The 65507-nt window shown below is 54.8% G+C and overlaps 8 protein-coding genes across 13 annotated transcripts; 5 read left to right on the top strand and 3 right to left on the bottom strand.

Moving 5' to 3' along the window:
- The first annotated feature begins 9043 nt into the window (after positions 1 to 9043).
- NOTCH4 (notch receptor 4) lies at positions 9044 to 29173 on the top strand. 2 transcript variants are annotated; one of them, XM_087817323.1, is made up of 30 exons: positions 9044 to 9104; positions 9841 to 9922; positions 10080 to 10372; positions 11876 to 12223; positions 12310 to 12432; positions 12545 to 12781; positions 12893 to 13048; positions 13347 to 13541; positions 14882 to 14995; positions 15770 to 15883; positions 15964 to 16086; positions 16845 to 17004; positions 17504 to 17649; positions 17904 to 18056; positions 18252 to 18369; positions 18603 to 18690; positions 19019 to 19172; positions 19880 to 20064; positions 21689 to 21941; positions 22204 to 22316; positions 22964 to 23487; positions 24052 to 24435; positions 24537 to 24712; positions 25236 to 25455; positions 25638 to 25719; positions 25812 to 25950; positions 26625 to 26920; positions 27152 to 27299; positions 27712 to 27809; positions 27980 to 29173. In XM_087817323.1, the coding sequence occupies exons 1-30, from the start codon at positions 9044 to 9046 to the stop codon at positions 28685 to 28687; spliced, it is 5991 nt and encodes a 1996-aa protein (XP_087673449.1). In that variant the 3' UTR covers positions 28688 to 29173. The 2 variants fall into 2 exon arrangements, with proteins under 2 accessions (XP_087673449.1, XP_087673448.1); XM_087817322.1 differs by having other exon boundaries at positions 19019 to 19217.
- A 1932-nt stretch (positions 29174 to 31105) lies between these two features.
- On the top strand, positions 31106 to 32530 carry GPSM3 (G protein signaling modulator 3). The gene is made up of 3 exons (XM_016215323.2): positions 31106 to 31353; positions 31560 to 31759; positions 31993 to 32530. Exons 1-3 carry the CDS (start codon positions 31239 to 31241, stop codon positions 32128 to 32130), a joined length of 453 nt encoding a protein of 150 aa, XP_016070809.2. The 5' UTR covers positions 31106 to 31238; the 3' UTR covers positions 32131 to 32530.
- Positions 32531 to 33404: 874 nt separating this feature from the next.
- PBX2 (PBX homeobox 2) lies at positions 33405 to 38106 on the top strand. Its single transcript, XM_016215358.2, has 9 exons — positions 33405 to 33657; positions 34482 to 34555; positions 34784 to 35031; positions 35127 to 35317; positions 35477 to 35612; positions 35720 to 35873; positions 36240 to 36328; positions 36450 to 36536; positions 36653 to 38106. Exons 1-9 carry the CDS (start codon positions 33437 to 33439, stop codon positions 36743 to 36745), a joined length of 1293 nt encoding a protein of 430 aa, XP_016070844.1. The 5' UTR covers positions 33405 to 33436; the 3' UTR covers positions 36746 to 38106.
- Positions 37990 to 41535, top strand: AGER (advanced glycosylation end-product specific receptor). Its single transcript, XM_087817321.1, is given in 13 exon segments — positions 37990 to 38021; positions 38023 to 38153; positions 38961 to 39067; positions 39165 to 39357; positions 39522 to 39586; positions 39695 to 39782; positions 39873 to 40086; positions 40088 to 40135; positions 40137 to 40296; positions 40488 to 40629; positions 40894 to 40920; positions 41040 to 41169; positions 41281 to 41535. Coding segments are annotated over 13 exon segments (1437 nt in total). The 3' UTR covers positions 41381 to 41535.
- A 142-nt stretch (positions 41536 to 41677) lies between these two features.
- Positions 41678 to 44219, bottom strand: RNF5 (ring finger protein 5). The gene is made up of 6 exons (XM_016215359.2): positions 43859 to 44219; positions 42927 to 42945; positions 42718 to 42830; positions 42556 to 42610; positions 42362 to 42479; positions 41678 to 42255 (listed from the first exon to the last, which is right to left on the bottom strand). The coding sequence occupies exons 1-6, from the start codon at positions 43996 to 43998 to the stop codon at positions 42158 to 42160; spliced, it is 543 nt and encodes a 180-aa protein (XP_016070845.1). The 5' UTR covers positions 43999 to 44219; the 3' UTR covers positions 41678 to 42157.
- A 738-nt stretch (positions 44220 to 44957) lies between these two features.
- On the top strand, positions 44958 to 53593 carry AGPAT1 (1-acylglycerol-3-phosphate O-acyltransferase 1). Of its 4 annotated transcripts, none has more exons than XM_087817319.1 (7): positions 44958 to 45074; positions 50398 to 50606; positions 50828 to 50961; positions 51269 to 51444; positions 51599 to 51694; positions 51817 to 51889; positions 52375 to 53593. In XM_087817319.1, the coding sequence occupies exons 2-7, from the start codon at positions 50407 to 50409 to the stop codon at positions 52557 to 52559; spliced, it is 864 nt and encodes a 287-aa protein (XP_087673445.1). In that variant the 5' UTR covers positions 44958 to 45074; positions 50398 to 50406; the 3' UTR covers positions 52560 to 53593. The 4 variants fall into 4 exon arrangements, with proteins under 4 accessions (XP_087673445.1, XP_087673446.1, XP_087673444.1 ...); XM_087817320.1 differs by lacking the exon at positions 44958 to 45074 and adding an exon at positions 45204 to 45286; XM_087817318.1 differs by lacking the exon at positions 44958 to 45074 and adding an exon at positions 46455 to 46680.
- Positions 53224 to 56927, bottom strand: EGFL8 (EGF like domain multiple 8). Its single transcript, XM_016215338.2, has 8 exons — positions 56844 to 56927; positions 55534 to 55660; positions 55166 to 55288; positions 54950 to 55062; positions 54771 to 54866; positions 54497 to 54667; positions 54115 to 54429; positions 53224 to 53847 (listed from the first exon to the last, which is right to left on the bottom strand). The coding sequence occupies exons 2-7, from the start codon at positions 55632 to 55634 to the stop codon at positions 54287 to 54289; spliced, it is 747 nt and encodes a 248-aa protein (XP_016070824.2). The 5' UTR covers positions 55635 to 55660; positions 56844 to 56927; the 3' UTR covers positions 53224 to 53847; positions 54115 to 54286.
- PPT2 (palmitoyl-protein thioesterase 2) lies at positions 56222 to 64152 on the bottom strand. 2 transcript variants are annotated; one of them, XM_087817316.1, is made up of 8 exons: positions 63959 to 64152; positions 63619 to 63772; positions 63069 to 63164; positions 62872 to 62979; positions 62014 to 62097; positions 61820 to 61904; positions 58123 to 58177; positions 56222 to 56807 (listed from the first exon to the last, which is right to left on the bottom strand). In XM_087817316.1, the coding sequence occupies exons 1-8, from the start codon at positions 64142 to 64144 to the stop codon at positions 56793 to 56795; spliced, it is 783 nt and encodes a 260-aa protein (XP_087673442.1). In that variant the 5' UTR covers positions 64145 to 64152; the 3' UTR covers positions 56222 to 56792. The 2 variants fall into 2 exon arrangements, with proteins under 2 accessions (XP_087673442.1, XP_087673441.1); XM_087817315.1 differs by lacking the exon at positions 56222 to 56807 and adding an exon at positions 56983 to 57950.
- Positions 64153 to 65507: the final 1355 nt, after the last annotated feature.

The following is a 65507-nucleotide window of genomic DNA, read 5'->3' as shown; positions in this document are numbered from 1 at the left end:
TATTCACTTCCGAGGAGTTAGTCGTTATTTGTTCCACTTATTTTATAATCCTTTATTTTAATAAACTATCACACGTTTTTTAACACAAAAACTGGGTTCCCACAGGGGAGTGATGGGACAATCTCAGCGTCTCTGGGCAAGCGTGTCCCCACACATTGGTCTGTCCCACGGTGCTCCCCAATCTCACTGCTCCCCGAGGCCTGGGAGGGGGAAGGTGACTGCTGTCATGGACCACACACGCACACGCATGCACAGGCACACACACGCACGTGCACAAACATGCACACACACGCGTAGACATTCACATACATCACACACGCATATGCACGCATGCACACACATAAGCAAACACACGCACACACATGCACACGCTCTCTTTGCAAAAGGACCCACCACACCTTGGCTCTCCCATCCCCACCCCCAACACAAACCTTCTCTCCCTCCCTGCCCTTCCCCTTGGGGCCCTCCAGGGGTCCCTACTGAAAGGCTGCAGGACACATTCCCTGTACATGTCCGGAACACTCATTGGCAGCTGGCCAAGTGCACGGGGAAGACAAAGTCTCCTGCCTCACAACTGGCCACCTGACAGGACATGTGAGGAAGTGGGGAAATCACACAGCCATGTGGACAAGAAGGAAGATGCCTGGATGCTCGGCAGTCAAGACACCCCTGAGGGGTGGGTCAGGGAAGGGGAGGAGAGGCTGCTCCCTGGAGAGTTTCTGGGCAGTGGCCTCTGTTTCCAGCTTGGACTCCCTGAGGAAGGTGCCCCTTGGGAAACTCCGAGTCCCATGGCAAGAAGCTGAGAATGGGGGGTGAGATCCTGGCCTCTGTGTGTAAACCTCAGGCACCCACTCCAAGCTGGGCCAGAGGTTCAAGGTAGGCGGAGGGGTGAAAGGCTGGATCCCAAGACCTGCAGATGGAAAGGAAGCAAAAGCTCTGCCCTATGGTCTCTGCTGAGAAAGATCACAGTCCAGAGTGAGGAGAGAACCTCCCTCCCCCAGGCATTAAGCCCATACCTGGCCCTGTGAGGGTGAGAAGAGAATGGGAGATGGAGGGTCCCAGCAGGAAGCAGAATTCCCCAGAACAGCAGGGGATCCAAGGCAGGGGGACCTGAGGCAGAGGGAGCCCCCAACCCCCAGTCAGGAAGGGCCTAGAGGGGGAACAGAGGGGTTCTGATCCGCCCCATTCGCACTAAAGCTCAGGATGATCTAGATGCTGGAATTACTGACACATGTTTAAAGCTTAAAATGCTTCCACAAGCAGTTATAAACTTTCTTGAAACAGATGAAAAGTACATGTTCTCGTCGGGCAAGGCGTGGCTCAGCCGTTGAGCGTTGACCTAGGATCCAGGGGACTGGGGTTCTTTTCGGGGTCAGGGCACATGGCCTGGTGCGGCTCGATCTCCAGCAGGGGCGTGCAGGAGGCAGCGATCAGTGACTCTCCACATTGATGTCTCTCTCCCTCTCCCTTCCTCTCTCTGAAGTCAATAAAGATCTATTTTTTTAAAAAAGAAAAGGAAAAATGCATGGTCTCAGGAAAGATATAAGATATAAAGAAAAACCCAATAGAAATGTGGAACTTAAAAATATAATAATACTCAAAAGCTAAAACTGGGGGATTGGCTGAAATCCGGAGGAAAGATTGCGTGAACTTAAGGTAGAAGATTAGAAATTACTCAGTCTGAGCACAGAGAGAAAATAACTGAAAAATTAACTGAGGTTCAGAGATTGGAATTATAAGAAGAGATCTAACATTCATGTCATCTAAGTCCCAGAAGGAAAGAAGAAAGAAGGTGCCTCAGGAAAATGTATTCCAAGACACAATGGCTGAAACCTTCCCAAATTTGGCAAAAGATGTAAATCTATGGAATCAAGAAGCTGAGTGGACCCCACACGACACATTTTTCTGTGTTTATTGACCATTTGTCTATCTTCTTTGATGAGATATCTATTCAAATATTTTGCCCATTTTTAATTGTCATTAATGAGTTCTAAGAGTTCTTTATATACTCCAAGTGCAAGTCCCTTATCACACACATGATGTGTAGATATTTGCTCCCATTCTGTTGTTTTTCTTCTCACTTTCTTCACGTGCGTTTTGGAGCACAAACACTTTAATTCTTATAAGGTCCAATGTATCAATATTTTATCTGGTTGCTTGTTCATCTGGTGTCATATGTGAGAAATCATTGTCTATCCCAAGATCATGATATCTCCTCTTAGGTTGTCTCTTAATAGTTTTGGGGTTGTTTCTTCTTGTTTTTACATTTAGGCCCATGATTGATTTTGAGTTGGTTTTTGTGTGTAGAGTAAGGTAGGGGTCCCAATTCATTCTTTTGCATGTGGAAAACCAATTGTCTTAGTACCATTTGTTGAAAAGATTTGTCTTTCTCCCCTTGAGTGCCTTGGCACCTTTGTTGAAAATCAGTTGACCATAAATCAATTTGATTACTTTTATCTATATGTCTAATCTTATGCCAATACTACATCATCTTGAATTCTGTAGCTTTGTAGGGACTTTTGAAATTGGGAAGTATACATTCTCCACTTTGTTTATTTTCAGATTATTTTGGCTATTCGGAGTCTTTAGCATTTCCATATGAGTTGTAAGATCCCTTTTGAGGGGAGGGAGCAAGCCATACAGGTAGCTGGGAGACAAAGTGGTACAGACAGTGGGAAGAGCAGATGCAAAAGCCCTATGGAGTGAATGTGCTTGTTTAAAGAACAGTGAGGACACCAATGTGGCACAGTGGAGGGGAAGGGTCATAGGAGATGCTGCCAGAGAGGTAAACAAAGAAGAGGCTGGAGGAGGCAGACATGTGGAGCCCTGTAAGCCTTGTAAGGAGTTTAGCTTTACTCCATGTGAGTGCAGAAGTGATTAGGGAACTTGGAGCAGAAGAGTGACATGATCTAACTGGAATTTTTAACAGACTCACTGTGGCCACAGGTAGAGAAATCACTGAGGGGACCAAGGGTCTCAGCAAGGAGGAGAGTTGGGACATGCAAGAGATGATGGTGGCTTGGACCAGGGTATTAGCAGTGGGGATGAGAAGGAAAGAAAAGTGGTCTGATCCTGGATATGTTTTGAAGGTAGAGCCAAGAGGATTTAAGACAGGTTGGATGTAGGATATGAGAAAAAGAGTAGGAAATGTCTCCAAGGACTTAAGGCTGAACAACTGGAAGAACAGAACTGCAAACCTCATTCTTTGAGGAGAGAGGAGTGGGCTTGGAGGGGAGAGCAGATCAGTTCTGGCCAAGTTGAGTTTAAGGTACTCATTGGACATTGGAAGTACAAGGTTGTGGTTAAGGGGAGTGGTCTAATCTAGAAACACAAATTTGGGAGTCATCAACATGAAGAGTCTTCATGGCTAATATTTAAATCTGGTGGGAATCTTGAGACTGGATGAGATCACCTAGGGACAGGTAAAGAATAGAAGAGGTCCAGGGACTGCATCCTGGACACTATAGTGGTAAGAAGCTGGAGAGATAGGGAGTGACCTGCATGGAAGCACTATATATCACAAATAATCTCTCAGGGTAGGTCACTGTAGTGTATTTCTACATGGGCTGTTATCTTCTTGGTGTTTGTCATGTTGTCAGGATCCAGCTCAGAAGTGGATCCTCTTAAGGTCCAAAGTCCCCATGACTAAAGTATGAGTGATTGTCAGATTTATCCTTCTCAGGGAATATACAATGAAAGTGAAGTGAACCAAACCTCTATCGATGGGATGTTATAAAGAAAGAGATCATCTTACACCAAGAGAACTTTCTATGTCCCTGGCAGGCTTCAGCTCACTATGTGATGATGGTCACCCTGCCCAGCATGACCACGGGGGCCAGTGGGCAGGAGAAACAAGCTCTTAGGGAAGCATCAATGCTCTGCTGGGCTGTCAGATCCTAAAGGCCAGGGAGAGTGTTGTGGTGCCCGAGCAGGTGCTTACTGCCTTCCCCGTAGGCAGGGATAAAGCGAGTCCTGGGCTGGCTCCTTCCTGACCCATCTTTAAACTGAGCTTCTGCCTCACTGCACTCCTGGCCCCCTTCTGCCTAAGTACTCCTTCTCTGTCTCTATCACCATTTCCTCTTTTTTTCTCTCAAGCTCCAGCCTAGTGCTCCAGCCTCCTTTTCCACAAAATGTGTGAGGTCAGGAACATGGCAGAAATGCAGTTTGGTTACTCAGGTTATTTCATGTTTCCATGAGAAGCCTAATGTCTCCTCCTATTTTCCTTCCTTTCCCTTCTCATGAACACCAAGTCCACCCCAGTCAGCAAACCACACAGTACAGAGGCAGGGACTTTTCACACCTGATTTCTTCTGCCCAGGTCTCTACACCCACAGCTGTCTCTTCAACTAAGAGGGATGATGGGGAATGACAATGACACTGTGGGCTCTAAAAAAACTTACCACTTTCCTTCCCACTTTCTAAGTTCTTTCTTCTAGCTGAGCTAGTAATCTAATTAACAAACACCAATTAATAGGAGAAAATCAAGGTTTAATACATGGGCATGGGGAATTCACATAGGCATGAAAATTCCAGACAGGGAGGCAACACTGTGTATATAAGACATTTTTGGACAAAGGAGAAAGGAGGGTATGGGGTCTTAGATTTAAGAAGTGAGAATGAACGGTCCCAGGTAGTTGAGGAGTGGAACACAGGCAAATCCTTGCTAGGCAACTCAGAAACCATGGGTCAGAGGGGAATCTAGCTAACAGGTGCCTGTCCAAAGCCCTCTGTTTATCATACTCAATTCAGATTAGGTAAGGTGACATTCTAAGATCCCCTTTTTGGAGCAGGTCTTTCAGTAATCTCTTAGGTAGGAAAGGGGAGAGGGTCAAAGGTTTTTTCTGAGTCTTGTTTCTTAGTAAACAGCTTAAAATCAATATCCCCCAAAGCAGCTTCAAGATGGGAAAAGTTTCGTTCCATTCCACACCAATAGGACAACGGGACAGAATCGTGATCAGGCAACTCTCGAAACATGAATAACCATTAAACAGATGAAAATAATGTTAACCCTACAACAAAACACAATTTAAAACAACAATGAGATACCACTTTGCCTATCAAAGTGGCAAGGAGTCTAATTCTCAGGGTTGGCCAGAGTAAGGGCATGTGCAGACGGCAGCTGAACTGCTTTCTGGAGGATGACTTGGCAACACTTATGTATCAAAGCCTTTAAAAATAAGTCTATCCTTTAACCCTTGACTCAGTGGTTTCAATTCTAGGAATTTAGCCTAAGGAAATAATTAGACAACCATGCAAACATGTATGTGTAAGAATAATTATTGCTGCATAGTTTACGATATTTTTAAAGACTGAGATCCACCCAATGCCCTACAACAGGAAATGTATTTCAATGAACAAGGGTTCACCAAACAATGGAATACTAGCCAACCATTAGCATGTGATGTATGGGCTCATGTGTCTCCTGGTGTGAGAAAGACACAACACCACTTCTGTGGTACTCCTCACCAAAAGCACATAAACTGCCTGGCCGGTGTTGCCCAGTGGCTGCAGCTTTGGCCCGTGCACCTAAGGGTCGAAGGGTCGATTCCCGATCAAGGGCACGTACGTGGATTCTGGGGTCTGGTTGGGCACATGCAAGAAGCAACCAACCAATGTGTCTCCCACATCAATGTCCCTCTCTCTCTCTAAAAAAAAAATCAATGGAAAAAATATTCTCCGGATTAACAAACAAATCAAAACACATAAACTGAGGAAGCCTCAGGCATACCTAAATTTAGGAACAGTACAAAATAACTGATCTGCATTCTTCAAAAATGTCAATATGATGAAAGGCAAAGTCTAAGAAACTGTACTAATATTAAAGGAGACTGAAAAGACAGGGCGACTAGATGGAATGCATGATCCTGGACTGGGTCCCGGGCCAAGAGAAATCATTATAAATCATGATCAGAAGCATTATGGGGCAATTGGCAAATTTTCAATATGGAGTGTAGATTAGATAATAGTATTGTATCAACCTAAGTTTTGAGAAGAAAAAAATTCTGAGGTGTTCTAAATCAAAATTACAGTGGCCGGAGAGCAATAGAAAGAGACAGAACAGTTAGCCTGCTAATAACTGTGGGCCAGCCCTGACTGAAGACTGCTCACGTTCCTGTGTATCTGTTGGAATTTAGGATTAATTTCCAGGTGGCCATTTCCAAGATTATCCAAAAGAGCAAACCGCAGGCACCATCAGACCCAAGAGTCTCTGCTTCTCATTTACACATGAACTTCCCGATCTGCTGCCACAGCTCATCCAGGAGCCGACACTTCTTCCTTGCTGACTCTGTGCCTGTCCCAGAGCTGGCGTCGCTTCACCTTCTCCATCCCCTTTGTCTGTAGCTAGTGTGAATCGTTTCAGACCAGCTTACACCTCTCTTCCCCATCTGGTGAATCAAAACACTCACAAAACTCCAGGATTACGGACACGTTGTCTTTCCCACCTGGCCATGCTCCAGGCCTTGCTAGTCTTTTTTTTTTTTTCTTCTGTCAATGCCCTAATAAACTCTTTTTAAAAATATATTGATTTGAGCCTGGCAGGGCATGGCTCAGCAGTTGAGCATCGGCCTGGGATCCAGGGGATCGGGGTTGGATTCCTGGTCAGGGCACATGCCTGGGTTGTGGGCTCAACCAATGACTCATCATTGATGTTTCTATCTCTCTCTCCCCCTCTCCTTTCCTCTCTCTGAAATCAATAAAGATATATTTTTAAAAAATTAAAAAAATAACCTGGCCGGCATGGCTCAGGGGTTGAGCATCAACCTATGAACCACAAGGTCAAGGTTCGATTCCAGGTCAGGGTACATGCCCAGGTCAGGTCCCAGGTAGGGGGTGTGCAGGAGGCAGCCAATCAATGACTCTCATCATTGATGTTTCTATCTCTCTCTCTTCCTCTCTCTGAAATCAATAAAAACATATTTTTTTAAATGTCATTATTTCAGAATAATAATAAAATAAAAAATAAACAGACTTTCAGCCCTGGCCTGGTGGCTCAGTTGGTCAGTTGGTTGGAGGGTCATCCTGTACACCAAAAGGTTGCAGGTTGGATTCCAAGTCAGGGCACATACTTAGGTTTTGGGTTCAGTCTCAGGGAAGGTACAGGAGGCAACTGAGCCCTCACATCAAGTTTCTCTCTCTTCCTTCCTCTCTCTAGAATCAATGAACATATCCTCAGGTGAGGATTAAAAATTATATATATATATACACACACACATAAAAAGACTTTCAACCATTGACATTAACATTTTTTAACAGCTTCTTGATTTTGATAGTTGTACTATGGTTATGTAAGAGAATGTCATTATTCTTTTCTTTTTTAAAATATGTCTTTATTGATTTCAGGGAGAGGGAGAGAGAGAGAGAGAGAAACACCAATGACGAGAGAGTCACTGATCGGCTGCCTCCTGCTCCTCCCCGGCTGGGGATAGGGCTTTGACCTGAATCGAACCCCGATCTCCTGGATCTTAGGTCTACATTCAACGGCTGAACCCACCCTGCTGGGCTGTCATTATTCTTAAGAAATCCACGCCGATGTGTTTACCAGTAGAGGGATATCTAATGTGTAACCTACTCTCAAATGGTTGAGAAAAAAATGTTAATGTGTATTTAGAGAAATAATGATAATGCAAATGTGGTCAAATATCAACTAGTGAATATGAGTGAAGAGTATCCTGGGATTATTTTTAGTATTATTGCCCTTTTTCTGTGAGTTTTAAGTTATTTCAAAATAAAAAGCTTTTTTTAATGGTGCTGGCAAAGTACATTCCTCGGCAGAAGAAATGGTTGAGGGTGCACCAGGCTGAGGGAGGGCGCCTCCTGCTGGCTGTCATAGCTGCTGCCACAGCTGCAGCCACCCTGACTCTCAGTCCTGTGCTAGGAGAAGAAGTCCAGGAATGGTGACTCCAAAGTCCAGGGTTTGCTCAAGAAAGTAAGATGAGTCAGGGTAAGGAATTCTCTTTTGTGATTTTATTTAGTCCAATTTTAAAGTCAATAACTGGCCCCTGGCCAGTGTGGCTCAGTTGGCCAAGCACTGCCCCATGCACCGAAAGGTTGCCGGTTCCATTCCTTGATTCCCACTCAGGGCACATCCCTGGGCTGTGGGCACAATCCCCAGTAGGGGGCATGCAGGCGGCAATCGATAGATGTTTTCTCACTTTGTTGTTTCTCTCTCTCTCTCCTCCCCTTTCCTCTTGCTCTAAAAAAAAAATAAAAAATAAAAAAAATCAATAAAAATATATTTATTTTAAAAATAAATAAAGTCAATGACTGGCATTCCTTGCACCCCAGGGACTTCTGCAGTAGAGAGAGGGAGACATGGGGGGAGTGGAATGACCCAAACGCAGTGTTTGCTATGAATAATCCAGACTACAAAACTGAGTGTAGAAGACGTCATTTATCATTGATGACAATTTTATACATTCCTTTCCCAAGAAAGGCCAAGATCCCCCCCAAACCAGCTTGCATCTCTCCCATTCCCCAAAAAGAGAGAAGACCCAGCAAGGGCCAAGGTAAGGCCCAAAAGACCCTTGAGTTTCCTCTGCCAAGTGTAGTAGTATCAAGTTATGCAAAGTTGCAGATTCTCTGAGAAGTATCTGTAGTGATCTCAAAAAGCAAGCATCCTCCCCTGGGCAGAGGAGTAGGAGAGTGCCCACCACCCCACACCACCTCTGCTTCCAGGTCCTGACCCTCCTGGGCACAGGCAGACACCTTGCAATTCCCATTCTAGAAAAGAGAGACCACATCAACAGAAGGCCTGGGACTGTCCCCAGGGACCCCACCCGCCCAGTCCTCCCCTCCCAATCACCTACCTTCCAGCCACTCTATCCTATTCGAACCCCTAGAGGTTGTCAGGGATGGAAGGCCCCTCCCTCATCCCCCTCAATGCCCCTCCTCCCTCTCCCCATCACTTGGGTGTCCAGGACATTGTGTGACTCAGGAAACAACTCAGACGTGAGGCCTGAAGCAGGCCCGGGAGGAAGAAGAAGGGGCTGTGGAGAAGAGGTGGCTCCTGGCTCCGGGAGGGCTCCGCAGCCCGGGCTCTGGAATGCAGCCCCCTTCACTGCTGCTGCTGCTGCTGCTGCTTCGCTCGGCAAGAAGGACCAGGGGTGAGGCCCTGAAGGCCAGAGGTGAGGCACATGGTGGAAGAGGCGGGCACTCATCTTCCTTAGAAGGTGTCTGGTGGGTTGGGGGCAGACAGCCCAGCCTCATGCCTTGAGGTGACACTGGACGAAGGAGAGTCTTGCCCCTAGATGGGGACAGCTTGAAGGGAGAGAAGACTCTGCCGCTGGATCTGCACAGACCAAGGCTGTGGGCCTGGTGCCAGGTGGAAACTGTTGGGGGATGGGTGAGAGGGTGCTCACCCCCAGGGAGAACCCAGTCGCCTGGAACTTGGGGACAGCCGGCCCCTTTAAAAGGGGAAGAGGAACAAATTGACCACCTGGTAGGGAAAGAGATGTGAGGGGAGCAGGAGATGGAGACATGGAAAGGTCAAGGGCCTACCAAGTCCCATTCCCGGTCCAGCTGCTCACCCCCCTCCTCTGGCTCAATGCTGGGCCTTCCAAGAGGAAATCCCTTCTCTGTCTCAGCCATTCACCTCCCAAGAGTCCCCTCAACCCCCCTCCTGATCCTTGTCTTGCTTCCGAGGGATGGAGCCTCAGGCTGGACTTGGGAGGCCAGAGAAAAAACAGGAAAGGGGTGGGGATTATTGAGAGGCCTGGGACCTCACAGGGTGAGGTGGGCGCCAGCTGGGGACTAGGAACAGGGGTATGGAGGCTAATAGTGGTTTGGCTGATGCAGGCAGGTCCCCTGGAGCTCCCAGCTTATCCTTGTCTCCATCCCTAGGGCTGCCCTGTGGGAATTTCTCAGAACCCTGTGCCAACGGAGGCACCTGCCTGAGCCTGTCTCAGGGCCAAGGCACCTGTCAGTGAGTGTGCCTGTGGGGGAGGGAGAGCTGGGGAGGGAGAGGGAGGGAGGAGGTGAAGGAGATTAGAGGAAACAAATGAAGGAAAAGGAGCAAGGGAGGTGGGACCGTAGGCCAAGAGCGGCCAGTGATGTGGGTTTTCTTCTCCCCACCCACCCAGGTGTGCTCCTGGCTTCCTGGGTGAGACATGCCAGTTTCCTGACCCCTGCCAGGATGCCCAGCTCTGCCAGAATGGGGGCAGTTGCCAAGCTCTGCTTCCTGTCCCCGGGGTCTCCCCTAGCCCCCCCTCTCCCTTGACCCCCACCTTCCTCTGCACCTGCCCCTCGGGCTTCACTGGTGAGAGGTGTCAGGCCCAGCTCAAGGACCCCTGTTCTTCCTTCTGTTCCAAAATGGGCCACTGCCACATCCAGGCCTCAGGACTCCCGCAGTGTTCCTGTTTACCTGGGTGGACAGGTGAGGGCTGATGGGGGTAGGAGGAGGGGATAGGCAGGAGCAGTGGGTTGGGCTGGGGAGTAGGAAAGATGACTGAGCCTTGTGAGGACAGAGGCCTTGAGAATCCACAAACCAAATTTTGGTGACACATTTACCCAAGATTGACATTCACCAGCTTAGTTGTACTGACTGTTAAAATGTTGACATATTTCCAAGCCAGTTGGTAAATAGCTACTTCCATAGTCCTCTTAGTGTAGCACCCTGAGCCCTCTCCCAGCCCCCTCAACCTCCCCTCTACCCAGTAGCTATAGGGTTAATGTGTCCTCTGACTGAGAGGTGCCCATCAGATCACTAGGAAAACCTTAGGGAAGAGAGAGATGGGGGTGGGAAGGGTCTGACCCAGGGAGAGGAATGGGTGTCCATCCCAGGAGAAGAGTGCAGCCCTGGGATAAGACAGCAGGACACGTGATAAGGAGGGTGTGCTACCCTGAGGAATGGTCAGGGTTCAAGGACAGAACCATGAGGCCCTGGAGAGGAAGGGACCTCAGGACCAGATCGGGATGGAGGGGCTGGACCAAGCAGCCAATAGCCAGGTGGGTAAGAAAGTCCCTGGAATGTGAGGACCTCAGTGTCAGGTGGGCTAGAGGCAAGGCTTCTCAACCTTGGCTAGGCACAGCAATTACCTGGACTTTATTAAAAATACCAGTGTCCCACCCCGGAAAGATGTAGTGGGGGGTGGACCCAGGGCATGGAGATGTTTAAGCTGCCCAGGTAGTTCTGAGGAAACTGGGCCTGAGACTGGGTGTGAGAGACCAGCACATGTAACAAGAAGGATGGGCACTGGCAACTTGCCAGGCTTCAGAGTCGAGGCTCTGGGGCAGCCCCTTCTCTGGGTCCAACGCCAGCTCTGCCACTGACTAGGCCTGTGACCTGGCAGCAGATGTTTGAGCTCTCTGGTCCAGCTGTCAGCTGACCTGCCCACCTCAGTTGGCAGTTGCGAGGAGGACGAGTGGTGTTCAGGAGGTGCTCCCTTAGCCCGCAGCTGGCACACAGCATGGGGGGCCACGAGTGGTGGCAGCCACCACTGCCGCATGGCCATTGGTGCTAGCAGCTGTGAAGGGAATCCCTTATCGCTGCCCGGTCATTACACCACCCAGAGATTAGGAAGTCAGGATGAGAGACCAGAGGATGCCCAGGGCCAGGCAACCAGCTGCGGAGCAGCACGGTTCAGAGTCTCCACCTCCCACAAGGCCACCACTGAGGGACCCCAGCAATTCCCAGGCGGGGCCGATTGCAACACACCACCAGCAACTGCATGTCTTACTCGTAGCTTAGAAAATATAACCCCTGCAGATATAATCCTCCCAAGAAACAGGCAAAACGGAGGCAAGGGTGATGGGACAGGGCAAATAAGGTATGAGGGGGAAGGGAAAGAAATGGGGACATGGGAGCTGCGGAGTGAGAGCCAGTCCTGGAGGCGCTGGGAGATGAGCAGTGCTACCGCCACCCTGTCCTCTGCCACAGGTGAGAAGTGCCAGTTTCGGGACTTCTGCTCCGCCAACCCCTGCATGAACGGAGGGGAGTGTCTGACCACCTACCCCCAGATCCAGTGCCGCTGCCCACCTGGCTTCGAGGGCCACGCCTGTGAGCGCGACATCAATGAGTGCTTTCTGGACCCGGGGCCCTGCCCCGAGGGCGGCACCTGCCACAACACCCTGGGGTCCTTCCAGTGTCTCTGCCCAGCTGGGCGGAAAGATTCCCGCTGTGAGCTCTGGCCAGGACCCTGTCCCCCAACAGGCTGTCCCAATGGGGGCGCCTGCCAGCTGGTTCCAGAGAGAGACTCTGCCTTCCACTTCTGCCTCTGCCCCCCAGGTGTGTCCTCAAGGGGCCTTCCTGTGGCCCCCTCTCTGGGCAGGCAAGTTGTCTCCCTCCCTCAGCTGACCCGATGACCCTATCAGGTCTCACAGGCCCAGGCTGCGAGGTGAATCTAGATGACTGTGTCAAGCACCAGTGTCAGAATGGGGGCACCTGCCAGGATGGCCTGGGCACCTACACCTGCCTCTGCCCAGAGGCCTGGACAGGTGAGTCGTTAAAGGCAAGTTCATGGCACCAGTGGCCCAGATGGTCGGCCCCTGGCTTCCCTTCCCACAGGGCCCAGCTCCAGCCCTTGTCTCCGTCCGGCCTTCCTTGCAGGTTGGGATTGCTCTGAAGATGTGGACGAATGTGAACCCTGGCGTGCCCCTCGCTGCAGAAACGGGGGCACCTGCCAGAACTCAGCCGGTGGCTTCCACTGCGTGTGTGTGAGCGGCTGGGGGGGCACAGGCTGCGAGGAGAACCTGGACGACTGCGCCGCAGCCACCTGTGCCCCAGGATCCACCTGCATCGACCGTGTGGGCTCCTTCTCCTGCCTCTGCCCACCTGGCCGCACAGGTGTGGTGCAGAGGGTCCAGGGGGTGGGAGGAGGAGGGGGCCTGTGAGAGGGGCAGTAGGGGAGCTGGAGCTTCAAGAGGCCCCTGAGAGCCCCCCTGCCCCATCCTGCAGGCCTCCTGTGTCATATGGAGGACATGTGTCTGAGCCAGCCGTGCCACGGGGAAGCCCAGTGCAGCACCAACCCCCTGACGGGCGCCACTCTCTGCCTCTGTCAGCCTGGCTACGCAGGGCCCACCTGCCACCAGGACCTGGATGAGTGCCAGATGGGTGAGGCACCCCCACAGCAGACAGGCAGCCTCTGCACGGGAGACAGGCAAACTGTTTTCTGAATTAAAAATATGAACAACTCTTTTCCCTGAATTTGTCCAGATTTGGCATCCCTTCCTTATATGGTCTCACCAAAGCTCAGCCCTCCAGGCCCCACTTAGTCTTTCTCCATCTTAAAGACACAGCCCTTCCTGAGATGGTGTCATCTACCTCACAGGGGCCAGGACCCCCTACAAAGGCTGGCCTCGTGGCCATCCCACCCCCGGCCCCTGTGGACCAGGCTCTTCTCTCCTCCCAGCCCAGCAAGGCTCCGGCCCCTGTGAACACGGCGGCTCCTGCCTCAACACACCTGGCTCCTTCAACTGCCTCTGTCCCCCTGGCTACACGGGTTCCCGCTGCGAGGCCAATCACAATGAATGCCTGTCCCAGCCCTGCCACCCGGGCAGCACCTGCCTGGACCTGCTAGCCAACTTCCACTGCCTCTGCCCTCCAGGTACCAGCTGGATGGGGCCTTGGCTAGAAGAGACAGGATGAATCCTGAACCCACAGGCCCTCTCCCCTCAAGAGCATAGATAGCCTCAGGCCAGTTGAGGTCAATTACCCAAGGATGCTTCTCCTCTTATCCCCACCCCAGATGAGAACTCTGGGAAGCCTGTGGCCCTGGGAGAAAGGCCACAGATGGCAGCAAGGCTGTGCACTGCTCAACTCGGGGGGGGGGGGGGGGGGGGTCCATTTCATAGTCCTTGTAAAGAATGCAACCTGGTCCACTGTACACGAAGGCCCATCAGGGGAGACCAGAGCACTCCTCCAAATACAGAAACTCTCCTCTGTAGAGCTTGACAGTAAAGCCTCCGAATCCCAAAGGGCCTGTGTGCTTGAATTTGGTGCACCAGGAAAGGAACGCTGCAAGGCTGCACCTGCTCCACGCTAGCTATAAAGGGGAGGTCTCCCAGGGAGATGACAGCCAATACCAGGGAGCGGAATGAAACCAGAATAACAGCTTACTTTGTGCCAGGTACTACCTGAGCAGCTTATAGGCATTCAATTTTTACAATAACCCTATGAGCTCGGCATTGTTACTGTGCCCACTTTATAAATGAAGAAACTGAAGCACAGAGAGGTTAAGTGCTTCACCCAGCTTGTAAGTGGCAGAGCCAGGGCTCAAACCCAGGGCTTCGATCGTGTTAGCCACCCCACTACACTGCCTTCTTAAAGCTGAGCGGTTTCCAAGGAAAAATGCTGAGAAAACTTTTCAATAATCCAAGGGACAAGGTTGTAGACATCAAGGAGCTGCAGAGCCAGGCTTCCCAGGCAGGAGAGGGAGGTAGCATGGTCCAGAGGCTGATCCAGCTTTAGTTCAGGGTGAGACAGTGGAGACCAGGACCAGCCCGAAGAAACAGGGCAAATCTGGAACGGAGCAGCCTCCCCGATGCCCTTCAAATGCCCCTGTTGGGAAGCCCGTTCTCCCTCGCACAGAGGCCTGGGAGGACACCCATCACCTCCAAGCAGATGTCCTCTTGTCTCATTTGTCCCTTTGGGACCTCTAAACTCATCAGCCCGCCTTCTGTAAGCAGAGGAATGGCCCCAAAAGGGTCATCCTGGCAGCTCTTCCACAGGTCCCGGCAGGCGCTCTGCTCCTGGAGCTTTCTCGCCAAAGGTAGCAGAGCCACACAGCAGAGCAGCAGGGCCTCATGTTCATCTCTGCAAATTCATGTGCACACAACACCCTGGGAGGGGTGCCTGATGGGGCCATGGCAGTGGGGGCAGGCTGGTTCTAGAATCCAGGCTGCCTGGGCAGAAGACCTGGCCCTCACCACAGCTCCATGTCCTCAGGCTTAGAAGGTCGCCTCTGTGAGCTGGAGACAGACGAGTGTGCCTCTGCTCCTTGCCTGAACCAGGCCGACTGCCACGACCAGCTCAACGGCTTCCACTGCACTTGCCTGCCCGGTGAGTGCAGGGTCCCAGGCTGACCTGGGCACTGTCCGCCACATGCAGGGACAGCGCCCCAGGCCTCCTGCGCTGCACTGGACTCCTGTCCTCTGCTGTGATAACAACTGGTGTTTATTGGTGATTACTGAATATTTACTTGGGGCCTCGAACTTGGCGGTACTCTTCAGGTGTTATCTTGTTGACGCCTTCCAATGGCACCCTGAGGTAGGTCCCATTATTAACCCTTTGCAGGGAGGAAACTGGAGCCTGGAGGGGTCCAGTAGCTTCCCAAAGTCACACAGCTGGCAGGTGGCTGAACTTCACTTTCCTGTATCACCGTCCTATCGTCTGCACCTGCCCCAGGTATCTCCTCTGGGACGCCCTCCAGGTTCGCCTTTCCTGGCCAGGGAAAAGGCCAAGACTGGTATTATGCTTTTGATAAAATGTATCTTCAGCATTAGTACTTATATCCAGTGATGCCTTATTTATATGAAGAATAAAGTTACCAAATTATCCTCTGTTATGTCCTGAAACTCCAATCACTAAGAAGCCCTCAAATTGGTGCTTTCGTTCTATAATGATGTATTTAGCCAAAACCCCACACCAAGCCATTTGATCTGCAGCGATGTCGTTTCTGTATATGTGAAAAGAGACTAAATATCAGTGTAAAACTCTTAATTTCTTTGAACCCATGAAATCCTGCCTGTAAAGCTTGGTCAAACATTTGTAACAAACTCCCTAATACATGTAAAGAAAAAAGGGATCTGTCCCCACCCACTCCCGCCCCAGCAGGATTCACAGGCTCCCGGTGCGAGGAAGATATCAACGAGTGTGACAGCTCTCCCTGTGCCAACGGCGGGCACTGCCAGGACCAGCCAGGGTCCTTCCACTGTGAATGTCTCCCAGGTAAACTGGGCTCAGAAGCTGGAGGGAGAGTGGGGCCAGGGACAGAATTCTGCAGGCCCTGAGCTGTCCCTGTGCCCTAGGCTTTGAAGGCCGGCGCTGCCAGGCCGAGGTGGACGAGTGTCTGAGTGGCCCGTGCCCCACGGGTGCCAGCTGCCTTGACCTCCCAGGAGCCTTCTTCTGCCTCTGCCCCTCTGGCTTCACAGGTCAGCAGAGCAAGCATTGGCAAGGAGTGGTGGGGACCTTTGTGTCATTTGGGGTGGAGAAGAGGTCTTTGGTGGGTGTTTGAGGGTTGGGATGTGAGACTAGAATGAGAATGGAACCTGTACTCATGGCTGCACAGCCACGGGCCAGGGCGGTGTTACTGGAGGGCTCACGTCGGGTCCATCATGGTGGTGTGATCTGGGTTTAGGAGCAGAGGACAGGGCTCAAGGGGAAGCCACTCGTTTGCTTGTTTAGCAAGCACTTATTAAGTGCTGGCCATGATGGACACAGACAAGCTGAGTAAGAGAGTTGCCCTTCTCCAGTGGCTTTAAATCTAGGGCAGAAAGAGCAACAGGTGTCTTGGTGATGACGGCCCAGAGCAGGGCTCTGAGAGCGGAATGTGCAGGACCCTAGGACTCAAAGGACCCACCAGTGCAGGGGTGAGAAGGCCTCACAGATGAGGAGGAGCCTGTCAAGATAGAAGGCCAAAGAGCATGTTTCAGCTTCAGGCAGCCGCACGTGCAGGGGGGCAGGGGAAGGACACCCAGAGCTTAGGGTACAATGGTGCAAAGGTGAGGCCCACTTGTCCTGAAAGACCCCGGGGGCCATTCTGAGGAAGTTATAGTCTCCTGAGGCAATAGGGAGCCACCAAAGGACAGGTTCCTGAGCAGTGAGCATGTCGTATATAAGAAGTGACCTTTGGCCCCATCAAGGATATGGATGGACCGTGTTTTCTCTCTGACCCATCTCCCCACCCCAGGTCATCTCTGTGAGGTTCCCCTTTGTGCCCCCAACCTGTGCAAGCCCAAGCAAAACTGCCAGCACCACGGGGACACGGACCACTGCCTCTGCCCAGACGGAAGCCCCGGCTGTGCCCCAGCTGAGGACAACTGCACCTGCCAGCACGGGCACTGTCAGAGGTAACGCCTTCCAGACCCTCCCGTTTGCACTCGCCTGGTCCTCAGCTAGGGTGGGAGAAGACAGCCAGTGAGGGGTAAGTCTGTGGGAAATGACCAATGGGGAACAGCAAGGAGAGGGCAAAGTTCTGAGGTCACAGCCAGGGGCAGGGCTGGATTGGTGAGTGTTGTCCAACGAGGCGAGAGATCATAAATAATGGGGGAAACAGAGAAGTAGGGGTCAGAGCAGAAACATCATTAAATCCCAGGCCGATTCATCGTTCCTTAGACAAACGTTCCTGAGCATCTGAGCATCTGCTATGCATGGACACTGTTCTAGGGCCTGGGGACAGCACAGAACAGAGGAGAGGATGAGCCTTGGGAAAGGCGAAAGGGGGACATGCTGAGAGCAAAGGCACTGAAGAAAGAGCCAGAGTCTTAGGGCCAAAAAAGAACAGGTCACAGGGGTCTGACCAAGGGGGAGGCAAGAAGAAAAACACCTCCCCTTTCTCTTTATGCCCAGATCCTCATGTGTGTGTGACGTGGGTTGGACAGGACCAGAGTGTGAGGCAGAGCTGGGAGGCTGCATCTCCACGCCCTGTGCCCATGGGGGAACCTGCCACCCTCAGCCCTCTGGCTACAACTGCACGTGCCCCACAGGCTACACAGGTGAGGCGCTCCTTGAACCATATACACCCTGGGCCAACGAAGGGCAAGGCCAGTGGAGACAGGTGACAAAGGGCCCTCAGTCTCTGTCACCACCAAGGAAAACTGGGCACGGGCCGCCAAGGATACAGGTGTGTGGGAGGTGGTGAGAAAAGAAAAGCTGTTGGTTGGGAAGAGTAGGGGTAGGGATGAGGGAAGGAAGGGCGGACAGGGGGGAGGGATGAAAGCAGAGGAGAAAAGGAGGGTCCCTTTCCCAGGGCCCGCTTGCACTGAGGAGGTGACAGCTTGTCACTCGGGACCCTGCCTCAATGGTGGCTCCTGCAGCCCCAGCCCTGGGGGCTACTCCTGCACCTGCCCTCCAAGCCACACCGGGCCCCGCTGCCAGACCAGCACCGACCACTGTGCCTCTGGTGAGTGCCCACCGTGTCCAGGGCTGGGCCACAGGGCAATGGTCAGCGTGTGCTTGTGGAGAGTAAAAAAAAAACTGGAAACAGTGAGCTGGCGTCCTCATGGGGGTGGGGGTGATGTCCCATATGTGGTGTGACTGAGGTCACAGGCCAGATTATAGGCAAGAAACCCAACCCCTCACAGCTTCCTCTCTCCAGCCCCGTGCCTCAATGGGGGTACCTGTGTGAACAGGCCTGGCACCTTCTCCTGCTCCTGTGCCACTGGCTTCCAGGGCCCACGCTGTGAGGGAAGGATCCACCCCAGCTGTGCAGACAGGTGAGCAGGGGCAAAGACCCCTGGAAGAAGGGGGGGCCCTCAGCCTTCCTTCCTTCCCCTCCACCTCCTCTGGGGTCCCCCTGCCTCCCATCCCACATCCCACATCCCACATCCCACATCCCTCACTCGACCTTCCCTCCGGTCTCCCATCTCCCCAGAGGTTGCCCTCCGGCCACATCACACTCCCTCCCCTTATTTCCCCGGACCTCCCTCCTGCTTTCTCTCTTGTCCAGCCCCTGCAGAAACAGGGCTACCTGCCAAGAGGGACCCCAGGGCCTCCGCTGCCTCTGCCCTGCTGGCTACACCGGAAGCAGCTGTCAGGTGAGGGGCACTGAGCCAAGTGTGCTGAGGAGAGAGGGGCTGGGGAGCTCTAGTGAGAGGGTCTCAAGCACTAAAAGGTGGGCAGCGGGGAAGTTAGGGAAGGTGCCCATATAGAGAGGGGTTTGGAAGCCCAGGCCTTGAGGCCTGTATGGAAGGGAAGGGCTGAGGGAGTCTGACTCCAGGGACTGTTCTGGGATGTAGGTAGCAAAGCACACCAGGGAGAGGGTCAGAGGTAAGGGATTTTGAGGACCTGGAGCTGGCAGAGGACCATCTCTGGGCCTGGGATCCTGATGCTCTGTCCGGCCTCTTGCTCCCTCCAAACTCTCAGACTCTGATGGACTTATGTGCCCAGAAGCCCTGTCCACGCAACTCCCACTGCCTCCAAACCGGGCCCTCCTTCCAGTGCCTGTGCCTCCAGGGATGGACTGGGCGTCTCTGTGAAGTCCCGCTGTCCTCCTGCCAGAAGGCTGCCCTGAGCCAAGGTACCAAGCCAAGGACTGACTGGGGAGCAGATGAAGAGAAAAAAGGTGCCCTCCTCTATCCCATCCCTAAGGTCATTCACACATTTGGCCAACAAAACAACCGACTGAGAGTCAAAGAAACACAGACCAACCACAGTGACTGACCCCACAGCCCAGCACCGGGGCCTCCTCACACAACTCAGCTCCTAGCACCACACTCAGCGCAGCTCAAAAAACACCAACCAGCTCAGTCAACAAGACTCCAGTTTAACACAACCACCAGGGACTAACTCAGTGTGGAGCAACTCAACCCTGTCATTATCATCACCTCAGCTAGAGTGGACCACATTTAACCCAACTACACTCAACACATTTCTCCACATCCCACACATCTGATGCCACACCAAGCCCCTTGTGAAAGAATAGGCCCCGTTCGAGTGAGGTGTGCATGAGAAGGCCTCAGAAAGGAGACCTGCGGGGTTGGGGTGGTTAATGGCAGTAACAGTGGGAACACCGGAGGGTGCAGAACTTATGCTCTGATAAGCCTCAGAAGAAAGCTCTCCCTCCGTTCTGGCAGAGTCAGCAGGAGGGGGACTGTGTCAGGAAGTATGGACTCCACCTGCCCCGGGAATGTTAGTGGTCCCCACAGGCCTCTCGGCTCAGTGTCTGGGCCTGAGCACCTTCCACCCCACTTAGCTTTCCTGGTCCCTGTTTGTCTCTCTCCCCAGGCACAGAAGTCTCTTTCCTGTGCCAGAACGGAGGCCTCTGCATCGACAGTGGCCCCTCCTATTTCTGTCACTGTCCCCCTGGATTCCAAGGCAGTATGTGCCAGGACAGGGTGAACCCATGCCAGTCCAGGCCCTGCCAACATGGGGCCACCTGCGTGGCCCAGCCCAACGGGTATCTCTGCCAGGTGAGCAGGTCTAGAAGAGAGGGGGTCCGGGTAACAAGGGTGGGCTGGACATGGGAAGCAGTAGTCATGGGGGGGCGGTGATGTATCCATTTCCCTTGACCCCACACATCCAGCCAACCAACAAGTCGTGCCATTTCACCTCCTAAATCTTCCTCAGTTTTGTCTCTGTCCCTCCGCCCTTCGTCCCCGGCCGTAGTCCAGACCTTCCGTCCCTGTCTCCATACTTGTTCAGCCTTTACTCCGCCACCAGAGTGCTCTGTTGAAAGTGTTGAGCTGGCCTGCCACTCCCCTGCTTCAAACCGTCCGGTGGCTGCCCACCGCCTTCCCAGTGAAGTCCACGGCCCCTTGAGACCCAGCCCTGCCTGCCTCTCAGGCCTCATGTCTCCACCCTCCACCCTCTGCTTCAGCAACACGAAACTGCTTCGGGCTTCCCTGCACACCCCCTCCTGGCTCTCCGGTGGCCCTCCCAGCCCTCTCCCTCTGGATGGTGCCCAGGAGGCACTTTCCTCAGGAACATGTCCAGACTGGACTCGGGCCTCTCCTTGGTGGTCAAGTCATGGAGCTAGAGAGGCAACGCTGAGATTCAAGTCTGAGCAGCCCGCTCCTGGTATAGAACGAAGACTTTGGATAGAAGCACCATGCACTTCCCCTAACCACTCTCTTTCTCTTTATTGTGAGCATTTTCACACACACAAGAGCAGTGTACTCATCAGTAGGAACCCCCATGCACCTGTTTCAGCTTTACTTTCTCTTTCATGAAACTCCCTCCAGAAGTTTCCAAAACACCCCCCTCATCTGCTTCTTCCAGCCCTCTGGCCACTTCTTTGTGAATCCCTTTTTCTCCGTCTTTGTGAAGCCTCCTAGGATCCCATTCTTGCATGCTCGCCTTCCTCCTGCAAGAGTTCAGCACATGGCACAGACCTTGTGAACAACTCCTCGCTCCAGCAGAATATGAAACAGTCAGAAACTGGTTAAGGGCACCGCTTATGAAGCCATAGACTTGCATCGAGTCCCAGCTCTATCACCTACCGGCTGTGTGACTTGTACAAGTCACTTAATCTTTCAAGGAATCAGTTTCCACTTCTGTGAAGTGAGAATCAAATGAGATCATCTATATAAAGGGTTTTTAGGATGACTTTATGAGGTTATGCATATAAATCATGCAAGAAGTGCTAGCTGCCGCCCTCCTGGCTGCCTGAGCACTTCACGGAAGCAGGGGCGAGTTCTGGTTTTCTTTGTACTCCTACTGCCTAACATGGCTGCTGGGACTAAGTGGGCATTCAGTAAATGCCCACAAATTAATGAAGCGTGGCACAGCGCGGTGGGTGTGCGGTTGGGAAGAGAGGTTCTACAGAAACTGGAGCTAATGTTTAGCGGCAGTGTGTCCTAAAGATTGTTTGGGACTGGAGCGGGGGTCTGGGTGGGGGGTAAACTTGTGTGTCATTGAACAATTTTATGTCGTGGGTTGAGATGGGTTAAGCTACACGGGGCCGTGGTGGCTGGTGAGTTGAATGACACTGTTGAACTGGAAGGTGGGGGTTGGCAGACTCTCTGGAGCTGGGTCCCCTGCAGTGCTGGGAGGGGCTCGCTTCCCGGTTCCCTGTCTGACCCTCTTTGCCTGCAGTGTGCCCCAGGCTACTATGGACAGAACTGCTCAAAGGAACCTGACGCTTGTCAATCCCAGCCCTGTCACAACCATGGGACCTGCACCCCCAAACCTGGAGGTTTCCACTGTGCCTGCCCTCCAGGCTTTGTGGGGCTGCGCTGTGAGGGGGATGTGGACGAGTGTCTGGATCAACCTTGCCACCCCACGGGCACCGCAGCCTGCCACTCTCTAGCCAACGCCTTCTACTGTCAGTGTCTGCCTGGGCACACAGGTGACGCCCGGTATGGGGTGGGGTGGGGTGGGGTATAGGCATCTCTGTGGCACAGCTGAGCTGACCATGGAACCCCAGATAATCACTCCCTACAAGGCAGCCTAGTCACCTTGTCCAGCCCTCTGCCTCTGCACCCCAGCCCAGAGACTATGCCCCAGGATCCCTCTACCTGTGCAGCTAGTGCTGGGCAGACTCCCAGGAATGAGCAAAAAGGAGGCAGTGACCAAAGCAGTGTGTGACATCTAATCCCACCCACACGCAGGCCAGTGGTGTGAAGTAAAGATAGACCCCTGCCAGAGCCAGCCCTGCTCCCATGGAGGGTCTTGTAAGGCCACAGAAGGACTGCCCCCGGGTTTCACCTGCCACTGCCCCCAGGTGAGTGACTGCAAAGCTGCCTTCTCTATTGCTCCCAACACTGACACAAGGCACGAAAGCCTGAGCTGGGACCCTACGGGGAGCCTGGGACACTGGAGTGGGAATTATTGGAGAAAGCCATCCCTTGTTCACAGAAGTGAGTGGCTCTCAGAAGCAAACAGGGGGTGAGGGGACAGGATCAGGTGGTAGTACAAATACCTACAGGAAGGTCCCCAAAGCCAAGCCAGGTGCCCTTGGATAAGTGCTTAGTTCTTTAACTCTGTGTGTGTGTGTGTGCGCGCGCTCGCGTGTCCAGAGGAAGAGAAAGTAATAATCCTGTTTCCAAGGATTAAGATATTAGGTTCAATTAATATTACTCTATTAACGGCTTAGTCTGCCAGGACTTGCATCACGATCCTACAATCTATCCAGGTTGTTGCACAGAGCTGTGGCTCATCCATTTTCACCACTGTGTACTGTGTTTGTGTGAAAAAAACATGGGACATGGTTTCAGCATCTATAAAATGATCAACTTGATGTTCTCTGAGGTCCCTTCCCGTTATGAGACTCTAGGACCCTCCGAGTTATCTTAACCCAGGAGTTTGCTTGAGAGAAAGTGGGAAGAATCATACAAGGTCCCTTCCCAACATCTCTTCTCCTCTCTGCAGGGTTTTGAAGGCCCTACCTGCAGCCACAGAGCCCCCTCCTGCGGCCTCCATCACTGCCACCACGGTGGTCTATGTCTGCCCTCCCCCAAGTCTGGCTTCCCACCCCGCTGTGCCTGCCTCAATGGCTACAGGGGCCCTGACTGCCTGACCCCACCCGCTCCTCAAGGCTGTGGCCCTCCGTCCCCTTGCCTACACAACGGCAGCTGCTCAGAGGCCTCCAAGCCGGGGGGCCCAAGCTTTCGATGCTCCTGCCCTCCCAGCTCCCTCGGGCCCCGGTGTCAGATTCCTAGAGCAGAGGGATGTGAGGGCAGAGGTGGAGATGGGGCTTGTGATGCTGGCTGCAGTGGCCCAGGAGGAAACTGGGATGGAGGAGACTGCTCCCTAGGGGTCCTGGACCCCTGGAAGGGCTGCCCCTCCCACTCCCGCTGCTGGCTTCTCTTCCGGGATGGGCAGTGCCACCCGCAGTGTGACTCTGAAGAATGTTTGTTTGATGGCTACGACTGTGAGACTCCTCCAGCCTGCACGTGAGCCTGAAACCCTGAGTTGGAGTGGGGGGCACAGTGAGGGCAGAGCAACATAGATGCTTCTGAGTTATAGTGTGACCACAGCCTCAAATTCCAGGGAGCTTCCACCATTGTAACCATTGCCAAATAGGGGTAGGAGACTCCAGCCCAGGGGGATGGGGCAGCATCAGGTTAATGGGGCACCAAGAACAGCACTGTCTCTGCCTGGGCTCCTTGCCGAGAGTTGTGAGAGCTCTGCCTCAAGCCTCTCTCTAAGCCCTGCTGCCATGGAGTAGCTCCCCTAGCAGCCTGTACCCCTGACGGAAAAGGGCCTCGGTCTCACCTTCAGGGAAACAGGAGAGCTTGGAGGGGTAGGGAGAAGCAGCGATCTTAAGAAACAAGGGTGACAGTAGACATTAGGGTGTCTGGGCTACCTGCCATCCAGGACCTGACTAAGCCCGTTTCTGTGGAGCTGCCCCTACTTAGCAAGTGCCTAGAGGCTGTGGAAGATCGGGACTCCTCTCTGGGATGAAGGAGGGAGTCTGGTTTTCTTGGCTTCCTGACCCCCCCTCTCTTCACCTCCAGTCCAGCCTATGACCAGTTCTGCCGCGATCACTTCCACAATGGGCACTGCGAGAAAGGCTGTGACACTCCCGAGTGTGGCTGGGACGGAGGCGACTGCAGGCCCGAGGACAGGCGCTCAGAGTGGGGGCCCTCCCTGTCCCTGCTGCTGGTGCTTAGCCCCCCAGCCCTGGACCAGCAGCTGCTTGCCCTGGCCCGGGGACTGTCCCTGACGCTGAGGGTAGGGCTCTGGGTGAGGAAGGATAGTGATGGCAGGAACATGGTGTACCCCTATCCTGGGGCCCAGGCCGAAGAGGAGCTGGGAGGAATCCCAGACCCCTCTCATCAGAAGACAGCAGCCCCTCAAAAGCAGCCTGCGGGCAAGGAGACAGACTCCCTCAGCACAGGGTAAGAAGCTGGGCGGAGGGGTAGGCCAGACACTTTTTTAATGGGTGGAGGGAAGTTAGCCAGAGACCAGCACAGGGGTCTCTGAGGTACCTCCCCCACAGGTTTGTGGTGGTGATGGGTGTGGATTTGTCCCGCTGTGGCCCTGACCACCCTGCATCCCGCTGTCCCTGGGACCCTGGGTTCCTGCTCCGCTTCCTTGCTGCCATGGCCGCCGTGGAGGCCCTGGAGCCCCTACTGCCGGGCCCCCTGCTGGCTGCCCACCCTCGTGCAGGCACCGGTAGGTGGCCCCATCATTTCCCAACTCTGCTCCCAGGTCAGCTTTCATGCCAGCAACCAGCAATGGAGGTCAAATGAAACAGGATCCTGGGGCCCAAATGCTCTTCGTGGGGACTTACCTTTGTTAACCTCTCTTTTGCTAACTGGATCTCCCCATGGCCCATTTGCTCTACAATCTCTTTCCTTATTTCCCTAAGGGCTCCATCCTAACCTCTCCCACAGACCTCCACAAACCTCAGGTTTTGGTGCCTCCTCTCTACTAAACCGAGAGTACCCATTCATTCCTGTATCAACCAGTTGAGAGCTCATGAAAGAATAAGAACTCTTAATCGCACTCACCCCGTGCCAGGCTGTGCTCTGGGGGCCTCACAGTACTGACTCCTTTTATGCTCCCAACAACCCCATTGAGACAGGTGCTACTGTCATTCCTGTTTTACAGAGGAGGGGCCTGAGGCCCAAAGGTCTCACAGCAGTACCCAGCCTCACCTGGAATGGCCCCTTTTTGACTGTGTCTCTCCCACCAGCGGCCCCCGCCAACCAGCTTCCCTGGCCTGTGCTGTGCTCACCGGCGGCCGGGGTGCTTCTCCTAGCCCTCGGGGCCCTTCTGGTCCTCCAGTTCATCCGGCGGAGGCGCCGAGAGCATGGGGCCCTCTGGCTGCCCCCTGGGTTCACTCGAAGGCCTCGGACTCAGCCAGCTGCCCGCAGACGCCGGCCCCCACTGGGCGAGGACAGCATCCGCCTCAAGTGAGAGTGAGGAGGAACTGGGGCTCAGGGAGGGGACTCCTGCCTGTGGAGATATTTCTGATCAGAAGCAACAAGAGATGCCACTGCAGAAGTTGAAGACAGAGGAAGGGGAAGGGATCGGGAGGCTGCTGGAGACCTTGTGGACCCTGAAGGCCCTCTACCCGGTACCCACCCTCTTCCAGGGCACTGAAACCAGAAGCCGAAGTTGGTGAGGATGGAGTTGTGATGTGCTTGGGCCCTGAGGAAGGAGAGGAGGGAGGCCAGGTGAGCCACTGAGGCAGCAATGGTCCTGAGGTGATGGAAGGGTAGAAGGGACAAGTCAACCTTCCTTCACTGGTTGTTTTTCTGATCCCAAGGCTGAAGAAATGGCCTCAGCCTCCAAGTGCCAGCTCTGGTCTCTGAGTGATGACTGTCAGGAGCTCCCCCAGGCAGCCATGCTGACCCCTCCGCAGGAATCTGAGATGGATATCCCTGATGTGGACACCCATGGACCTGGTACGTGAGCCAGCCCAGACCAGGAAAAATCCTTTTGACGCTTAGAATGAGAAAATCCTTTGGTATCAGCCCTGGAGAAGCAAATGGTAGTTAGTGCCTTAGAACAGTGATACTCAGAGAGTGGTCCTGTGACAGAAGAATCAATATCACCAGGGGAATTGTTGGAAATACAGATTCTCAGGCTCCACTCCAGAGTTCCTGATTCAGATAGTCAAGCTATTAGGGAATCTGTTCGAACAAGCCCTCCAGGTGAGTCTAATCCAGACTCAAGTTTGAGAACCACTGCCTTAGAATGTTAGACAAATTAAGGCCTGCTGGCTCTTTGCACAGATGAGGAAACTGAAGGCTGAAGAAAAGTAAAAGCGACACAAAATCAAGAGCCAGAGCTGGGCTTCCTGACACCTCCGGGCTGTGATTCTACCTGAGCGTCCATGTCCTGCCCCTCCCCTTATGCCTTTTTTTTTTTTTTTAATGCTTTTATTGACTTTAGAGAGAGGGAGATAGAAACAACATCAACATTGATCGCCTGCCTCCTTCATGCCTCCCACTGGGGACTGAGCCCACAAGCCGGGCATGTGCCCTGACCTCCCAGTCGTAGGCCGATGCTCAACCACTGAGCCACGCTGGCTGTGCCCCCTTTATGTTCTCTTAATCGACTTGTCTCCCACCCACAGATGGGATGACACCCCTGATGTCAGCAGTCTGCTGTGGAAGAGTGGAGACCAGGACCTTCCAGAGGGTGTGGCTGGAAATTTCTGAGCCCTGGGAACCTCTGTTAGATGGAGGGGCCTGTCCCCAGGCTCACACTGTGGGCACTGGGGAGACCCCTCTGCACCTGGCTGCCCGATTCTCCCGGCCAACGGCTGCCCACCGCCTCCTTGAGGCTGGAGCTAATCCCAACCAGCCAGACAGAGCAGGGCGCACCCCCCTTCACACCGCTGTGGCTGCTGATGCTCGGGAGGTCTGCCAGGTCAGTACACACTGAGGTCACTTGAAGAGAACAAGGGAGCAAATCTGGAAGTAAAGCTGGGCAAAAGCATCCGCTAGTGTTTGGCAAAGAGGAAGGTAATGTGAGCTTGGGGACTTGAAGGGGAAATGAGAACAGATGGCTGAATATGGACCGGGAGGTGGTTAACTGTGTGAGGGGCCTGAGCTGGTAGCCAGGACATACCAGGAGTCACTGGCCCTCTCTGGCCCCCAGCTCCTACTCCGCAGCAGACAGACTGCAGTGGATGCGAGGACAGAGGATGGGACCACGGCCCTGATGCTGGCTGCCAAGCTGGCGGTGGAGGACCTGGTTGAAGAACTGATTGCAGCCCAAGCAGATGTGGGGGCCAGAGACAAATGGGGTATGAATCTGGGGAGGGGGTGTGCTATAGAGAAACTGCTATAGAGATGGGATGTGAGATAAAATGCAAAAAAAAGGGAGCAGCCGTCGGGGCGGAGTCCGCGTCTTCCCCCGTCCTCCACGGCACACACCGCCCAGCCCACCGCAAGCTAGGGCGCCGAGGAGCGCCGGCGGGAAGGTGCAGGGCCTCCGCTCCCACCGGCCGCGAACAATGCCCCATTGTCCCGCCCGCCGCCCGTGACGTCACCGGGGACAATGCTTCCTGCCCGCCGGCGGTCACCCGGGCGACGCTTCCGCCTCCGAGCGCCCCGGACCCGAACAGCCCTTCCCCCGAGGCCAGGGTCCGTGGGAAACGGGAACCCCTCCGTCTGGCTCCGGGCCTCAGGGTGACAGCCTCCCACGTCGTCCCCCAGGGAAAACCGCTCTGCACTGGGCCGCCGCCGTGAACAACGCCCGGGCCGCCCGTTCCCTCCTGCAGGCCGGAGCCGATAAAGACGCCCAGGACGGCAGGGTTAGACCGGGTAGAGGGCCCCCCAAAACGGGGGTGCTGGCGGGGGAACAGCGCGAGAGCTTCCCGAAACCAGAGGGGGAGGACCGGCAGCGAGGCGGGGGAGTCAGGAAGGGCCGCCCTGCAGGCGTGGCCTCCGCCCACCCCGCCCCTGGCGGTTTCCTCCCGCGCAGGGGCAGACGCCACTGTTCCTGGCCGCCCGGGAAGGCGCGCTGGAGGCTGCGCGGCTGCTGCTGAGGCTGGGCGCGGCCCGAGGGCTGCGGGATCAGGCCGGCCTCGCGCCCGCGGACGTCGCTCGCCAGCGCAGCCACTGGGACCTGCTGAAGCTGCTGGAAGGGGCGGGGCCCGCGGAGACGCGCCCCAGAGCCCCGCCGGGCCGAGGGGCGGGCGCCTTCGCGCGTGCGCGGGCCGCTTCGGGAAGCGCGCCGCCGAGCGGGGGCGGGGCCGCGCCGCGCAGCCGGACGCTGTCGGTGGGAGCAGCCCCGCGTGGGGGCGGGGCCGGGCTGCAAACCCCGACCTCGTCCGGCGACTTGGCCGCGCGCGGGGGCGGGGCCTGCTCTCCCAGCCCCAGCCCAGCGAAAGGAGCCGGAGGCGGCCGGCCCCGCCGCGGCCGAAGGTTCCCGGCGGGCATGCGCGGGCCGAGGCCCACCCCCGCAATGGCGCGCGGGAGATCCGGGGCGGGCGCCGGGAGCGGGGCTGTGGCCTCAGCTGACTGGCCCTGTGATTGGGTGTCCTTGGGAGCCTGCGGCCCCGCCTCTCACACTCCGATCCCGCCTCCTTGCCTTACTCCGTCCCCAGAGCGGGCGTCGCCTCAAGTTGCCTGGGGTCCCCCAGCCCACCAAGTAATACCTTTAAATGTAGTAAGCGAAGGTCAAAAGTAGAAGGCTCATGGCAAGGTGGGATTCGAGAGCTCTCGAGCCCCAAAAGTAGGGGATCGGGAATATAGCACTCCTCCCGAATGACTGTATGCCCACTCACAACCGTCATCGTCTCCACGTGGAGAAGATGCAGCCCTGGAAAGGGTTTAGGCGCTGGGATGAAGTGGGCCCAGCCCCTATCCCAGAAAGTTAGGGCGAGGGCCTACAGGAGGGTGGGATGGAGCAGGCTAAGTACCCTGAACTGCAACCAAGGACTAGATAGGATGTAGGACGTTCTTTCCCGTACAGTATATGGTTCCCAACGGGAGCCTTTATATCACCCCCACTACCTACAAACAGTTTACAAATATTTATTAAGCACCTGCTATATGCCAGGCACTGCAAGTGCTGGTATGGGGAGCACCAAGGGCCATTCCAGCTGATGACTCCTTGCATTCTCAACCTTCCCTCCCCAAACAGGGATGAAGCGCCACTCTCCTAGGCACTGCTATCTCTATTTAAGAACCCCAAATAATAAAGATAATAAAGTTGATATAAAGTGTTACCTTCTTTTGGAGGGTTTGAAGAGTGCAATGGAAAAAATACGGGAGTACTGCATTGTCTTCAAAAATTTGTGTCCCAAATTCAATATTTGGATGGAGATTTTCAGTGTAGTTTAAAAGCAAGAATAAGATTTGGGGGTCCTATGTTAATTTAGGGTATCATCTAAAAGCAAGAGGCCAGTAGCCCAAGTAGAATCCACACACTACACCCTTTGTCCATCTTCCAAGAGCATTTAGTTATAGCCAGTTAGGAGACTCCCGAGGGCTCAAGTTAGGTAGAAGAAGACAGAGACCATCTCAAACTTAATCCATCTTTCAGCAATGCAGCTACACCTCTTGCATGGTGGCAATGGGCCTGAGACATGAAGGCATGGGGCGTTTTGAAAGCTGACACAAGCATACCTCATTTTATTGTGCTTCACTTTGTTGCACTTTGAAGATCTGTTTTTATTAACATTGAAGCAAAGACCCTCTACCAACAAAAAGCTTATGACTCACTGAAGGCTCAGATGATGGTTAGCATTTCTTATAAAGTATTTTTTAATTAGAGTATGTTCATTGTTTTTAAGACAATGCTATTGAACTCTTAATCAACTACAGTATAGTTGTAAACACACACTGGGAAACCAAAACATCTGTGTGACTCACTTTATTGTGATAATCACTTTATTGTGGTGGTCTAGAACCAAACCCGAGATACCTCTGAAGCATGCCTTGTATTAACTACCATTTACTGAGCATTCACTATGCCAAATGCTTTATCACATTCAATCCTCACATCAACTATTAGGTCTACGAAAACTATTAGGTCCATTTTACTCTTAGAAACTGAGGTACGGATTTTATTTGGGGAAGATTGCAAGGTTTTAAGTCGCAGAGCCAGAGCTCTTTATCACATTTCACGTTTGAAGTCGCTCAGCTGTACACCCCCTACTACGACAGGTTTCCATTTAGAAGTCCCAAATGTCTGTCGTCCTTCTGCCTTGGTGCCCGCCAGCCTGATCAACATGGACAGATCAAAGACCAAGCCAGGGAGTTAGCCCTCTCCCTTTTTTATTTCTATATCCTTCATTCATGACCAGAGGAAAGTTTTCTGACCCACGTCTCACAAATGCATCTCTTGTCCACTGAACAGAGCAAGCACCTAGAGGGTAGAGATCACTATTCAACACACTTATTGAACACTCGCTGTGTTGAACACAGTTTGAGGGCCTGACATCCCTGGATCTGAGTCCTGCTTCCTACTGGAACCATGCCTAGCTCAGTCCCAATAAAGCAGGAAAGCTGGGAAGCAGGGGAGGGCTGAATCCTATGTCAGGGTACAACTTAGGGAGAGGAGAGACCTGGGGGTGAGGGTTCTGAGGAGTGAAACCACTTCCTGTGCAGCTAGTTCCTGTGTTGACAGAGCTGAAGGGGAGGAGGGTATAGAGGGAACAGAGTGGGGGTCGGGGGCTACTGAGGCTCTGGAGATGAGAAGGTGAGAGTTCTTGCCCACCTAGGAACTCCTCCACTGCTGCTGGAGGAGCTTTTCCCAGTCTCTCTGCTCCCCTGGGGCTAGAGGTTGAGCAAGCAGTTTGGGTGGGAAAACAGAACTGGAGGAAGTTGACAGGGATGGGCGGGGCCATGGGGGGGCTGACCAGGAACCCAGCTTCCTGCTTAGTACCCAGACATCCAGCCCCCGGCTCACCCCCACCCCTTCCAGCCCCCACTCCCCTCAGGAACTCGGGGTTCCGGCCCTCCTCTAAATCCTAGCTACCCCGCCCCCATCGGTTTCTCCCCTCCAGGGCATGGAGGCTGAGAGACCCCAGGAAGAAGAGGATGGTGAGCAGGTGAGCTGGACCCGGTTGTGGGAGGCTGACCCTGGGAGAAAGTGAGGTGAGAGGACCTGAGGCAGAGACCTAGTGACCGTGGACTCGGGACTTGGGCACACTGGGGTAGGAACAGACACAGAGAGAGGAAACGGGCTGCTGGCCTACCCCCCAGCCCACGCTGCTCCTGCTTGACTGGAATGGATGTCTCGGCATCAGGGCCCCCATCAGGATGAACATGGCTGGCCCCCTGTAAACACCACCACTCGGCCTTGGCGATCTGCTCCTCCATCCCCTCCTCCAGGGACCCGCCACACAGGTACCCCCACCCACCCAGGGAGCTCCCTGACCCTGGTGCCCACATCCTTCCTGATTCTATTACCAGGGTCCACTCCATCATGGGCCCTTTCCCCACGTCCTCTGGACTCCCCATTGTACCTCCTTACCTCTGACCACCTAATCACCTCACCCTGTCCCTGTCCCCCACCCTGCCAACTTCTCTGAGCCCTCCCCCTCCTCTCCCAGCTCTGGGACCCCGCTCGGCCTCCCTGCTCTCCCTGCAGACTGAGCTCCTTCTGGACCTGGTGGCTGAGGCCCAGTCCCGCCGCCTAGAGGAGCAGAGGGCCACCTTCCATGTCTCCCAGAACCCCCCAAGCCTAGCCCCAACCCCACCCCGGCCTCAGGAGGAGAGAGAACAGCTCTACAGCACCATCCTCAGTCACCAGGTGAGACACCCCAGACCCCCAGGAGGCAAAACCCAGGTTTCCTGATCTCTTGGTCCTGTTCTCTTTGGGGCCCTACTGCTGCTTCTCCCCAGGCATCTGCCCCCTCCCCAGGCCCTAGTTCCCCCATCCCCATCCCAGGCGTCCTATATGCCCCTCACACCAGCCGTGGCTCCTTTCAAAGCCTGCTCCTCCTAGAACCTCACCAACACCCTTCCATCCCTCCATTCCTCCAGTGCCAGCGCATGGAAGCCCAGCGGTCAGAGCCTCCCCTACCCCCAGGGGGGCAGGAGCTCCTGGAGTTGCTGCTGCGAGTTCAGGGTGGGGGTCGAATGGAGGAACAAAGGTCCCGGCCCCCCACACACACCTGCTGAGATCTGAGCCCCCCACCAGCCCCTCTGCACTCCTGAGGCTCAAAGCTGGGCAGCCCGCTGCATACCCTCAGCCCTGCCTGGCAGGGGCACCAGCGACTGCACCCAGCACACATCTCCGGACTCATCCTCCTCGCCCAGGTCCCCCGGGAACTGGAGGGGGTGAGAGGCCCCAAATCCTGGGAATAGCAGGATGGTCGTTGAAGTCCCTCCCGGAGTACTTGGGAGCTTGAGGCAGCGCGGGCATCCCAGCCAGGGGACACCCATCTCTGCTCTGACCTCAGGGAGCGGCTTGGAGTCTGTCCTGAGCTGGGGGGACACCCCCAGAGGTCAAGGCATTGGGCAGGACCTGAGAGCTCAGGCCTCCAACTCCCACGAAGAGACATGTCCCTTAGGGCCGCGACCCGAGGGGCCGGCCCCCCGGAAGGGAGGGCTACCCCCGCGGAGGTCGAGGCTCTCCCCGCCCGCGCCGCCGCCAGCCCCGGGACCGCGCCGCCGGCCCAGCGTGGACCCCGAGCCCCCGCCGCCGCCCTGCGCCCGCTGAAGTTGCGGTGTCTGAATAAATGCCATTCCCCCTGGACTGAGGCTGGTGTCTGGGGCTGGGGCGAAGGGTGGGGCCCCGGGGCCGGCGGCCGCGCCTCCCCGGCCTGGCCCGCAGCCAGCTCCCCCCGCGGGTTAATTACCGGCTCATTAAGCAGCGGCTGGAGGCCTCCCTAATTACCCCCCCGCCCCCTCTCCCAGTTTTAATTAAGTAGAACAGGGAGGGGAGCCATTAGGACAAGAAATATGAACCGCGCGGCCCGTGAACCCGGGCGCCGCGGCGGCCGGAGCGCACGCCCCCCCCCGGGCGCGCAGGCCCCCCGCGCCCCCCGCGCCCCGCGCCCGGCGCCCCGGCCGCCCGGCCCGCAGCCGCCGGGCGGCCCCGCCCCGCCCCCGCGCCCCGGCCCGCGCCGCCCGCCCCCGGCTCCGCCCCGCGCCTCTCCCCTCCTCTTCCTCCCGCTCCCCTCCCCGCCGCCCTCCGCGCTCCCCCTGCTCCCTCCTCCCTCCTCCCTCACACCCCCGCCTGGGCCTCCTCTCTCTCTCCGGCTCCATTTTCTCCGCCGCCGGGGGCCGGGGTCTCCTGTGGGGGGCCCGGCCGGTACCCCAGGTCTCCCTGCAGGGCCGGGGCGAACCCCCGGGGGAGCCGGGAGGCGGGGAGACGGGCGGGGGTTGGGGCGGAGGGAGCAGCGGCCCCAGCGAGTTTGGGGGGGAAGTAACCAGGCGGGGGGAGGGGCGGAGCAGGGAGGGGGCCTCAGGCCCCCCCCCAACTATGGACGACCGGCTGCTGGGGCCGCCCCCTCCAGGCGGGGGCCGAGGGGGCCTGGGATTGGTGGGTGGGGAGCCTGGGGGCCCTGGCGAGCCTCCCGGTGGCGGAGACCCCGGTGGGGGCAGCGGGGGGGTCCCGGGAGGCCGAGGGAAGCAAGACATCGGGGACATTCTGCAGCAGATAATGACCATCACGGACCAGAGCCTGGACGAGGCCCAGGCCAAGTGAGTGCCCCCGCCCGGGACCCCACGCAGCCCAGCAGAAGCCCCATTCACAAGCTCAGTCTTCTGGGACACCCCCCCCCCAACTCCAGGATCCTACAGCTCTCTTCTCTCCTTACTCCCGGGAACCCCGAGATAAGCCACCCCTCTCAAACCTTCCTTCACTCCCAGGCCCTAAAACCTCAAAGACGGGGACCCCGGGTGGTCTCATCCCCCTCTCCTAACCTCTCACTGACCCCCGCCACTCCCCTGAACATCCCTCCACCTCCAGAGCCCCTTCTGGCTCCTCCCCTAACTCTCCACCCAGCCGGCCCCCTCCTCTGCAGACCTGAGGACCTCCACACCCCTCCTCTCCACCTTGGCCCAGCCTCCACGTGTCCTCAGCCACCCTTCACCCCTGCTCAGTCCCAGGGCCCTCTACACACATCTCTGCTGATCTCCCCACTTTAGCTTGGCACCCCTAACCCCTCTCTGGCACCTCAAACTCTGACTCTTCACCCCAGTCTCCATCTCTCTTCTGAAATCTACCTAGTCACCCTCATATCTGCAGTCACCCCCATTCTCCCCCTCTGCACCCTTCTAGACCATCTCTCACAGCCCTCAGCCTGCCCATGGGGCCTTTAGCTTTCCTCTGTCACAGGAAGCCAAGCAGCTTCCCCACATCTCCATGCTCTGGGAGCTGATCTCTTCCCAAGAACCCCCACCTCCATTCCACCCCCAGTCCCACTTTCTACCTTCCTTCTTGTCCTCAGGCTCTCTTCTGTCACCCTCATGGTCTCCCCCTGCCCGTTTCTGTAGCTAAACTTTTCTCTCCTGTTCCTCCCAAGGAAGCATGCCCTAAACTGCCACCGAATGAAGCCTGCTCTCTTTAGCGTCCTGTGTGAGATCAAGGAGAAAACTGGTATGTGGGTCCCTCTTGATTCCTCAACTCCTGGGATGGAACCCTGTTCTCTGTAGACTCAGGCCAAGAGTCTGACTGCTTGGAGCCCTAAGGAGAGTGGGGGTCAGGGAGGTTGCCAGCGGGGACTGGGGAGGGAACCAAAGGAACTCTGGTCTCCAAGAGGCACCCGGAGGGCTGAGAACTGAGTGTGGGGGTCCCTGGGTCCCTAAGTCCACTCACCTGCACTAGGCCTCAGCATTCGAAGCTCCCAGGAGGAGGAGCCTGTGGACCCCCAGCTGATGCGCTTGGACAACATGCTTCTGGCAGAAGGTGTGGCTGGGCCTGAGAAAGGGGGGGGCTCAGCAGCAGCAGCTGCTGCCGCTGCAGCCTCAGGGGGCGGCGTGTCCCCTGACAACTCCATCGAACACTCGGACTATCGCAGCAAACTTGCCCAGATTCGCCATATCTACCACTCGGAGCTGGAGAAGTATGAGCAGGTGAGGAGAGGAGGCTGGAGTGGGTGCAGGGAGAGTCCTTAGGGGGAATCCCAAGGCCAGAGGGCTCCTCCTCACAGCCCACTGTCCTGCTGCAGGCATGTAATGAGTTCACGACCCACGTCATGAACCTCCTGAGGGAGCAGAGCCGCACGCGGCCCGTGGCACCCAAGGAGATGGAGCGGATGGTCAGCATCATCCATCGGAAGTTCAGCGCCATCCAGATGCAGCTCAAGCAGAGCACCTGTGAGGCCGTCATGATCCTTCGTTCACGCTTCCTGGACGCCAGGTGCGCCCCCGGCCCAGGCTGCCCCTGCAGTGGGCTCCTTCCCATCCTCCAGGCCCCTGGGTCGACACTGAGCTCCCGACAGAAATGCTGTCCAGTTGTGCAGCATGGAGACCCTGCTAGGACAGCAGTGTCCTCACCTCTCTTCCCCCTCCTCTGTAGACGAAAACGCCGGAACTTCAGCAAACAGGCCACTGAGGTCCTGAATGAGTATTTCTATTCCCACCTGAGTAACCCCTACCCCAGTGAGGAGGCTAAGGAGGAGCTCGCCAAGAAGTGTGGAATCACCGTCTCTCAGGTATGGGGAGGAGTTTGCAGACAAAAAGCTCTCCGATCCTATTGACTGAGGGTCATACAGAGGGAAAGGTTTCCAACTGACCCTCATTTCTGCCCAACGCCCCACAGGTCTCCAACTGGTTTGGCAACAAGCGGATTCGCTATAAGAAAAATATTGGAAAGTTTCAAGAGGAAGCAAACATCTATGCCGTCAAGACTGCTGTGTCTGTCACCCAGGGGGGCCACAGCCGCACCAGCTCCCCGACACCCCCTTCCTCCGCAGGTGGAGCCCTCTGCCACTCTGGCTGGCTGTTTTGCACTCTTCCTGCTTTTGTTCCCACTTTCTACCTAGGCAGGATCATGGAGTGAGGGCTTTTGGGGGCGAGAGAGACCAAGCTGAGATTGGGTGGGGGTGTCAGAAGCCACTCCAGCCAAGTTACATCTTGCCTTTCTTCCAGCAAGTGACAGGGGAGGCTGGGAAACAGTGTAGTCCTTCTGAGTGTTGCAGTGTTGTCATGTGGATAATTTGTGCACAGTGGCACCCTCCTGCAGAGCCAGTTCAGAGGGCCTTTTGGAAATAGTTGTGTCGCCTGTCTGCAGGCACAGGCTGTTATCATTACTTCCCTAATTCCTTCTCTGCTCCCCCAAGGCTCTGGCGGCTCTTTCAATCTCTCAGGATCCGGAGACATGTTTCTGGGGATGCCGGGGCTCAACGGAGATTCCTACTCTGCTTCCCAGGTCAGATGGCCCATCTCCCCTTGGAAAGGGTTTTCCCAAGTCAGTTTCCCTCCCTTCAGGATACCAGACGTTTTCCTTTTGAGGCGTCTTACTGTGTCATACCTTCCTTTGCTGCCCGTAGGTGGAATCACTCCGACACTCGATGGGGCCAGGGGGCTACGGGGATAACCTTGGGGGAGGCCAGATGTACAGCCCTCGGGAAATGAGGGTAAGTGGATCCCTGAAGCCCCCTCTCTCCACCTCTCACCAGGAGGGCCTTTTCCCTGGCAGTATCGTCCCCCATACTAGGTTTCAGAGCCCTACCCCAACTGTCTCTTTTTCCAGGCAAACGGCGGCTGGCAGGAGGCTGTGACCCCATCTTCAGTGACATCCCCAACAGAGGGACCAGGGAGCGTTCATTCTGACACTTCCAACTGATCTCACCCCTCAGGGCCACAGGGGTGGGGGCGCATGAGGTGACTCTTGAAGAGGACAAGGCATCCAGAGGACAAACCCCAGACATAGGAGAAGCACAAGATGGAAAAGGGCAAATGGGGTTGACCCTCCCCACAGACTCAGTGCTGGGGTTGCTGACCATGTGGCAAGAAGAATGGGGTCCCCTAAGGGAAAAGTGGGGTCTGTCTCCCTTTTTTCCTTTTCAGTCTTTTTCTCTCCCCCTTTCTTACACAGAAACACACACCCAGACCCTATTTTTCTGACCCTTTTTCTCTCATATACACATATACAACTATTCTGTTTCTCTCCTCTCTCTGGTTTCACCCACTCTCCTTCCCCCACCCCTTATCTGCTCTGGGATCGGTGGAGACGCCAGCCTTGCCCTACCTACCAGAGATGCCAAAAATGGGGACACAACTTCTGGACAGATGACCTGGGCCACGCCCCCGTGCCTCCCACTCCCTGCCCCTCCAGACGGCTTTATTACCTCATACGCAGCTCATCTTAAACCAATAGAATCGCTCGGTGGACGAGAGTGTCTGACTCAGATATCTACCTCGGAGGGAGTTTCTGCTACTTTAAGGAATTGTTGACTGGGTTTGGGGGTTGAACTTTTTTTTTTTTTTTTTTTAGGAAAGAAAAGGAAACCCTGGGATCCATCTGTATTTTTTTTATTTTTTTGTTGTTGGTTCTTAATTTTTTATTTAGTTTGGGGACGTAGATGTTTTTATATGTTGATTTCTTTTTTTCTCTTAATTTCTTGCTTTCCATATTAGGGGTGATAGCCAAAGGGGTCATGATAAGAGAAAGGGGAACAAGTAGAACTGGTGAAGAGGCCTGTCTGGCTCTAGTCCTGTCCATCAGGAAGTACATTTACCAGGGCACCAAGCCTGCCCCATAAAGTCAAGCCACTTAGGTATTGTCCTTTGCGTGTAAAATCCCAGGTGTCCTTTGCTTGTCAGGCGGCTCCTGCTGCATTTGGTATGGAGGCAGCTGGGGGCTTGCTTGGCTGGCCTACACTCCCTCTTCCCACAACCCTTGGGCAGGGCTAGACGGTCATTTTGAGGAAATGCCACCTTCCCCTGTGACATGTCTTTAAGTCTACAGGTTAGGGGGGGAATGGGGAGGGGTCATTGCAAAATAAGTATGAGTTGGGGTGCTTGTGTATGTATCTCCCTCGATTTCCCCAGAAATGAGGTACTTTTTTTTTTTCTCAGTCTAAAATCATGAGGGTGGGGAGAGGAGGGAGGTTGCAAAAAGCCAAGTATAGGGAGATGTAAAATCATCGCTGCCCCATCCTTGGCCCTGAACCCCTCAAACATCAGGATTTCACAGGACTGTCACCATGGGGAACCCCTACCGTCAAAGATCTGTGCAGGACTGAGGGCAGGCTGGGATTGTGATGGGTGGGGGGTGGGAGGCACGGGCGCGGGCAGTTCTCTCCTCACTTGTAAACTTGTAGTTTCACAGAAAGAAAAAAAAAAGTTTTAAATAAAGAAATTTCTTTTTCCCCTGGGTTTAGTTGAGAATTATTTTCAAAAACATAAGAAGCCCCAGGAAGAAAACATTATTCTCTTCATAAAGCCCCAAAAGGGTTTTCCTGGAGCCCCCAGCCTTGCCCTCACCACCCAGGCCCCAGGCCTGAACCCCATTGCCTGGGAACCTCCTCTCCTCAGATGGGGCTCCAGTGGTCCACCAGGTGGCCCTCTGCTGACTGACGGTACAGGTTGGGGGTCCTAAAGACGTGAGAGACCCTAGGGGATGCACTCCCCACCCCCATGGATGTGGCAGCGCCCAGGGGTGGGGTGATCATTGTTTCTAGTATCTGAAGGACTCTTATGTGAGAGTCATGAATTCCTAGCATTCCCTGTGCCAGGACAGGACGGGGAGATGGGGGCAGGGGAGAGGGTACAAGCCCCACCTAGGGCAGTGGCCAGAGCAGTGAGAGGCAGGCAGAGCCAGGAGCCTGGACAGAAGGCAAGATGGCAGCAGGTGCAACGGCTGGAGCCTGGGTGCTGGTCCTCAGTCTGTGGGGTGAGCCACTACCCCCACCTGTGGAAGGCACTTAGCCCCCTCCCCAGATCTCCCCAGAACTTTCCTGCAAGTTGTCACTGCTCTTCCAGCTCCCGTGCCCACCCTGTGTTAGTTCTCTCAGCCCCGTCTCCCTCCGCCCCTCCACCTTGGTGCTGTCTCTCAGGGACAGTGGTAGGCGGTCAAAACCTCACAGCCCCAATCGGGAAGCCACTGGTGCTGAACTGTAAGGGTGCTCCCAGGAAACCACCCCAGCAGCTGGAATGGAAACTGGTAAGTGAGGCTCCTGCTGCAGCCTCCCCGTCTCCCTACCTCAGGAGTCCTTTCCCAAAGGGCTTGCACTGTTCAGGCCCCTCTCCTCTGTCCCCAGAACACAGGCCGGACAGAAGCGTGGAAGGTCCTGTCTCCCCAGGGAGGCCCCTGGGACAGCGTGGCTCGAGTCCTCCCCAACGGCTCCCTCCTCCTACCGGCCGTGGGGATCCAGGATGAGGGGACTTTCCGGTGCCGGGCAATTAGCCGGAAAGGAAAGGAGATCAAGTCCAACTATCAAGTCCGAGTCTACCGTAAGGGTTCTGGGGCCTTCTGCAAGGCCCACCTCTCATTTAAGAAAAAGCCTTCAACCCCTGCCCTTGACTCCTTGGCCCTGACTTTGGCTACCCCATTCCCACACTGGGGGTGTAAGAACCTTCAAAGCTCCAGCTTCTGATTGGAATTTTCCCCCCTTCAGAGACTCCTGGGAAGCCAGAAATTATTGATCCTGCCTCTGAACTCAAGGCTGGTGTCCCCAATAAGGTAGTGGAAAAGGGGAGCAGAAAGTGGTCCTGGGAATGGGAGGAGTGTAGCTGGGTATGTGTGTATGGTGTCTCGTATTTTCAATGATGAGGTTGCTCTTTCCCCCAGGTAGGGACATGTGTGTCTGAGGGGGGCTACCCTGCAGGGACTCTTAGCTGGCGCTTAAATGGGAAACCCCTGATACCTGATGGCAAAGGTGAGTCCCAAGTTCCCCCCCTCCTAGCTGCTTTTCTGATCCCTCTCCCCCACACACCCTGGGACATCCTATCTTCTTCCTCTACCACAGGAGTGTCTGTGAAGGAAGAGACCAGGAGACACCCTGAGACAGGGCTTTTCACACTCCAGTCAGAGCTGATGGTGACCCCAGCCCAGGGAGGAGCTCCCCACCCTACCTTCTCCTGCAGCTTTAGCCCTGGCCTTCCCCGGCGCCGAGCCCTGCACACAGCCCCAATCCAGCTCAGTGTCTGGGGCGAGCACAGAGGTGGGGAGGGCTTCAAGCTCGGGTGAGTACATTCTGAAAGTATGGCCACTGGGACCACACATAGGTATAACTCTCAGCCTCATGCCCCTTCCCAGCCCCGGAGCCTGTGCCTCTAGAGGTCCAACTGGTGGTGGAGCCAGAAGGTGGAGCAGTAGCTCCTGGTGGTACTGTGACCCTGACCTGTGAGGCCTCCACCCAGCCCCCTCCTCAAATCCACTGGATCAAGGATGTGAGTGACCTGGAGAGGGGCTGGGCAGTAGAAAGATACATAATAGGCAACTAGGAAGGTAGGGAGCTCACGGAGAGAGGCAGGCAAGGAGCTGGGGAAGACAGGGTATCTGAGGATGTGGAGACAAGACAGGAGTATGGGATGTATGGACAGGGGTTGTAATAGCCTCCTGTCCCCCTTCCCCCACCCAGGGCACACCCCTGCCCCTTCCTCCCAGCCCAGTGCTGCTCCTCCCTGAGGTAGGGCCTCAGGATCAAGGAACCTACAGCTGTGTGGCCACCCACCCTAGCCATGGGACCCAGGAAAGCCGTGCTGTCAGCATCAGCATCATCGGTAAGGAGACCTCTCCCCAAATCCCAGAGACCCTGTGCAGGCTCCAGTTACCTACCCCATTTTGGCACTGTTCCCAAGGACCACCCCACTCCACCTTCAGTGCACCCACACCCAGGCTGCCCCACCCAAACCCTACCAAGAGAGCACCCCAGCCTGTCCCTTCTCCACTCTGGACTAAAGAAAAGAAGACCCCACTGGGGCTCCCACTAAATAGCCCTCTCCCAACCTGAAGCCTTCCTTTCTGACTTGCTCTTTGTTTTCCAGAAACAGGCGAGGAGGGGCCAACTGCAGGTGAGGGGTTGGATAAGGTCAACGAAGCAGATAGGCCCCAATGTGACTGGGGGGATGGTAACAAGAAAGCAATGGTAAGTGATGGGGCTGTGCCCTCAGTCCTCCCCATTTCTCTACAGGCTCTGTGGGAGGGCCTGGGCTGGGAACTCTAGCCCTGGCCCTGGGGATCCTGGGAGGCCTGGGGGCAGCCGCCCTGCTCATTGGGGTCATTGTGTGGCAAAGGCAGCGACGACGCAGAGGAGAGGAGAGGTAAGTGGAGAAAGCTAGATACCTCAGACTTAGGGCTTCCGGGCAGCAAGGAGAGGTGTGGAGGAAATGCTAGGACCCACGTGCACAATTCTCCCCAATCTTCCTCCCCAGGAAGGCCCCAGAAAACCAGGAGGAGGAAGAAGAAGAGCGTGCAGAGCTGAATCAGTCGGAGGAGCCTGAGGCAGCCGAGAGAAGTGCAGGAGGGCCTTGAGGGGCCCACAGCCACCCCTACCCCTCAGCTCCCTTTTCTTTTCCCCACACTGTTTTGGCCCCAGACCAGTCCTCACTTGTATAACCTCTACTCACCTCGCCAAACTTTCTTCCACAACCAGAGCCTCCCATGAATAATGATGAGTAAACACCTGACATATCTTGCTCCCTTTGCTTGTGTGTGTGTGTGTGTGTGTGCGCGCGTGCATGTGATGCCCTCACTTCCCCATATCACAGCAAACACCCACTCAAAGCGGGGAGATATTCCTGAGAACGAAGGGGAGAAGGACAAAAGTGGGCAGAGTTCTCATCAATGCATCTCAACTTGTTTATTGAATTTGTAATGAAGATAGTGAGGGGAAGGAAGCATTTAGAGTCAGAACCCATATTAGACACTGGGGAGAGAAAAATTAAATTAAATCAACAAGGGGAAAGTCAGAGGGAGCCTTGCCCACCTTTCAACATCAAATCAAGAAACGTGGGGGAAGGCAAAGGATGAGCAAAGAGGAGAAACAGACCTTCTCTTCCATCCATCCTCCCTCCCAGAGCTGGGAGGTGCGCCGCTACGGAGCGAGAGTGCGCAGTTCAAAGAGAATGCTTCTCCCATCCTCTGTGCAGGTGGCGCTCCTCCCCACACCCTCCTGGAGAGTGGCCAAGGCTGGCCTTAGCCAACAGAAATGGAGGGGCTGGGGGGAGGGCCCGGGAGGAAGGAAGGGTCAGCAGGAACCCCCAATACTGATTCTCCTCTGGCTAGAGGTGGGCAGAAAGAAGACATAGCTCAAATACTGAGCAGCCAGAAAAAGAAGAAGATGGCGAGAAACAGGAAGAGGGAGTCCTGCCAGCTGGAGGCTGGGTGACCCTGTCCCAGATCCACACCTGTAGGAGAGAGGAAAGCTATGGCAGAAGCATCCACTCCCGGGACAGGAGGGGGCCTGAGGGGCTTCAGGGGACTCCTTGGTAGGGGCAGAGGGATGGCTTTTACCTGCACCCCGGCGGAATGGCTCATGGGTATTGAAGACGGTGGTGAAAAATCCAAAGGGAAAAGCACCAACACCAAAGGAGAAGTGAAAGCCCCCGGTATCACCAAATGGCTGGAATCCCTAAGGAGGTACAGAAAGTCAGAGTGGGGATGGGCAAGTCTTTGGCAAGGAAGAAACACGATCAGACAAGACTCACCCCTCTGCTCTCTGGAGCTGGTCGTTGGCCCTGGGGGCGGGGTGGAGTTTTCAATCTGAGGAAAAGGAGAGGGACATCAACAGGAAATGTTCTCTCCACTTCCACACCTCACTCCCAGGGAGGAACTCTTCCACCTTTCCTCAGCACCCTCCTCTCTCTCACCTGGGATCCTGGGGCTTCTGACTCCCTCGCCCATAAAGGGGGACAACCTTTTCTCTGCTGATCCCAGCTTTACACACTGGGCACTCTTGCCGCTCTGGCCGTGTCTCTAGCCACTGGGGGGAAAAATGAAGTGGTTTCCAGTACACAGCAGGGTCTTCCAGCTCCTCAGACCTCCCCCATTTCCCTCTTCATCTCCTCTGAGTACGCACCTGATGAAGACAGGGCCAACTGGATGGGGGAGGAGAAAAAGGTCAAACTAGCTACAGGAAAGAGACATAGACCCGACCTCAGAGTCCCACCTCACCCCCAATTCCCAGGATTACCAGCTGTTTCTTTTCATATTGTCTGCCAGCTCTACCATGCCAGCCCACTCGGCCTTCCAGCGTTTCTAATCTTCCCACACCTAAAGCTTCATCCATCCTCAAAATGCTCAACCCTCTCCTCTGCCCCAAAACACGTGCGCACACACACTCACCCTCATCCCCACCCTTCTCCTTTTGACTTAATTTTCAATTCTCTTCAGCCACCCCTTTCCAGATTTCCTTTCAGTACCAGCCCCATCCTTGCCCCCGTGACTCCCAAACCAAACCCCCTAACTAGCACCCTCCCCTACTACTCCTTTTCCTCTCTTCCAGGCCCAATCAAGTCCCTATTGCCACAATCCTTTAACTTCTCAAGACTGTCCCTCCAGGTGCCCTTGTCCCCAGGACATACCACCCCCTGCCATACCTCACCTGAATGTGATCCCACATTTCACAGGTCTTCCCCATCAAGTAATGCCTCCCCTAACCTTTGAATTAATCCGTTTCCACCCGCATGGCTAAGACCCCCTCACTTATCTGGGTAAGGTGGCTCGGGTCTCCCCGATACAGATGTGCGCCGTCCACCCTCCCGCCCCACTTCCTCTCAACACAGCAGACGCTCCAGCTCCTCGTTCCTGCGCCTCTCCAAGCACAGGTCTCGTCAGCACAGGCGAGACCCTCCCACCCACTCGCACACCCGGAAAGACGTGTGTTCCCTCCTCCGGGCTCACCTGTGGGGACGTGCCCTCCGATTATCCGTATGACTGTTGGTCCCCCCGCCCTCTGCCTCCCCCGTAAGGAGACGACCCCACTCCTTTCGCCCCCTTCCCGATTCTCACCAGTACAGGTGGCCACACATACTGATCACAGCTTCCCGAGCAGTCTCCAGACATATATTACATTCGAAGGTCGCGCCTGCCCCGCCCCGCTCGCCGTTTGGCCCCTCAGAGCCCCCATCCTCCTCCTCCGCTGCTGCCATGGCCGACGCGGCTTCGCCTCCGCGTACCCCTTAGTCCCCGCAAACACACATACACAAGCCCAACAAACAAGAAACCGCCTCCTGCTCACGATCGTTTGGGGAGGCTTCAAGGTTTTTTAACCACGATTGGCCTGAGTGCCTGCCAATCACACAGAATTCAAAAGAAAGGATTGGCCCAGAGGCGAGGTGGAAAGAGGCTTGCGCGGTCCTGCCCTCGCACGAGGACTATTGGCTTACACCGCCTCGGCCGGCCCGCACCCCGGGCTGTAGGCACCGCCCTACGGCCCGCCGCCGGCCGGGGGAGGCGTTATTCGTCTGGGTGGCTGCCAGTCACATCCAAAGGCCAGAAGCAATTGGTTCGGGACTACCTAGATCTCGGCTGTACAACCCCTTTCTTTCCTTCACTTCCTGTTTCCTAGAATGTCCGGATTCCTATTGGACTTTGGAGCGAATGGCTCCAAAGCAATCGATTGGCTAGACTCGACGGGAAATGGTGGTCAGCTGAAATGCGCTTGCGCAGCAGGCGGCGGGAAGGGGTGGACCAATCCTGTGAGGGTTGAGCGTTCTCTGAACGCATCCTTCACCGCTATCTTGTCGTCATGGTGACGGCTCTACAATTGGCTGGCTTTGGGGGTTCAAAGGCCTCGGCTTAGCCTCATCCTAGTCTTCGGCCTGTGGTATCTCTTGCCCGATTGGGCCGTTTCCTTCGCCCCTAATTGGCCGAGATCGGAAAAGACAGCGAAGGGCTCAGGAAAGAGGGAAACACTAGGGTCGCGCGTTCAAAATGGCTCCGGCCTCTTTCGGTGACGTAGAGAGCAAAGCTTGGGGCCGCCCCTCCCTCCAAGTGAAGAAGGGAGAACTGGGATAGCCCAGCGCGTGGATGGTGCGGGCCTCGACCTGCGGCGCCGGGGCCAACCCGGCCCTCGGCTCACCGACCTGGCCCGTCCCTCTGTGGGTGGTTTACAGAGCAGAACTGAACCAAAGGCTCACCCCTTTTGAAAGTGGCCGGTAGAACAGAGTTGGCCTCGACTGCGTTTTAAACCTTAAGAGCAGAAAATGCCTAGCTCCCCCGCTCGGTGAGTGGGTGCAGGGGGACAAGGCCCGCCCCTTTTTAGGGCGACCTGCGGCGGAACGGAGTTAGGCCCGCCCCTTCCTTCTTGGAAGATGCCCTGGAGAGCTGGGGTCTTCCCCCGGGGCTGGGCCCCTGGGACTTAGGCGAGTCGCTTCAGAGCGTGGGCCTTTGTTCTGCAGTCAGTGACCCTCACTGTGGCCCAAGGAGCAGAATTAGGTAACACTCCTCCCACTACCAGAGCTCTTCACATCTTCCTCAGGGCGTGCAAAGTCTCACGGCTAAGGCGTGTCGGGGCGGGGCAGACGCGGGCTGACGGCAGTTCAGCAACAACCTGATAAATGCAGGGGAGGTGGCGGTTCAGGGGTTCTGTAGAGGTTTAGGGGGAAAGTTAGTGAGAAGAGGTGGAGACCAAGGAAGAAGCAGTGATAGAATGATCCTGGTAAAGGGATAATGGGAATATGGGGACCACGGGCTGGAGACGGAGCTAGCTACATGGCTACAAAATTAAGGAGGCATGCTTGTCCCAGAGGAACCAGCATTCTTCCTCACTTTCCCCTCGCACCCCCCCCCCCAAGAAAGCAATCCTAATGCCCAATTTCCATTTTAAGAATAGATGCGCCCAGACTGAGGGGTTGCCTCGGCTTGGGTGAGTAAGGAGACTGATAGGAAGGAACTGGAAAAAGTACTGAGGTTAACGAGCATCGAAAGACGGGCAGGGAGAGGGCCTGAGAGCATCCTTTCTCTTTAAAGAGGCAGGGGCTGGGGAGGGGGTAGAGGAGGGAGTTGGACTGCTGGGAGGTATGGAGGGGACAAAGGACAAAGAGACCAAACTAGGGGGCTGGAGGGGGAGGGGAGGGGAGATAGAGCCCTGGAGGGACAAAGAGAGGTGAAGGGCTCAGTGCTTGGCATCCAGTAGAAGTTTGATAAATATTTGGAATTGAATGAGGGACAAGAAAATGAGTCTCAGAGAAGAGTTAGAGGGAATAAGCAGCAGATAGGGGAGTTAAGGAGAAAGGAAGAAGCCAAGAAGAAGTGGCAAAAGGGCAGCTGATGAAGACTGAGGAGAAGGAATGGGCCGAGAAAGGAATACAGCCTGCAGGGGCACACAAGTCACGTTAGCTGAAAGGGAGTTTTATGGAGGAAAAAAGATGCAGCTGCAGCCAGAGAACGACAGATGCAGAGCCCAGCCCAGCTCTCCCGGAGCGCGGCGAGCGAGCGGAGACTGGTCGGCGCGCGGAGGAGACGCCGGGGGCCCGGGAGGCGATTGGCACAGCAGCCGCCCATCACCGCCCCCTACTTCCTGACCAGCCCCGGAAGCCACAGGCGGAGGGGAGGGTGGGGGGATAGCGGCAGCAGCCCCAGCCCTCAGAGACGGCAGGAAGGGAGGGCGGGAGGGAGCTGGGGGGACAACCCCCCACCCTTGCGACCGCTATGGGCCCAGCCTCCCACTCTCACCTCCCCTCCATCGGCCGGGGCTAGGATACCCCCAAGTCCTATCGCCCCCTTGGCACCGACATCCCGAACGAGGCACAGCCAGCCACCCGCCACCACCGCTGCCGCAGCCTGGCTGGGGAGGGGGCCAGCCCCCCAGGCCCCCCCTCCCCACTGAGGTGGGGCAGGAAAGGGACGGGAGGAGGGGGGAGGTGCTGAAAGGGGCAGGGAGGACAGGGTGGGGGAGAGACTGGGCCTGGGAGCGTGGACTGGGGAGAGGGCTGCTGTGGAAAGGATGAGAGCTGAGTGGGGAGAGGGTTTCTGGGGAAAGGAGAAGGGGGCCTGAGGGGGAGGAAGGATGGACGAGACAAGAGAATTGGAGACTGAGTTGTGGATAGGGCGTGGACAAGGAATCCTGGAGAGGGAATTCCTGCACCTTCCCCGGTTCCTTTCCTTGCCCTTTGGCCCCGCCTGACTCTTGGAGGGTTGTGGCTAGGAGATGGCGGTTTACTGCCCTCCTTCCCCGAGCAGAATTTGCTTCCTAGGAATGCCCTCAGACAGGTCTGCTTCCATCTAGGCACAGAGCCTCTTGTTTTTCAGTGGCCTCCAGCACTGCTAGACCCTCAAAGTCAAGGGCCTTGTGTGTTTTGTGTTGAATAGGTGTACCTTTCACATAATAGCTTGTGTGCGGCTAGGTTGTCCTATGCTGTCCATGGCTGTGGAGAAATGGTGTGTTTTTTTCATCAGAATTGCCCATTCTCATATCTTAGTCCATGTCTCAAGTCTAGCCTTGACATGTTCAAGTGTGTGAGTTTTCATATACATATTGCATCTATTATTGGTTTCATGTTTCTTACACATGTTTTTTTATGCATGTGTACTTTAGCAGGTAGAAATTATACCTTATTTTGGGGGGCTCACTTGTTCTGCCCATGGTCCTGTCATATGCAGTCTTCAATGTGTGGGACCTATGCTTACGTGATTAGCACACACTCCTTTTGTGATCGGGTTGGTCTCTCTGCTGCATATGTTTTCCCAGGCAGGGTTCATGATACACTGATGTGACATGCCCAAAATGTGTGCTTATGGTTTCACTATTTCTTAATTTTATTGGCAGTATATTTTGGGAACAATGGGCTCATTAACCCATTTGGCTCTCCATTGCATTTATAAGTCCTTGGATATTTCTGCTCCAGAAAGGGTCACTTAATGTTACGTATTAGAGAGGGTAACTGGGCCTCCATCACCCCAAAGAATCATACCCAGGTGACTCACCTTGCTGATCTCTGGCCTGTGTCTCTTTCCACACATTATCTTGCCAGTGGCTGTGTACAGCCTGTGTCTGGAGTTCAGAGTATGCCCTGGGTCGGCCCTGCCGTACACATTATCTGTCCCCAACTATGCACTGTTGGCATGTATTTGATGACAGCAGTATCTTTACCTGTGGCATGCTAATCCCCTTCTGTATGTTTCTCTTGTGTGTACGATGGTGTGTGCCATCTTGACTTGTTGCCCTGCTTTCACTGTGGGCGTGTACTGCATGTGTATATTCAGAGTAGGTTACCATTAGGCTCGCTGTGTTCACTGCTTTCTCAGTGACTTTCCATTATAGCTAATAGTCCTCAAGAGGGTAGCTGTCTTACTCATTCTCAGAACGGTCACCTCTGTCATTAATCATGGTTGTGCGGGTATGTATACAGCCCTATGATCTATCTGTTCAGCAAATGTTTATGAGTGCCTTCTGTGCCTCTTGTCCTAGGCATTGGGGATAAGGCAGAGTCTCTGCCCTCAAGCTGCTTATAGACTAGAAAGGGAAACAGAAATGCCAGTGAGCAGTTATATACAGTTATGTTACAACCAGTGGTTCTCAAACTCACCTGGAAGGCTTGTTAAAGTAGAGATTATATGGAGCCAATATACAGAATTTCTGATCCAGGAGATCTGGGGTAAGGTCTAAGAAGTTGTATTTCCACCCTTTAAGAGCCAGTGATTAAGATAAAAGTGTAATGAAAAGTCAGGCCTGGTGGAGTTCAAAAAGACCTCCAAAATGTGACACTGAACTGAGTGAGGCAGGTGAAGAGGTGGAAGGGCATTTCAGCCAAAAGGAACAGCATGCTCATGGCACAGAAGCATGAAAGGTCATGGTGTGTCTGAGGAACTGATGTAAATCAGTTTGGAGTAAAAGGCATTTGTGGGCATGTGGCCAAAGATGTAAGCAGAAGTCAACTTGTCAAGAAGTTTCCTTTATGCAAGAGAGGGAAATGCCCAGATTTGTGTTATAGAAAAATTTCTGGTTGCCATGTGGAAGAAGGATTGAAGGGGAAGAGTTAGGAGCCTGTTGCAAATAGTCCAGAGGAGAAACACTGGTCCAAACTTGCAGGGGCAGTGGGATGGGTGGCTCCAAAGCCTACATTTTAGAGCTGGCAGTCTCCTGTTTCCTCTATTGCCTGTTACCTTTGCTCTTGGCAGTGGGCTTACCTTTGAGTACAGCCCTTCCTGGTATAGGAAGGGAGTGTCTTTGGCCTTGATAGTATTTGCCTGAACACCAGTTTTGTGAATTGTGACCCTGCCCCACTGCTGGGGAAAGAAGAGTAGAAGAAGGAAGGGCCTAGAAGGCAGGTTCTGGGCGCCTGCCCATCTTCCTCCTGAGCTCTTTCCTCTTCCAGGGTAGGTCATATGATGTCTCTTACTCTCTGCCCTTTTCTCACTTGGTGAGGCCTTACCCTCTGTACCTGCCTGACCAAACTGCCTCCCGCGTTGCTGGAAGGGAAGGAAGGAGTGGTGGGATTCGTTTGCCTGTCTGTGGAGGCAGGATTGATGGAGGTAGTTACTCCTAGTATGTCCGTGGCTTTATCTGGAACGGGAGGCTGCCTAGGTGGAAAGGGATTTTTCTAGGTATGCATTTCCAGTCCTTCATCTGTCACTGGATGTGATTATAAATTTGTGTATGTGTGTGAACTGGTCCAGCTGTGTGTGTATGTTTGCCTTAGTGACAGAGCCTTTATTCTTGTAAGTCAACCTTTGAGAATGTCTGTGGGTGTTTTGTAACTTGCACAGTATCTGCTATGTGTGCACCTATGTAATTCACATACAGATAGCAGTGGGATTGAGTTGTTAGGGGCACAGACAAGCTGCTTAGGTTGAAGCTAGGAAGTTCCTTGTAGGTGTCATATATCACCTCAGGTAAGGTACTTAACCTCTCTGGGCCTGTTTCCTATAAAATGTAAATTTTGTGGTTTAACATAGTGTATAATATGTATAGATCAGCCCTAACAAATATAATGCAAGCCGTATATGTCATTTTTAGTTGTCTGGTAGCTACATTGAAAATGGTAAAAAGTAACAGGGTGAAATTAATTTTAATGCACTCTATTGAACACAAAAGTTATAATTTCAAAATGTAATCCATATAAAAGGTTATTAATGGGATATTTTACATTCTGTTTTTCATTCAAAGTTTTTGCAATCTGATGTGTATTTTACATTTCCAGCACATCTCAATTCAGACTAGGCCACATTTCAAGTGCTCAGCAGCCATGTGTGGCTGGTGGCTGCTGGATTGGACAGCAGAGGTGTAGACCCTTATAAGACCCTTAAAAAACCCTTACCAGCTACTAGTGTTAGCTCTCCATTTTATTGTCCTTTTATTATCATGCATCTGTGACTTGTGGATGTACGTGTCTCCTGTCTCATGTGCATCTGAAGGTATCTGGAGCCTTCAGAGAGAGGGGCGGGAGACCAGTCCCAAGCTCCCCACTGGCCCCATCCTAGAGAGGCTTCCTGAGTGGGTTTCGATGGGAGCCCTGGCCCCATCCTGTGTCTCCTGCCTTCTGCACCTCGTCCACCCCACCCCCCTCCAGGAATCAGGCCCACTGTCCCTCACCCCTACCCTGCAGGTGACCAGAATGGACCTGTGGCCAGGGGCATGGACGGTGCTGCTGCTGCTCTTCCTGCTGCTGCTCTTCCTGCTGCCCACCCTGTGGTTCTGCAGCCCCAGTGCCAAGTACTTCTTCAAGATGGCCTTCTACAATGGCTGGATCCTCTTCCTGGCTGTGCTTGCCATCCCTGTCTGTGCCGTGCGAGGACGCAATGTCGAGAACATGAAGTGAGGGCCAAGGGATGTTGGGCGATGAGGGAACCTAAGGGTCAGAAGTGAGCAGTGGATGGGGAGGGCATGGGGTGTGTAGGAGAGACTGAGAGAGTCCAGGGACAGGAAGGGGAGAGGACTGTAAAGATGCCCAGAAGAGGGTAAGGTAGAGGGGAGCTGAGGCATGCAGGTGGACGTCAGTGGATCCCCCTGGAACTGCTTGCCGTGACACCCCATAGGATCTTGCGTCTGATGCTGCTCCACATCAAATACCTGTACGGGATCCGAGTGGAGGTGCGAGGGGCTCACCACTTCCCTCCCTCACAGCCCTATGTCGTCGTCTCCAACCACCAAAGCTCCCTCGACCTGCTTGGTGAGACCCTCCTCCAGCCATGACCTTCCTCCTGGAACACACCTCCCCCAGCCATGCCCTTCCTCCTGGAACCTTCCCCAGAATCTTCTCAGAGTTGCCCAACTGCCCTTCAGCTCAGACATGGCCTTCTTTCCCTCATAAGCAGGGTGGTAGGCTTTTAATCACCCTTCCCTCCACCTGGGTCTTCCCTGGCCCTTCCCCCCAGTCTCACTCTTCCTTTATATGCAGGCCCCTGAAGTGTGGGTGATGACTTGGGTGAGGTGGGCATGACCACCCTGATGCTCACCCCAACTTACCTCTGCCTCAGGGATGATGGAGGTACTGCCCGGCCGATGTGTGCCCATCGCCAAGCGGGAGCTACTGTGGGCTGGCTCTGCTGGGCTGGCCTGCTGGCTCGCAGGAGTCATCTTTATCGACCGGAAGCGCACTGGGGATGCCATCAGTGTCATGTCTGAGGTCGCACAGACCCTGCTCACCCAGGACGTGAGTCACTCTGGGGATGTGGGGGGCAGGGGGGATGGAGTAGAATAGTTGTAAATAAACTGATATCAGGGCCAAGGGGCCTCATAAGTCACAACCATTTTGCGGTCCCTCCATATGTGTGTGTCTTCCTCGTCCCTCTTTCTTCCCCCTCCAGGTGCGAGTCTGGGTTTTTCCTGAGGGCACAAGAAACCACAATGGCTCCATGCTGCCCTTCAAACGTGGAGCCTTCCACCTTGCAGTGCAGGCCCAGGTGATTACTCCTCCACCTTCTGCTGCTGAGCCCCAGCCCCCACCATCCCTTCCTCTCTGGTGTAAGCATGGCCTGGGGCTTCAGAAGGGAGCCAGAGGCTAATGCCCTTTCCCCTTTCCCAGGTTCCTATTGTTCCCATCGTCATGTCCTCCTATCAAGACTTCTACTGCAAAAAGGAGCGCCGCTTCACTTCGGGTAAGGGCTCTGAGCAAATCTGGGGGCGGGGGGGCAGGGGGGCCGGAAAGGTCATGGCGGAGGCTGGAGGGACATTCCTATAGAGCAGGATCAGTCAGTGTCAGAGCTGTGAGATGCCCACAGGATTGTCAGCCAGCAAGTATGTGTTAAGCACCCACCATACCTTGCTAGATAGGTAACAGTTGGTCCCTCCAGGAGAGGCCATGACTGTCTAGCAGGAAAGATAAGGTGTGCAGAGCTGTAACACTCAGCAGTAAACACGAAACCTAGACAGTGGGGGCTGGAAGGGCACCATGTCTGGACTGGGGTCTGAGGAAGGCTTTGTGCAGGAGGGCCTCGAGGAACAGGTGGCATCTAGCAGGCAGAGGGGCAGTTGCCCCGGGTTGGAGGAAGAGCACTGAAAGGTTGAGGAGAGTAGCAGGAGAGCTCAGAAACTGGGCCCAGCTTGCCGGCAGAGGCCCTGATTGTGCTCACCCCCCTCCCAGGGCGATGTCAGGTTCGGGTGCTGCCCCCAGTGCCCACAGAAGGGCTGACACCAGATGACGTCCCAGCTCTGGCTGACAGAGTCCGACACTCCATGCTCACTGTTTTCCGGGAAATCTCCACTGATGGCAGGGGTGGTGGTGACTATCTGAAGAAGCCTGGAGGAGTGGGCGAGGCCCGGCTCTGAGCTCCCCTTCCATCTAAACCCACATTCCTCCACACACCTGCTAGCCCAGTGGGTCCTGAAGCAGGACCAAGCCCTCTTCCTCGTTTCCCCTCGTTCCCCCTCTCCCCACTCAGTCTCCTCTTTGGAATCTTCAGCTTCTGAAGTGAATGTCTCTGCCCCTTCCCAGCTCCCCCCATGGACTCTCTTGCCTCGGTGCAGTCTCCACTCAGACCCCCACCCACCTCCTGTGCCATTGAGTCTATGGGACAGTTGCCTCCCCCTCATCTCCAGTAGCTCAGCCTACACACAGGTGGAAGCACTCCATCCTGTCCCCAATGGACCTTCTTCCTTTGTGGTCTTCGCTCCCTCTCCACCCCACATTGGCCAGTGGACCCATCCGTTCTGTGGAACAATCCCCCCCCCAGGTCCATGGATTCCGTGGACTCATCCCATTGTGAGGAGGACTCCTCATGCTGTGCCTGGAAGCTGATGCCTGGAACACTCCTCCCAGGCTCCTCCTGGGAATACTCCTCAGCACCTTCACCCTCCCTCCCATGGAGCCTCCTGTCAGTGGAGGCTGGACTCTTCTCACTCAGAGGTCTCATTCCTGCCCATGCCCAGGTGCCCAGGACTGTGCATACTCCTGGATGCCAGTTTGGTCTTGACATTTCTGCTTCCCCTGTCCCTGTGCCCCGGCCCCACCCATCCCCCTGCAGCCCTTCTGTACCATTCTAATGAGACAAGGGGCAAGGGGTAGCCACGTGCTGCACTCACTGCTCCCTGAGGGGCTGGGGGAGAGCACTGAACCCTGGCTGGAGGGGATGGGAGGGCTTTTAATTTATTTCTCTTTCTTTGAGGTTTCCCCCCTCTGAGCCAGTTTTCATTTCCTCCCTGTGGCATTAGCCTCCCTGCCTCCCATCCCAGACTAGTGCCCACAACAGGGAGGGGCTGGGAGCAAAAGGAGAGGGTGGGACTCCATTTTTCATGGTTGGTTTTTATTAATTATCTGGATAACAGCAAGAAACTGAGAATAAAGATTGAGCGAGATCTGGATACTTGAGCTGTGTTTGTTGAGTTGAAGAAGCAGTTCCCACACCCCCAGGCAATCTGCCCCAGCTGGAAGACTCAGGGGCTGCCACTGAGACATTGCTCCTTAGTGGCAGATAACCTTATCTGCAGCTCCCCAGCTGGCGAATCCCAAAGGATTAGTGCGTCCAGCTTCTGTATAAATTAGGGGGCAGGGGCTCTGCAGAGGTTCCTCATTGCCGCCCGTTGAGGCCTGGGCTCAGGCTATTGTCCTCACAGGAGCCTGGTTAATGACAAGGAGACAGGCAGACCTGTTGGCTGTGGACTGCCTCCAGCCTGGAGTGGGTATGAGTACTGGGGAGACTGATACTCCCACCCAACAGTAAGTGAAACCACCAGGTTGGGGGCAGTGCCAGAAGAAGGGGTGGTAAAGTGCTTATCTGGGGAAGGTATGGGGAGAGTGAGTGTTAGGGAAGGGTTTTGGGAAAAGAGAAACTGAATTAGGAAAAGCTGGGGGTGGGGTCCAGCAAATACAGGCAAGAGGACTCACAGGCGCCTAGCCTCTCCTCCAGCAGCAGCACCTGGTTGCTCAGAGACTCTATCCGGTCGCCCCGGCCCCACAGCTCTGCCACCTGTTCGGGCTGCAGGTCTTCAGGTGGCATGGGCAGCACGGCTCTGACCCAGGCCCCAGCCTGCCCAGCCCACTACAAGGAAAAGACGCCTTAGGGTGTTGGGGAGGGGGTGCGCCCAGCCCAGCGGGTTTGGCCCCAGGCGCCCAGGCTCGCCTGCTCCAGCTGCTCCAGGCGCTCTCGCAGCTCCCCGATCTCCCGGCTCAGGGCGCCCTCATCCTGTTCCGCTTCCCGAACTGGGACAAAGGAGAGAGCGTGACCAGTGCCCAGGCCCTGCCACCAGCCCACACCCCTGCCACTCACCCGCCACGCTGAGGATGCTGGCACTAGTTGGAGGCTCCGGGGATCCCTCTACGCAGGTGCGCCCGTCCGGGCCCAGCACCAGGCCGTGGGGGCAGCCACAGGTGAAGCTGCCCGCGGTATTCAGGCAACGGTGTGAGCAGAGGGTGACGCCAGTCCTACACTCATCCACGTCTGGTTACGGGAAAGAGGAGGGGCTGAGGGGCTGGAGCGGGCGCCGAGGCCTGGGAGGGCCAGGAGGGCTTGGCGCCACCGCGGGGCGGGCGAGCCGACTCACCCACGTGACAGTGCTTCCCACCCCAGCCGGGGGCGCACTCGCACCGGTCCGGCCGGATACAGGCGCCTCCGTTCAGGCAGGGTTTGGCGCAGACAGCTGCGGGCACAGGAAGGGCTGTTTGGGACGCACTGAGCCACCCCAGGCGCGCCTCCCCGAGGCCCGGGAAGAGCCAGCCTCACCTTCATCGCAGGTGAGCGCCCCTGGATGCCGCTTCTTCCATCCCTGGCAGCACACCGCGTGCACCTGCCGCACCTCCCTCCTCACCTCCCGCCACGCCATGCGGTACGTGGTCCTGGAACACAGCACCGGGCTCTGGACCCTGACATATGGGTCCTGGTCGCGGTTCTTGGGGTTCCTCTTGGAAGACCCCGGGATCCAAGCTCCCTGTCCCTCACCTGTAGGTGCTGCAGATGCGCCTTCCAGAGCACAGGGTCAGGTAGGGCTTATACACCGGTTGGCTGTAGGACTCGTTGTAATGGAGCGGGACCACTAGTGTCTGCTTGGAGCAGACCCCCTGACTGCACCCATGCGGGAGAAGGTGGGAGACATTGAGTGGCCCAGGCCCTGGAGAGCCTGGAGCCCTAGATCCCTCTAGGCTCACTGAGGCCCAGTCCTCCCTTCAGGTGACAGCCTCGTCCCCATTCTAAAGTTTTTTTGCCACTTGTGAAGCCCCACCCCGGAAAGTTTCCTGAAGATCTTACCCTGCCCCACCCCAGAAAGTTTCCTGAAGATCTCACCCTGCCCCTGCCCCCTATGTTGTCACCTCTCTTTGAGGGATCCACCCTTGGACCCTTCTCCTGACATCAGTAGGAGGAGGAATGAGAGCACGCCTAGGAGAGTACACAGCTCAGCCCTGGACCCCATGATTCTCCTTGACTCCAGACTGCCGGCTGCAAGCAAGAAGAGGTTAATGATGGCCCTTCCCTCCCCTATTAACTTCTCCAGATCCAGCCCCTCCAAAGCAGTCTGCTGGTGCCCTCTAAGGGTGACAGGACATTTATTTGTACACACTTGCACTACTCACCAGGATTGCCAACACCCGTGGGCATGTTTACCTAACAGCCCCCTTCCTTTAGCTCCCCATGGTCCATACAGCACCACCCAGGCTCACACCCGGACACCCTCCCTCCCTCCCCTCTGCACACAGAGTTAACCCTCCGATCTGTAACACGCCCTCTTCCCCCTTAATCTTCCCACCGTCCTAACCTCGCATTCACCACTGCATCCACTTCCCTCCTTGCACACCCCCCCACACACCTAGCAACTCCACACCTTAAACACATTCCTACTACCTTCCCACACCCGTGCCATTCCATCACATGCACCCCTCACCCAGACAGCACCCCCAACTCACACTCAAAGGCTGTGAATGACCCTCCCTTTCCCCATTGACATTCTGTCCCCACCTGCCTTCCGCTCTCTCCTGGAGACTTCAGGCCCACCAGCCTCAGCAGCAGTTGCTCAGACTGGTGGGCAGGCTGGGCTGCTGAGAGAGGAGGGGCTGGGCCACACAGAGTCCTCCCATTCTTGCCCCCTCCCACAGGCCTCCCCTATAGCTCCAGCTTGGTCTCCTCAGTGGGGTCCAAGTCCCACCCCAGCAAAGGGCCCCACAGAAGTATCTTCCCAACTTTCTGAGGCCCCTTATTTCTTGACCCCCCCAAATCAGAGGCTACTGGCTATGTAACGCTACAGTACCCTTGGCCCTAGCCTCCCCCCTAAACCCAACACAGACTGGGGGAGAACTGGGGGGCAGGGAGAGAGCTGGCAGAGAACAAAGTTGGGTCAGGTCATGGGAGAAGAGGCAAGATCAGTTGAGGAAAAAAGGGGAAGTCATGCTAGGCAGGGGGACAACCAGGGCACTAAGAGGAAAAGCGACCCCATTTCTCGATGACATTTGTTAGGGCCGGTGGGGGGCGGGCACAGTTGAGTCAGCCACTGCCCCCTAAGCCAGAGTAGACAGGGCCCTATTGTCTCCATCAAAATTCCTTCTTTCCAGGAAGAGGAGGCTCATTGTCCAGGCCTTCACCCAGCTCTGGCCTACAAAGGTTGAAAAGGGGCTCAGCAAATGCTTACCCTGACCCTTAGCTCCCTGGGCTAGCCTGGGGGTGGCAGGGACATTCCATCCATGAAGCTGGGGCACAAACCACTGGAGCCCTGGGCTCAGGCCCCCAATCTTAGCCTGGGACAGGAAAAGAATTGTCCTCAGCAGGAAAGAACCCACAGAGAATCAGGAACCCACACAGAATGGGCACTGAGAGAGCGGAAACACCAAGGGGGTCCCACCCCAGACCAGGCATCCGGGCACCCAGGCCTTGGGCCCTCCATTCCCATCCCTTTTTGGGAGCCAGGTTCCCCTCACCTGGAAATGAGCCAAGTCACACTGAGGAAATGGAACTTTATTTCCACAAATACAGGGGTAATACCCATTCAAGGGTAGCTAAAAGAAGGGCTGGGGCCTCAAAGAAAGTAGGCTCCCAGGAGGTACCCCAACACTGAACATAGGGACTGGGGGATCCCCAAACCTGAGATGGGCCTTGCAGGCCACAGATATTCCCCAACACTGACACTTCAAGAATGGAACTGTCCCCATAGGGGAGCCTCAGGACCCCACTCTCATGGGTAGTCCTTCCTGGGGGTGGGATGGCTGACAACAGGGGGGAGTTCAGTGGGAACAGAAGCTAACAATGTCCTGAGTGGCCTGGGAGGAGACTGCTGTGGTGGGCAGGCTGGGTTCCCCTCCTGTACAGCCAGAGATGGAGGAGCAGCCACAAGTTAAAAACCTGGTTTCTCACTTCCCAACCTCAGCCTTGAAAGGATGGGAGAACATGGAGCAACCCCCAAATGAAGACATGAGGTGGGGGAGACCAGGATTTGTTATTCATGGAGCAGAGGAGGGGATCCTGGGAGCCCTGATTGGTGGGGGCAGTGTGCAAGAAATGATGTGGTCACTGGTGCAACAGAGCTGGACATCTGCTTTCCAAGGCCACCAATTGGTCTCTGGGCCAGGGAGTTCCTAGGGGATCCCTGGGGATGTCCTCAGGAGAGCCAAGGTTCAATGCAGGTCTCATAAAGGGTATGGTTGGAGTGCCAGGCCGTGTGGGCAATCCCAGCCATTGGACACCTCACTATGGCCCCCCGGGCCAAGAGAGTCTTCAACCCAAAAGAATCCCGAAGATAAACCTTTGAGGTGGATAAAGGGGCACGGAAGACAGACACAGAGAGAGACAAAGTGAGTTCCTGCTGGTGTCTCAGGCACCCTCCCACCAGGGTGAACCCTTCAGTTCATGAGTCAGTAGCAGGGAGGGCTACAGATTGAGCTGGGACAGGGCATGAAGAAATCCCAGGAACTCACCAGTTGCTCCTCCATCTCCAAGACTGTCTCATTTGCATCATAGAAACCAAAGAAGCTATAAAGAGAAGGGGGTGAGGCATTATCAGGACAGCTGGAGAAAATCAAGGTGGGCTAGGGTCCTTAAGGAACTTACAGCCTGTTGGGGAGACAGGCAGCAGAGAGGACACTCAAAATATTTAACTGGACATCATGTACCCCATGAGGTGACGTAATGAAGATGCAGCATCACTTCGCTGAATTCCCATCAAAAATGTATAACCTGAATCTAATAGTGAGGAAATAGCCAACCAATCCAAATTAAGGGACATTCTACAAAATAGCTGGCCCATACGCTTCAAAATATCAGTCTCGGACAAAAACTGGGGAAGTATTCCAGATTAAAAGAGACTACAAAGACAAGAAAACTAAATGCAACACATGATCCTGGGTTGGATCTTGCACTGGAATATTCTTTTTCTAAAAAGACAATTGGAAAAATTTGAGTAAGGTCTATAGAGCACCATTTCAATGTTAATTTCCTGATTTTGATAACTGTATTGCAGAGATGTGAAAAATGCCCTGTCTATAGGAAATATACACTGACATGCTAAAGTTTTAGGGGTAAAACAACATTATGTCTACAGCCTACTTTCAAATGGTTCACACACACTTGCTGTAGGGAGCAGATGCTAATGTAGACGTGGTAAAATGTTAACACTCGGGAAAACTAGGTGAAGAGTATACAAGATTGCTTTGTACTACTTTGGTAACTTCTTAAGTATGAGATTGTTTCGAAATAAAAAGGTCTTAAAATGTTTTTTAATTAAGAATATATAGCTGGCACAAGCACTGAGTGGACGCTGGTGGTGAATAACTGAACACATGCTAATAAGAGTAAGTCCAATGGGCTACAGGAGCAAAGATGAGAAGCCACTGCCTTAGTTTAGAGCACCAACAAAAGCTTCCCAGCGATGACCCTGGACTAGGGAAGGCTGTGAGGCAAATGGGATGCAAGAGCAAAGGCACAGAGGTGAGGCGCAGCTGGGTCGGCGGGGAGCTGGGTTGGAGGCCTGGAGGCCATGTTGACAAGCTGGGTTTCATAAGGCGGGGAGGGCAGCAGGGACACAGAGACCTGGACTTGCACTCCAGCTCTGCCACACACTCCCCACTGTGTGCAGCTGAGCATGTTACTTCTCCCCTGTGTCCTATATAAGAAATACATCCTTTGGAGAGAGGAAGTAAAGCATGTGATTAACAGATAGCCTGACTTCACTTATTCTATGAACTTAAGCAAATCATTTCATCTCTGCACCCAAATTTCCTAAAAGGTTGTTTTGAGGATTAAATGAGCTTTTTATTTTTTAAATCCTCACTCGAGGATACTTTTTCCCATTGCTTTTTAGAGAGAGTGGAAGGAAGAGTCAGAGAGAGAGAGAAACATCAATGTGAGAGAGACACACATCGACTGGTTGCCTCCCGCACAGCCCAAGTACGTCCCTTGGCCAGAATCAAACCGAGACCTTTTAGTCCGCAGTCTGACGCTTAACCACTAAGTCAAAATGGCCAGGGCTAAATGAGCTTTATCTGAAAAGTACTTAGAACAATGCCTTGGGTCTATGTAACTGTGCTATGTAACTGTGAGCTATGTAACTGTGAGCTATTACCACCTTCATAGGCTTGCTGTAGATCTGAAATGAAATATAAATAAACCCCATCTCCTAAGTATAGGATGTTACTCCTTCACTCAAAACCCTCCAATGCCTTCCCATTTTACTCAGAATAAAGTCAAGGGTGGTGGGTGCCAGGGGCTGGGGGAGGCAGGGCTGGGGAGTTCGTGTCTAATGGGTATGGAGTTTCAGTTTGAGAAGAAAAAAAAAAGCCCTGGAGATGGAATGTGGTAATGGTTACACAGTAATGTGAATGTACTTTAATGCTACTGAACTGTACATTTAAAAATAGCAATTTTGCCCTGGCTGGTGTGGTTCAGTTGGTTGGAGCATTGTCCCATTCACTGAAAAATGGTGGGTTCGATTCCCAGTCAGGGCACATACTCAGATTGCGGGTTCAATCCCTGGTCCGGGTGTGTACGCAAGGCAAAGGATCGATGTTTTTCTCTCTCTCTCTCCTTTCCTCTCTCTAAAAATAAATACATAATACATACATAAAATACGGCAAATTTGCCCAGCCGGTGTGGCTCAGTGACTGAGTGTTGACCCATGAACCTGGAGGTCATGGTTTGACTGCTGGTCAGGGCAAGTGCTGGGTTGCAGGCTCAATCCCCAGTAAGGGGTGTGCAGGAGGCAGCTGATTGATGATTCCCATTGATGTTTCTATCTCTCTCTCTCCCTTTCCCTTCCTCTCTCTGAAATTGATAAAAACATATTTTAAAAAAATTAAAATGGCAAATTTTTTGTTGCGTATATTTTAGAAAAAAGAAGTCAAGGGCCTTACTTTGCCTTACAAAGGCTTGACATAACGGCTCCCTGCTACCTTTCAGCCTCCTCTCCCACTCTCTCCAGCTCCCTGTGCTCATACCTGCTCCAGGGCCCATGCAGATGCTGTCCTTCTCCCTGGCCCTACTTCCCCCACACTGTTGCACAACTCCTTCCCTCATTTCCTTCAGTGTCTGCTCAAAGGGCAACTCTTCCAGGAGGAGTTCCCTGGCCACTATCTAAAACAAGCTCCAGCCCGGCCAGGCGTGGCTCAGCGGTTGAGCATCGACCTAGGATCCAGGAGATTGGGGTTCGATTCCTGATCAGGGCACATGCCCGGTTTTCGGGCTAGGCAGCCGATCAATGACTCTCATCATTGATGTTTCTATCTCTCTCTCCCCCCCTTCCTTCCCTCTCTCTGAAATCAATAAAGATATGTTTAAAAAATAATAATAAAATAATAAAAACTATTGATTTATGTTCTAAAAAATATATAAATAAATAAATAAAATAAATAAATAAACAGGCTCCAGTCATCCTGAAAGTCCTTCCCCTGCCTTATTTTATTTTTACCTGACATATACATTTACACATATTATCTGTCTCCCCTACTAGAATGTAAGTGACATAACAGCAGGGACTTCTCTTTTATTGACAGCTGCATTCCCCAGGCCCAGAACAGTGCCGGGGCACATAGTGCTCAATGAGTGACTACAGAGGTCAGGTGCCACTCCAGATCACTCATGGAGATCTCGAGCCGAGGCTTGCACATAGTGCCATTGAGACCTGGTTTTTCTAGAGGAATAGGATGGCAGGGGTGAGTCTGAGGCAATCTCAGTAGTCAGGTAAGTAACAGAGGTGATAGGAAATGGACTAAAATGGCATGGAACTATACGCATGTCGTACCAATGTCAAGTTCCTGGTTTTGATATCGTGCTATAGTTACATAAGATGCAACCACTGGGGAAACTGGGTGAAGGATGCACAGGGCCTCTCTAAACCATCTTTGCAACTTCCCATGAATCCATAATTATTTCAAAGTTACAAGTTTTTACAAAACCAGGGGTGGTAGGGATAGAGAGGAAGTAGAACCAGCAGGATGTAGTGACTGGCTAGATACAAGGGGTTAGGGGATGACTCCCCAGGTTTTGGTCTTGGCTGACAGGATAAATGGAAGGTGGGGGGCATTAATTGAACAGTGGGACCAGTTTTAGGCATGAGATGAAGATTGGTGGGGATTAGGGAGTATCCTTAGCCAATTTTCAGGCCACACAGTCCCTTGTTACCTGGACTGCCAGGGGGTAATAACACCATCATCAGGGCCCCCAATCAGCACCATGCGGCCCACACGAAGGAAGTTTTTCCGCCATGCTGCAGGGTGAGAAGAAGAGAGCCTGAATCAGTCACAGGGGTCAGGCCAGGTAACAGATGGGGTCAGAAAAGCAGAAAATGGGACCCAAGTAGAAGCCTAGGGTCTCACCAGTGGCATTGGGATGGTCTCTTTCCCCATTGATCAGGGCCAGGAAGCTGCTGGCATTGAGGTACAAGTCATCATGGTGGGGGTCTGGGTACAAACAGCATTTAGAAAGATAGTCAGAGAAGCAGGGAGAGGAGGCAAGATTGGAGACTGGAAGACCAATCAGGAGGCTACAGTAATAGACAAGGTAAACAGTAATATAATGTAGCGACAATAATAATTGTGAACATGAGAGCAAACACCTTTATCTAGTACCTACTATGAGCCAGGTACTGTTCAAAGTATATTATATTCATAAATTTATTGAATCCTTACAACCACTCTATAAGGTAAGTACTATATTATTATTTTATAGATGAGAAAAACTGAGTCCCAGAAAGGTTAAGCAGCATCCAGAGTCACCCAGGAGGGTCAGACTTCAAACCCAAGTAGTCTGGACCCAGTATCCATGGTCTTAAGAAGTACCTTAGGCATTTGCGTTAGGTCTGCTGCTTGTTTCTGTAAATAAAGTCTTATTGGAACAGAGACACATTCATTTATGTGTGGTGTATTGCTGCTTTCACACTAGTAATGCCAGAATCGAGTGGTTGTGACAGAGACTATATGACCTGCAAAACTAAAAATATTTACTATCTGGCCCTTTAAAGGAAAAGTTTGCTGACCTCTGCACCAGACTGTACCTTCTGAGACAACAGGTGATACACATAAAGCATTTTGAACAGTGCCTGTTCACACAGTAGTGCTCAATAAATATAAGTTATCACCATTATTATTGCTGTTGGTTATGGTAGAGGGGAAAGCAGCAGGCCCTACCCTCCAGGGTTCCCCTCCATGGAGGTCCAGTTTAGCACCCCTACTCACCGTGCCAGTAGTTGCATATGGAGAATTCCTGCCCCCAAGGGCTATAGCAGATCCGGTAAAGGTTAGACCTCATGGAGGTAGGGAACAGCCACTTCAAGTAGTCCGTGTCTGGCAAGAGAGCAGTGGTGCCAAGTGGCCCCAAGCCTTGGTGCCCCCAAAACTCAGGGCCCCCTATGAAGCCCAGAGTACCCACTCACCTCCATACTGTCCCATCTGTGGAGAGGACAGAGAGATGAAAGAATCCACATTGTGCTCATCCATCACAGAGAGCAGTGCCCGGCACACCAGGCCCCCTGTAGGCAGACCACCACATTGGGCAGGGATTTAGGGGCAGCCAGGCCAACCGTCTCCCCCCTCTGCCTCTCCCCCACCACAATGTACATAAAGACTGAGATCCAGAGAACACAGACACACCCTGTGGCAGAAGGTCCCATATCATATAAGTGACAGAGCCAGGATTAGATTCTGGGTCTTCTGACTGTAACTCGAGGATGCTCTTTACTGCCCCTCTCACTACCTCTTGGGTCCAAGAACCATGGGTAATGGGGAAAGAAGGGGGCAGCCGTGCAGGGAGCATCCCACTCAGGACACACAGAGATGAGGCCCGTGCTCAGGGAAGTCCGAAAAGGAGGGCTCAGGCACCAGGGTCCTGGCTGGAGCAATGTGGTTCAGAAAAGGGGACACTAGGAAGTGCCCCTCAGATAAGGATCAAGCTTCAGATAGTGCTTAGGTTTGGGGGGCACCTACCCTGCGAGTAGCAGATGAGATGCACCCCTTGAGGGGCCTGTGCCATGATGGGGGCGACAGCCTCTCGGAATCCTTGCACCTGTTCCCACAGGGGCCGCAAACTCTCTCTGCCATCGAAGAGGTCGAGCACCGTCACCACAGTCCCGGGGTGTGTCTGTGGGGAGGGGCAATGCTGCGAGTGGGCATGAGCTGCGAAGGCCCTGCGCGCCGCCCCTGGCCGCGCCCACATGCCTACTGTGCGCCGCTGGAACCGGGGCCTCGTCCCCCACCCAGCCCTCCCCGGGGCAGCACCAGCTCCGCACCCTCCCTCCCTCCCGGCCGCAGCGGCGACCCGCCAGACCTCGTTGATGAATTCCAGCAGGTGGCGGAAGCTGTACGAGCTGTCAAAGAGCCCGTGCACCACGATGACCGGCTTGTAGGGCGCGCGCCGGCGCGCGGGGGCCGCGGGCGGCAGCAGCAGCGGCAGGACCGGCAGCAGGAGCAGGACGCGCGCGGCGGGGAGCCGCGGCCCCCGCAGCCCCAGCATGCTCCCGCCTGCCGAGGGGCGACGGGGGCTGTGAGACGAGCCCGCCCTCCCCCGAACGCACCGGGCTACCGGGCCTCCCCGCCGCGCCGCCCCAGGGCCTCGTCACGGAACAGCCAACTCGTAGCCTCCTCGGGTCCCCTCCCCGCGCGCCCCCCGCACGCAGGCGCGGCGCGCTCCTGACGCCCCGCCCCCAGCTCGGCGGGGACCGAGGCCCCGGCCTAGGGTCCTCCTAACGCGTCCTCCCCGCTGTGCAGCACCCGGGGTTTTGCGGGACCTCTGAGCAGCAGCAAGGTGCGGGGAGCGCGAACCCCCACCTGGCCGGGCTCCGAGAGCCTCGCTCCGCCCGCCGTTCACTTCTCCCCAGTCTGGAGCCCCGGGCGCGGGGCGCAGCGCGCGGGGAACGACGGACCGGGCGGCTCGGGGTCGCGCTCAGCCGTCACGTCCGGGGCTTTCCCTGGCAACCGTGCCAGCGTCCCCGGCAACGCAGGCCGGGACCGGAGGGGCGATGGAACTTTCCATCGCGCCCTAGGAGCGGGGGAGGCAATAGGCGGAGCGATCCATTCAGACCGGCGAGGAGAGCGAGCGGCGGCAGAGGCCCTGGGCACAGAGAAGGCCTCCGCCCGGTGCCCGGCTGCGCGGCCGGCCCCCGCGTCTGTTCCGGGGCGCGCCGGGCCGGACCCCGGGAAGGCAGTCCCCGCGCTCAGGGGCCGCCCGCTGAGGGCTGGAGCGGGTCCGGGCGAACCCTACCCCACCCCTGCCAGCCCGCCCCAGGTCAGCCTCTTACAACTCTTGATTCTGAAGTGCGTGTAGTGCCCTTGTCCCCAGAGACGCCGAGAGTCCTCCTGGCCCCTCGAGCTACAAGGGCAGCCTGGCCCAGTTTTTCCTGCCCTTCTCGCCTCAGCTCCCCGTGAAGGATCCACCCCCAAGGGGCGGAGGCTCCTGAGGCGGCGCTGACACGCTTGCTAGCGTGGTTTCGACCGGACTTTCAGCCACAGCGACCCCGTAACCCCGCCCTTAGCCCGGAGCTCCTGTGGGCGGGCGCCACCCAGACCCTCCCACTCAGCCCAGACTTCCAAGCCCCGGGCACCCCCACCTCTCCCCCTGTGTCCCCTTGAAGAATTTAGTGAAGAAATAAAACGAACTCACTATAGCCAAGCTGCTAAATTACTAAAGTCAAGTAGGTTGAGGTATGAAGAAGTGATTCTATTCTTGTTTTAACTTAAACTCTTGAACATCAATGCCCGCATGTACACCAGCCCTCCAGATAACTCTCTGATTACCCCCTGAAGGACTAAGGAAAAACTGTTCAGATACCCAGACCACCTGACATCCAGTGGCCAGACCATCGGGGATCTAGAGGATT

The sequence above is a fragment of the Miniopterus natalensis genome, chromosome 5 (assembly GCF_054644295.1).
Source record: "Miniopterus natalensis isolate mMinNat1 chromosome 5, mMinNat1.hap1, whole genome shotgun sequence".
Taxonomy (NCBI): Eukaryota; Metazoa; Chordata; class Mammalia; order Chiroptera; family Miniopteridae; genus Miniopterus; species Miniopterus natalensis.
Note: the sequence above shows the minus strand (reverse complement) of the source record. Positions and strands in the feature narration are given on the sequence as shown.

Coding starts and splice junctions, on each gene's coding strand:
- NOTCH4 (XM_087817322.1), top strand. CDS start 9,044: ATGCAGCCCCCTTCACTGCTGCTGCTGCTGCTGCTGCTTCGCTCGGCA. Junction 17,005..17,503: donor CAGCACGGGCACTGTCAGAG/GTAACGCCTTCC, acceptor CTTTATGCCCAG/ATCCTCATGTGTGTGTGACG. Junction 18,057..18,251: donor CACCGACCACTGTGCCTCTG/GTGAGTGCCCAC, acceptor TCCTCTCTCCAG/CCCCGTGCCTCAATGGGGGT.
- GPSM3 (XM_016215323.2), top strand. CDS start 31,239: ATGTCTCGGCATCAGGGCCCCCATCAGGATGAACATGGCTGGCCCCCT. Junction 31,354..31,559: donor TCCAGGGACCCGCCACACAG/GTACCCCCACCC, acceptor CTCCTCTCCCAG/CTCTGGGACCCCGCTCGGCC. Junction 31,760..31,992: donor GCACCATCCTCAGTCACCAG/GTGAGACACCCC, acceptor CCATTCCTCCAG/TGCCAGCGCATGGAAGCCCA.
- PBX2 (XM_016215358.2), top strand. CDS start 33,437: ATGGACGACCGGCTGCTGGGGCCGCCCCCTCCAGGCGGGGGCCGAGGG. Junction 35,613..35,719: donor GTGGAATCACCGTCTCTCAG/GTATGGGGAGGA, acceptor AACGCCCCACAG/GTCTCCAACTGGTTTGGCAA. Junction 36,537..36,652: donor ACAGCCCTCGGGAAATGAGG/GTAAGTGGATCC, acceptor CTCTTTTTCCAG/GCAAACGGCGGCTGGCAGGA.
- RNF5 (XM_016215359.2), bottom strand. CDS start 43,998: ATGGCAGCAGCGGAGGAGGAGGATGGGGGCTCTGAGGGGCCAAACGGC. Junction 42,480..42,555: donor CAGCTCCAGAGAGCAGAGGG/GTGAGTCTTGTC, acceptor GTACCTCCTTAG/GGATTCCAGCCATTTGGTGA. Junction 42,256..42,361: donor GCCATTCCGCCGGGGTGCAG/GTAAAAGCCATC, acceptor TCTCTCCTACAG/GTGTGGATCTGGGACAGGGT.
- AGPAT1 (XM_087817317.1), top strand. CDS start 50,173: ATGTACGTGTCTCCTGTCTCATGTGCATCTGAAGGTATCTGGAGCCTT. Junction 50,962..51,268: donor AAGCTCCCTCGACCTGCTTG/GTGAGACCCTCC, acceptor CCTCTGCCTCAG/GGATGATGGAGGTACTGCCC. Junction 51,445..51,598: donor AGACCCTGCTCACCCAGGAC/GTGAGTCACTCT, acceptor TTCCCCCTCCAG/GTGCGAGTCTGGGTTTTTCC.
- EGFL8 (XM_016215338.2), bottom strand. CDS start 55,634: ATGGGGTCCAGGGCTGAGCTGTGTACTCTCCTAGGCGTGCTCTCATTC. Junction 55,063..55,165: donor CGCATCTGCAGCACCTACAG/GTGAGGGACAGG, acceptor GCTGTGTTCCAG/GACCACGTACCGCATGGCGT. Junction 54,867..54,949: donor GGCGCTCACCTGCGATGAAG/GTGAGGCTGGCT, acceptor CTGTGCCCGCAG/CTGTCTGCGCCAAACCCTGC.
- PPT2 (XM_087817315.1), bottom strand. CDS start 64,144: ATGCTGGGGCTGCGGGGGCCGCGGCTCCCCGCCGCGCGCGTCCTGCTC. Junction 63,773..63,958: donor TGCTGGAATTCATCAACGAG/GTCTGGCGGGTC, acceptor CCCTCCCCACAG/ACACACCCCGGGACTGTGGT. Junction 63,165..63,618: donor TCTCATCTGCTACTCGCAGG/GTAGGTGCCCCC, acceptor GTCTGCCTACAG/GGGGCCTGGTGTGCCGGGCA.